Source organism: Urocampus carinirostris, chromosome 2 (genome assembly GCF_059441175.1).
Source record: "Urocampus carinirostris isolate Australia breed hairy pipefish chromosome 2, RoL_Ucar_1.0, whole genome shotgun sequence".
Classification (NCBI taxonomy): Eukaryota; Metazoa; Chordata; class Actinopteri; order Syngnathiformes; family Syngnathidae; genus Urocampus; species Urocampus carinirostris.
In genome coordinates this window covers 2192706-2253653 of record NC_142350.1, presented here as the reverse complement: position 1 = coordinate 2253653, position 60948 = coordinate 2192706, and the positions used below count along the sequence as shown (strand labels likewise).

General features: G+C 40.9%; 3 protein-coding genes across 5 annotated transcripts; all 3 read right to left on the bottom strand.

Moving 5' to 3' along the window:
- Window positions 1-586: 586 nt before the first annotated feature.
- On the bottom strand, window positions 587-23684 carry rprd2a (regulation of nuclear pre-mRNA domain containing 2a). Of its 3 annotated transcripts, none has more exons than XM_088328303.1 (10): window positions 23191-23684; window positions 12730-12859; window positions 10933-11084; window positions 9055-9107; window positions 8839-8965; window positions 8593-8768; window positions 5835-6168; window positions 4309-4473; window positions 3345-3509; window positions 587-2499 (listed from the first exon to the last, which is right to left on the bottom strand). In XM_088328303.1, the coding sequence occupies exons 1-10, from the start codon at window positions 23363-23365 to the stop codon at window positions 1028-1030; spliced, it is 2949 nt and encodes a 982-aa protein (XP_088184429.1). In that variant the 5' UTR covers window positions 23366-23684; the 3' UTR covers window positions 587-1027. The 3 variants fall into 3 exon arrangements, with proteins under 3 accessions (XP_088184429.1, XP_088184430.1, XP_088184428.1); XM_088328304.1 differs by lacking the exon at window positions 23191-23684 and adding an exon at window positions 12950-13039; XM_088328302.1 differs by lacking the exon at window positions 23191-23684 and adding an exon at window positions 12939-12981.
- Window positions 23685-28031: 4347 nt separating this feature from the next.
- ciarta (circadian associated repressor of transcription a) lies at window positions 28032-39231 on the bottom strand. The gene is made up of 6 exons (XM_088327737.1): window positions 39100-39231; window positions 36180-36463; window positions 35162-35237; window positions 31972-32050; window positions 31481-31634; window positions 28032-30396 (listed from the first exon to the last, which is right to left on the bottom strand). The coding sequence occupies exons 2-6, from the start codon at window positions 36459-36461 to the stop codon at window positions 30061-30063; spliced, it is 927 nt and encodes a 308-aa protein (XP_088183863.1). The 5' UTR covers window positions 36462-36463; window positions 39100-39231; the 3' UTR covers window positions 28032-30060.
- A 2980-nt stretch (window positions 39232-42211) lies between these two features.
- Window positions 42212-45467, bottom strand: mrps21 (mitochondrial ribosomal protein S21). Its single transcript, XM_088327736.1, has 2 exons — window positions 45246-45467; window positions 42212-42574 (listed from the first exon to the last, which is right to left on the bottom strand). Exons 1-2 carry the CDS (start codon window positions 45326-45328, stop codon window positions 42394-42396), a joined length of 264 nt encoding a protein of 87 aa, XP_088183862.1. The 5' UTR covers window positions 45329-45467; the 3' UTR covers window positions 42212-42393.
- Window positions 45468-60948: the final 15481 nt, after the last annotated feature.

The following is a 60948-nucleotide window of genomic DNA, read 5'->3' as shown; positions in this document are numbered from 1 at the left end:
ACTTTCTACCATACATACGTCCAGGCTGTAATTCACCCTTTCCTTTCATCTTTGATTCACTCAAGTCTAACACATCAACCTTCCTTTTAGTCATCATCCTTCCGATCTCCTCTTTCTTCCACTCAGTCGCTTTACTTCCATATCCTCTTACATTTAGTGACCCTATAACTAGGGTTTGGGAGACCTTTCGGTCTCCAGCCCCCTTTCTTTGCCTTGCTGTTTCTTAGGGAGTAGAGATAGATAGGAGAGGATCCCCAGTCCCCTCGCTCCCTCCACTTTAATGGCCTCTTACGACACGCAGCGGACCACGGTGGGAGAATTCTTCCACCTCCCACGGGGGGAGGCCCCCTCACCACAGGACAAATTTATATATTATATAAATATGTTCCCGTCCTGTGACACTTCACAGATCAGAGCTTGAAGAAAAAGGAATTATCAAGCATGTTTTCTCATTATTTGAACAAAGTGTAAAGGCTCATGGGTATTTTTTCTGCAAAAAGGCAGTTGGAAATCAGGTTTAATATGAATTTTCTTGGCGTTTTCCTAATCGTGAAAAATGTGAACTGAGTAAAGAAAATGCACAAAGCTGGTTTCAAAAATCAAACTTTTAATAGACAGTACAAAGGAAATTAAAGCAAAGACCCCTACTCCTCCCTCTAAGAGGTAACAGTTTTTATTGGGATGGGGAGGTTGAAAATAACAAATAAAATGCTTGTTTAGAATAGAAATCAGCGGCCTACATTTTGCCAATCACGCAACAAATCTTCAGCGTGGCTACGCGAGAAGAATGCAACCTGTAAGGAAAAACGTCTTGGACCTCAGCAGTGAAAACTGCTCAGTAGAAAGCAAAAAGTGCAGCTTGATGTTTCAAATTGGCAATTGATGTCGTTCACGCTTTCAAATATTGATGCGTGATTTCGGATCCAAACGATGAAAAAGGAAAATAGATTTTCTGTCTTCAGGGCAGCTCTATCCTTCCTGACCAAGTCTTGTGTTGTGGTCGCTGTTTTCAAATTTGAAATGTCCGTCAGTAGCGTGGGGGTAGGAAGGGTCTCTTGGGTGCAAACATGGGACCCGCATTGAGGCCCCCCCTGTGAGGTGGACGTTTGCCCCGTAGTCTTACGTCTGGGCCGTGGAAATCGGGAAATGGCCCTCGCGATGGAGGCCTAGGGAAGGGACGTTGGCCAGGGTAGGGGACTCGATGTGGGGGTCGAAGGTGGGGGCCGGAGGGCCGTGCCTGGAAATGGGGGGGCGCAGGCCGTCGGGGTGCGCAGTGGGGGCCCCGTTCGAAAGCCTCCTGTGATGAGGAAAGGGGAGGAGAAGTTGCAAAATGGCCCCTCCCTCGAGGAAAGACGTGTCGAGGGCCGGCCCGTTGTTGGAACGGGTAGGGGCTGTTGTGGAAGGGGGGTCTGAGCAGAGGCCGGCTCTCAGGGCCCAAAGCGTATGGGTCCCCGTCTGAGCTGGGGTGGTGCTTCTCTGTTTGCTCAAAGACAGACTTGTGGTCGTGTTCATGGACAACCATCTTGGACAAAGCGCTAGCGGGAACCCCATCGACAGGGGGTGTGGGCTGATGTTCAGGGCCTCCACCGCCTCCCAAAACAGGGGGCAGGATAACAGGAGGTGGGGGTAACTTAGGGACAGGAGGGAGGAGGTTTCGGAAGAAATCGGAAGGTTGCTGAAAACTTTGTGGTTCTGCTGGGTAGTCAAACGGCTTGCCAACCTGCTTATCACCAGGTGTGGGCAGAATGAGATTGGCCAACTGGCCCTCCTCTGGAGGTGGGGGAGCACTGAAGGGGGCGGGCTGCTGGAACCCCCCTTCCGAGTAGATCTGCCCATACCAACCCCCGTCTGTCATGCCCTGGAAGCCTTGTTGGGGCTCAGTGCTGGCTACAGTACCTGGCGCTCCAGCAGCAGCACCTTGAGCCAAACCAGTCTGGTATTGTGCGGCAGGGTCGGCCATGTTGTTGTGTCCATACGGGTACGCTTGGTAGAGGGCCCCGTTGTGATCTGCAACAGGCTGCTTGATCATGTCGGTCGTCCCTTCCTGGGGTGCAAAGGAATTTGGCAACTCAGGCATGCCCTTTGCCACGTCCATAACCTCATCCTGAGTAGGGGTCCCACCGCCCTCGTCGCGCACAGGCGTCCCATCTCGAGTTTCCTCCCCCCCTGCCGGGCTCAAGTTCTCCAGACTAGCGGGGAGGTTGACGGCAAAACTCAGGTCAAAGTCGCTAAAAGCCGGATTGCCGTGCAGAAAGTTGTGAATTTTGGATTCTAAACTGTCCACTTTTGTTTCCGTGGGGACGTCTTGCACTGATAAGGGGGCGTTGTCGGCGGCCAATTGCGAAGCGCCGCTCTGCTGTGCGGTGTAATCGGCCAATGGAGCAGAAAAAGGGCCGGGAGCAACCAATCCAGAAGGGAAAGAAAGAGGAGGAGTCCTTTCTGGATTGGACAACTCTGCCGGGACATTTTCCGTGGGACTGTTCAGAAGTGGTGTGATACCTGAATACAAAAAAAAAATAAAAAAATAAAAAAAAAATCACATACCTACATTATATTGTGTAGATTGCAAACTTTTTTGTGCCCAAAAAAGAACTGGGTGTTTTATATTAGTGCATTGCTGTATTTGAGCAATACGAAAAACAATAGCTCACCACATTGTCAATGAACGATTTTGATCATGGCCCCACAAATTCAGCAACATGATAACACGAGTAAAAATAATGTGATGAGGTAAAATCGAATGCATTTTTCTGGTGGTGCTTAAGAGTCGGCTTTTCTCCGTCGCAATCAGGGTTTGAATCCCGATGAAATAGTTCCCAACACATTAATTGTGACATACAGTTAGATTAGGCCCCTTAGTTATTAGATAGAAGACTTGAGCTGACCCGCAAGGTTGCTGTGACTGTCCTTGCTAGGCACCTTTTTATTTCTTTGTACTATTTCACACATTATTCAATTTAAACTAGTTAAGACCATTGGGTTTCACATTGCCATAGGGTGAGGTTGAGTTGACAACCTCCTGCTGGGTGGGCGGCTAAGACAGTATTAGAACAGTATATGAACTATCTTAGATAAGACAGACTTCTTTTGCATAGCTGTGAATTCAATCTTTCTGGCATCAATAAATAGTTCAAAGAGAATGTGGCGTCTCCTGGTTTTTATTTCTCGTATTGTGAGCATTTAAGATAAAAACTGGGCAGAGGTCCAAGCCCAACCTTACACTCCAATGCCAAGATTGAGGTGAAATAAGCGAAACCAAATTTTGGACTGATTTCTCATCAAAGGATTTTGGGGTGTGCATTATACACCAATATATATATACAAATTAAGCTTTCAGTCCTCACCATCAAGGCTGCCTTGGGCCTGCACCGTGGACAAAGCGCTAAGGAGTTGGGCGGGGCTCACATCCACCTTGGCCAGGATGTCCACCAATGAGGTGGCTTCATCCGGAGCGGACGCTTCCACCGATGAATAGGTAGTGGCGGCGCACAAGCGGTCCCCGATTTGTCCTACATTGCCACCAAAGACGCACACAATTAGTTATCTGGATTTTCACAGAGGACTTTGATTCTGTTTTAATATTGAACCAACAAAGGAGATTGCATTTGATGCAAGTTACTTATTTTGACTACTATGAACTGTTTACATCATTATCACTATTGGCCAATCATGTTGCTCTTGTTTGAATACCCTTTTGGGCTAATCTGCTCTTTATAACCTAGCAGATTTAATAAAAAGTAAGGCTTTAGGGGACGAGCTTTACAACAGATTGAAGATTTGGTATAGGGTTTTCTGTACAGTCCTCTCCAATGTATGTATTCTCTCCTTATTTTGAGTGTGCAGTAAACAGCAAACTTGATTAGTTCTTAGAGCTGGATATTGTACATACTTAAGGTTTTGTACAGTCCTCACAAGCCTAAACCTTATTGATGTGTTCTCTCCTTATTTCAAGTGTCTGTTAATATATAAACTTAACAATTGGTCCTTTGAGTTGAACATTGTACATCTTGAAGGTTTTGTACAGTCCTCAGCTGTTTTCCTTGCATGTTTAAAATCCAATTGATTTTTTTTCCTTATTTTGAGTGTCTACTAAACAATAAACTTGACAAATGGTCCTTCAAGCTAGATATTGTACATCTTGAGGGTTTTGTACGGTATTCTCCTGCTCTTTTTGCAGGTGCAAAATTCATTGACGTTATCACTCCTTATATATCAAAAGAAGACATTAACAATGCAGAATATTAAAATTCCTGTCTCAAAAATGGATTGACAAAGATGAGGGCATCTAAAAGCGCCATTTTGCGTCACCTGTAGTTTTCATGGCCGCGTTCAAACTGTTGAGGATGGAACCAATTTTACTTAGGTCGACCGTTTCCGAACTAGTAGTTGCTGCATCAAGGGGGGGCTCAGCGCTTACCCCAAAACTATGCAAGCCCCCCAATTTGGGGCTGCTGCCGTTGATGTGCTCCTCAACTGCAGAACACAAAAAAAGGGTAGATTAAGGCAACCACAGACGTCTTTTCACATCGATTTCTGCTAACCCGGTGGACAGTGGTTACTGGACCGCAGATCTGTACTGTGCCACAGAGAAAGAAAAAAAAGGTTGTCTTATTTTTTGCTATCAGTGTATTTATCCATGTATACACAAAACTTCAAATTATGGGTGCGCGTTAAACATGAGATTTTGCAGACGTATTTGACCATATTTAAGCAATGATTTATCAGTTGACCATTTCCACTGACCACATTTACTCAGCATTGGATGCAACTGGAATCAAACCCGGATTGTGGCAGTGAGAGCGCTGAATCCTAACCACGAGACTACCACATACATAGATGGGAAAAAGCATTCGATTTTATGTTATCATCACACTATTGAGTCACGGTGCAATGTAAAACGTTGTAAAATGTTGTAATGGACCATTATGGGAAATAGTTTATCCAAAACAATGTATACAACATGGCACTGTGAGTGAAATAGTGTGTTGATGAGATGAAATCTAATGCCTTTTATCATGTCACATGAGTTAAAATCATAGCCCGCAGGAGAAATAAGGCCCGCCATATTATTTTACGTGGTCCTCATAAAATGCATTCCCCACAATGCTTGTCGAATACCATATCCGCGAAGAGAGAGCTTAGAGCCACTACATCGCAGTGTTTCCTCATCAATTACAACTAGTGGAATTCAGAAACAATTATCCCAAAATGTCCAAGAAGAGTTTGTAATGTTTAGTTTATAACACATTACATATATGCAACTACATTTTTACTTAATGCAACTGTATTGATTGTAACTTCAATAACTTCAGTAGCCTAGATGGTAGGGCGCCCGCTTTGAGACTGGGAGGTCGCTGGTTCGCGCCTCGGCCGAGTCATACCTAAGACTTATAACATTGGTAAAATGGCGGCGCCCTCTGGCTGCGGCTGCATCGGCTCGCTACAACGGGTCAGGTGTATCGACATTTCGTTCTGTGTACATTGTTACAAAGAATGACAATACAAAGGAAATTATTATTATTATTATTATTAATATATTTTACATGAAAGAGTAGTTATATTTATTGGACATACCATTCAAATACATTAAGTTAAATCTATAAGTTAGATTTTTCAAGGACATTTATGCTGAAAATTATTTTGACAACCCTGTCTTATGTCATCTAGATGAAATGAAATGATCTGCATTTATATAGCGCTTTTCAAGTCAATGACTTCCCAAAGCGCTTTACAGTGTGCTTCACATTTCCCACTTATCGTTATTATTAGTAGTGTTATTATTGAGCCGGGTGGCGAAAAAATTGTCAGACATTGAACTGGTCAGTGCTACAAACCGATGATGTTCCCGCCTCCGATTTCATCATCCGACAGCTCCATGTCCTCCACTTGGCGGTTGACGTTGTCGTCCTTGAGGCCGTCCCCTGTCGTTTTGGGGGAATCCCCAACAGAGGACAGAGGACTCGGAGCTGGAGGTTCCATCTCCTCGTCCAAGTCGTCTTTGACCTTGGCCGGCTGAAGTTCGCGGAAGGGCGACTCGGAGCCCGTCGGGGATGGCGCATCGGCTGAAGGAGATGGAATGGGCGACTCGTCCAGGTCTGGTAACGTCGATTTCAGATGGTCCAGCTTGTGTTTCAGGTGTGACACCCGGTTGGCGAACGTCTGGTAGGCCTTTGGGGAAGAAAAAAAAACAGAGTACGACTGCGCTTAAGATTAGACTACAATGGGACCTCTGTATACGAGCGCCCCTGAATACGAGAATTTCGATTTTCTGTTTTATAAGAAAAAATTGTTAATCATGCTCTGCATATGACGGAAAATCCAGGTCAAAGGCATTCCCATAGGCTACCACTAGAGACTGCTCAACCCCAGCTAGTCCCAGTTTGCGCATGCAGAACACTACAGCAAAAAATTAAATTGTGCTGTAAATTATTTTGAGTGTACCTTCAGTTGAAGTTCCAGTAACTTTAATTTACCGGAAAAGAAAAAAAAAAACATTAAAAAACAACCCAAAAAAACAATCAAAAACTAAAAACGACAAAAGAAATCCCAAACTTTCACACGCAAGATGAGTGTAAAATGGGCATTTTAGCTGGTAAACAGCTGGGACAATACTATGAAAGCCTTAACTGTTCCCTGGTCAAGGTTGATCACCATTTGAAAAACTAAACACTACTATTTTATACATTTTCTAAGGGTATATGTAGGCGTGACTGGTGACAACATACAGACACGTCTTTGCTTCTCAACAGTCTGATGGGCCCGTCACTAGTATTAACCCAACTGCATAAGTGGAATTAAAAATAAATGACCCATGGGTTGTTATTCTTCAAAATCTTTAAAAATTGTATTACTTATTCCATGTATTTCTCATAAAACGTGTTTATGACATGATGCCTTTGGTATTTTTATTTTTTGCCACTAATTACCACTTCCACTCATGGAAGAATGCATGTACTTGTAGGTCATGCACCCAAGGGTTAAGTACTTATAAGAAATAACAAAACTAGCACTGAAATTGTACCTTTCTATAAAAATCTAAATCGCATCGAGATTGCAATTGTGGTCTGAAAGATTGTGCAGCCTTAGTGTATTTTCATTGCGTCCAGAGGTACTGTCCACAATGTCCACTTGATGTTGCAGAGAAGTGTCAACAACTATGACACGCCCGAAACATCCAGAGCCTCAATGAACTCCGGGCGGATATTATCCACCCCTCTGGGGCCTTGCAACCGAGAAGCTTTTTGGCCACCCCAGAGATGTGAGAACCCACCTCAGAGTCCCCAGGCTCTGCTTCCTCAGAGAAGGATGTGTTGGTGGGATTGAGGAGATTTTCGAAGTATTCTGCCCACCGCTTTACAACGTCCCAGGTCAAGGTAAGCAGCGCCCCACCTATACTATAAACAGTGTTAATGGCACACTGCTCCCCCCCTAAGACGCCGGATGGTGGACCAATATTTCCTTGAAGCCGTTTGGTGCATAGGAGTTGGCCTACATGTGCTCTGTGGACTTGAAGAAGGCATTCGACCATGTCCCTCAGGGAACCCAATGGAGGATGCTTCGGGAGTATGGGGCACTGCAGTCTGATCAGGACTGTATGCCCCGTGCCAGAGTTTGGTCTGCATTGCGTCCAGAGACTCTCCCTTAGAGGGAGGGTCTCAGTGTAGAGCCGCTGCTCCTCCTCATCAAGGGGAGCCAGTTGAGGTGGCATGGGCATCTGATAAGGATGCCTCCTGGAAGGATGGATGGATTTTCATTGTGTTCTGCATTCTGGCTGGCTAAATAGTCACTCGCTTACGCACCTTGTCTCCCTGTGTGTCAATAACGTTGCGGTCAACTTTACATACGTAAAACAGCTCGTGACCATGAAAGCAAATCTTTTAAAAAAAAACAGTTATTCTAAATGCCATGACAACAAAATGATCTGGACCCACAAAAGGATAAAAGGCAAAGGAATATTATTTCAATTGTAAAAAAAACATACTCAAAACAATCGACTGACTTAAAAAAAATAAAGGAATACTGAGAAAAAAACAAAAATGACTGAAAAAAAGGGGCAGCATGGCGGCTGAGTGTGCACAGTACTGAGGTCATAGGATCAAAAGCTCCTGTATGGAGTTTGCATGTCCTCCCTGTGCTTGCATGGGTTTCAGTCCCGTTTCCTCCCACATTCCAAAAACATGCATGTCAGGTTAATTGGCTGGTCCAAATTGTCCTTGGGTATGAGTGGCTGGCAACCAGTTTAGGGTGTCCCCTTCCCACTGCCCGAAGATAGCTGGAATGGGCTCCAGCTTCCCTGCGACCCTACTGAGGATAAGCAGTGCAGATAATAGCTGGATGGATGAAATCAAAGCAATAAAGACTGAAAAACTGCCCCAAAATTATTGGAAACCAACCGAAAACAACCCAAAAAAGACAAAAAAACAACCCAAAAATTATCTCATCAACTATCAAATGACAGAAAAACTAAAAATGAACGGAAAAAACCCCCGACCAAATAAAAGAAAAATAAATTACAAAACAACCAAAAAATGTGTTTTAGTAGCTGCATTTTATCCGGATATCTTTCTGAAATGATCGAAAGATGCTACTTACGTTAGCGACGATTTTGACCTCCTTGTACTGCATCTCATAGAAGATGTTGGCGTTGCTCAGAGCTTCCAATAGGGGAGGTCCCGTTTGTTGTTGCCTGTCAAAGAACTTGACAAACTCTTGGAGTTGCGTGTTGCCTTCGTCAAAGTCCCTGGAGAATTTTTTCCCTCCTGCTTTGTCTAGAAAAAAATCAATTGTTGAACTTGTGCTGTTGGAGTCCAATAAAAAGAAATGAAAGCCTTCAGCCACCTTTCAACTTCTTGAGGGCTTCGGAACTGCAAATATCGACCCTCATGGCCGCCAATTGTTTTTCTTGGATGTCCAAGTCCTCCATGGATTTCTTGTGCTTCGAGAGGTGTTCGATGAAGGACTGGGGCTTAAAAAAATGCAGAAATAAAAGGAATTCCTTGTATTTTTAAGTCTATGTCCATGTCAGTAATGAAGATCACAAAATTTCTTTCTTACCACAAATTCTGCAACAATCTTGGAGCGGAGAGCTGCCTTGGACACAACTGGTGCTTGAAATTAATTCCAAAAACAAAAACCAATCAGATACAGCATACGTTCAAATAAACACACTGGATTTTGCAGACTAAAAAACAGCAAAGTAGCCAGAAATGTGAAAGTGGGCAGGTTAGGGAGGGTTTCGTGTGTTGGGTGGGCGCAGCTGTGTGTGTGCGACTGTGATTGGCTGGTGTATGATGTCAGTCAAACAGCGGGGCGTGCGCAAAACTCGATGTGCCATCCCCCCTAAAGATAAACTGCGGGGCTTGGATAAAGCAATTGCATTGCATTGAAAATAAGTATCAATTAAACCGGACTCTGAGGAAAGTAAGAAGACTGTAGAGCAAATAAGCCCACCACAAAATTGACTCACACATTTTTAGATTTAAGTAACTTTCTAACAAGTTTAGCAATTTTAAACACTGTCACCCGATACTGCGAATATCAGATATCTAAGACAACGCTCATAGAGGTGTGATTTGGTCGAGCGTCACTGGCCCATATAAAAAGATTTGGCTGAGTGATAGCCGATCTCTTTTTCACCTACCTGAATAACTTATCGCATGCCGCAGCCGTGCTCTGCGACCTTGAGTTCAGATCGTGGGCCACACATTAGGACCACCTGGAGCACGAGACCAAATCTCTCCGCAACAACAAGTACGAGGACGGTTTTAGATTTTAAGAGCACAAAGAAATGGTGATCATCCGAGGGGGCTCCATGGGTTATTATCGGGTTCGGGAAGCGTCTGAATTGGCGTCGGGAGAGAGGCTGCTAGTCCGGCCTATTGTTATGGCTAGGCTAATAACTCTCTGAGCCACTCCTGCCAAGCCTGTACCTCACCAACACCAGATCCATTACACATGAAACTGGTTACCTGGAGCTACATTTCTAGGGAAACAGCTACGTTCGGGACAGTTGTATTAATAAATAATTATCTTGGAAGCCTGGCTGAATTCGAGGATAACTGATGCTAACATGTAGCTAGCAAGACGCTCTAAAAATCTCTTACTCTGCAAGGAGAAACCCTTCAATTCTGTTGTACTTTTGTATAATGACAATAAAAAGCATTCATTAAACTGCAAATTTGTGTTCTGTGTGTTTATTTGTAGATCTCTCGTTGTTATTTTGTTACAGTTATATACTCAGTCAGTAAGGACGGCATCTCGAGTAAGTTTGACCCTTTCGGGGCTTTTGTGAAGGTGCAACGCTACCTCACAAATGTACACCATTTCCGGTCCGGGAGGTTCTGTTCCCCATCAACCGCGATAACTGAGGGATTACTGTGCGTATTAAACCGCAACGCTTTTGACGCACAGGTGTAGAGACTCTTTGCTATATGAGAATTTGGAAGAAAATTGACGATACAAATCAGTGTTTCTAGTAAGGCTGCACGATTTGGGAAAAAAACAAGTGAGATTTTTAAGACCTGTATTGCAATTTCAATGTGATTTTCAATTTTTTTTTTAAAAATGGCATTTTCTGTGCTCGTTTTATTGTTTTGTGAGAACTTAATCATAGTGAAATCATTGCCTAAAGATTACATAATTACTGACTGAAAGTATACAGTATAACAAACCGCTGAAGGTTATCTGTCCCCGGTTCAATCACTTCTTAAAGAATGTTTTTTGGTATTAATCAATCATAGAACTTAAATATACTGCAAGCGTATAAAGAGCCCAACATTTATAAACATGGTAGCTCCTACTACAGTCTCAATTTCATGCATCGGTGAGCCTTATGTATGAAAACATATATATAAAAATACCTTTTTGGGGCGTGCGCCTTATGTTACAGAAAATACAGTACCCAACAAACGAACATTTTCTCAGGAAACTTACTTTTTTGCTCCAAAGGCGTGACGGGCGGTGACACCTCTTTGATTAAGGTGCTTCTGAGCTGGCCAATCAGAGCTTCCGTGTAGACGCTTCTTTCTTGCCAGATGTTCAAAATCCTGTCTGCCGATTTTAACACCTTACCGTCACCTTCTTGTCTATCACAAAACAAGGAAGGTGTCATAAACAATTTCAATATTATCAAGTCAATTACTCCTTACCCCGATTTTAGCTAACCTGCATTGGCTCCCCGTTAGCTTAAAATTGGATTTTAAGGCTTTGTTGGTAAAGATTGATCAAATCGATAAACATCGCTGACCTTAAGTGCAAAACATTGTATGCAACGGAAATCAAACCAGAGGAGTGACGGTGAGTAAGATGATACAAAACCACTATACCCCCGGTGGTAAAATATAAGTGACAAAAATACAGTACAATACAGAAAGGCATTAGACTTTATGTAATAATCGCACAACTTTTACTCATGGTGCCACAGCACTGATTTGCATATTGTATTGTGAAAGGAGAAAACAGAACGGCTTCCAAGAAAATTCCATAATACAAGGTTCTCACACCGTTTCCATGGCCAAATTCAAGCACCTTCAAAGGCCGATGTTTCAATTTTTCCATGATCTTCAAAGAAGAAATCCAAATTCAATCTTTTAATTGACTGCTGATCTTTTGCTTTTGGTTTATTTTTAATTTATATTTTTCCCGTGTTCTTCAGAAGATTTATGTCTAAATTGGTGAAAATGGAGTTGTAAATAGTTAATTGTTTTGCTATCTATCATGTCTTTATAGCACTGAAAAGTTTATTAATTTTATTTTAATGTTTTGCATTTTCAGGGATTTTGTGGTGTTGTTCGACTTTAAATCTGTTCAGTGTGTAAAAAGCCAAAACAGTTTTGTATTTTCCAAATCCTTTTTGTAGATCTGTGAATACTTTATATTTCATGTGTTTTTAGGAATGCCTGCAAAACATGAAATTACTAATTACTAAACAATTTTGTGAATAATGTTTTATTATTATTGATAATACCTCATTAAAAAAATAATAATAATAAAGAGCTAATTGGGAGCAAAAGCCCAAAAAAGCTGATTTTCTGAACAGAGCTGACTTCTTGGGTGCGACCAGTAAGAGGCGATGACGCTTCACATGAAAATGCCATAATGACAACCTACCAGCGCAGGCAAGTAGGCATAATTTTCACGCACCTTTTTTTTTCTTCATTTATCGCGTGGTCTTTAGAGTCAGACTGCCAAGAAACATAGCAATGGCAACAATTTCAAGCATTTTCAAAACCAAAATTCACCCAAAATTCAAGCATTATCCTAACCATAAAAACACGACATTAAAATTCAAGCATTTTCAAGGATTTCAAGAACCTGTACAAACCCTAAAACTTGCTCTTTTACATATGCATACAGATTAGACACATGTTATTGAGGCACAGTTTAAGAAGTGGAAACCTATCAGAATGCGATACACATATTAGTGTTGTGAAACTGTGAGTAAAAATAGTATGTTAATGAGATAAGCAATAAAGCATTTTCAAATGTCATCTGTACCACGGGTGGTCTAGTGGTAATGTGTCAGCGCTCTCACCGACACTACTTAGAGGTTTGATTCCCATTGCACACAGAAATTGGTCATTTGAGTGCATTGCATCAATATGTGCCAGTACACACAGAAGCCATTACTAGCGTCTCAATTTAATGCAACATATAGTCAGGTGCGTCTTATGTATAAAAGAATATATTATGCCTTATATTGCAGAAAATACGGTACAAAAGCAGACTTACCTTAACATTAGAAAAGCCTGAGGGAGGACATCGGCAAAGGTGGTGCGATAAACCATAGCGTTTTTCCTTTTGCAGTTCTGGATGACATCATTGGCCAAGTAGAACAGATTTAGCTTGTGTGCTGTATCAGCTGTCAAAGGAAAACAATAATAAATAATCAATAAGGAATAATTACTGATAGTTAATAAGCAAATGACAGGGAAGCTCACAGTTATCATACTTGCGTTTGTTTTTCATAAGCCGTGCAAGAAGAAAGCAATCAAGCAGTTGATCTAGGTGGTCCAAGAGAACGAAAATCCTACACATTCTCCATGTCTCTCTCCTCCAACACAGCTGATCGAAAGCAATTGGGACCAGAATGAGGATGCCACAAGACTTGAGGATAAGACTATGCATTGGATCTGCTGTGTTACAGGTGGGAGACTAACTGATCGAAGTTGAATTACCTTTATTGTCCTTGATAACAACATGGTGAATATCATAGATTGCTAATATTGCCACGATGCAAATACTATCCTTGATCAAGCATTTATTTTAAACTACATTCTGTTACAGTGTAAAAGCATCTGTAGAAATGTTGAAGTCTGCAAAATCCTAAACTCTAATAAACATGACTAAATTAACTGCAAGTGGGGAAAGAACTAAGAAAGATGCTGAAAGAATAGTTTATGTCGTTGACTTGGTAAATAAAATGAAGTTGTTATCCAAAATTATCTTTTTTAAATTCTACATTAGGGGTCTCAAACACGCAGCCCGGGTGACAAGCGCTTCCGAGTATCTTCCTGACCAACGCCAGATCCATCGTACACAAAATCAGTGAGCTTGAGCTGCGGATAGCTACTAACAACTTCGTACGGAATAGCAACATTTTTGTGATCACGGAGTCATGGCTTGACCCGCGGATCCCCGACGCTGCAGTTCAGCTAACAGGACGCACGCTACACCGATACGACCGCAACGAAGACTCCGGCAAAAAAAGAGGTGGGGGACTATGCATTTACGTACATAATGCGTGGTGCAATAACAGCAGAATTATTGATGCACACTGCTCGCCCGATCTAGAGTTTCTCGCGGTATCGTGTAGACCATTCTATATACCGCGAGAGCTAACTGTGCTCATTGTGATAGCTGTTTACATTCCTCCGGATGCTAACGCTAGCACAGCGCTAAACCTTCTACTCGCTGCCATAAACATTCAACAGCTTGCACACCCCGACGGAGCTTTCATTATCGCTGGCGACTTTAATAATGCATGTTTAAGGACTGTTCTTCCAAAATTCTATCAACATGTGAACTGTGCAACAAGGGGTGAAAAAACTTTGGACCGCGTTTACAGCAACATCAAAAACGCATACAAAGCTTCCCCCCTCCCCCACCTAGTAAATTCGGATCACATATGCCTATCCCTTACCCCCTCATACACCCCCATCCGAAGGAAAACAAAACCTGTAACGAGGACAATACAAACGTGGCCTGAGGGAGCCCTCTCCAAGCTGCAGGACTGTTTTGATCAAACTTGCTGGGAGGTATTTGAACACCATGACCTCCAGAAATTCACTGACACTGTTTTATCCTACATCCGTTACTGCACGGATGAAGTCACAGTATATAAAAAAGTCAAAAACTACCCAAATCAAAAACCCTGGATGACCAGCGAGGTGCGCACCCTCCTCAAACACCGCAACACCGCCTTCAGGTCTGGAGACAAGGCTCTTTACGGGGTGGCCAGGGCTGACCTGAAGAGAGGCATCAAGGAAGCAAAATCAGCCTACACAAGGAGGATCGAGCACCTCTTCGCTGGAAATGACCCGAGGAGGATGTGGCAGGGCCTCCAACACATCACCAACTTCAGAGGCCACAACCTGGCAACTGTTGAGGCTGAGGCTTCACTAGCTGAGGACCTTAATCAGTTCTTCGCTCGCTTTGAAGCTGGTAGGCCACATACAGCAACATCACACCCATCAACAACCAGCAGCAACTCCCTCACATTTCAGGAGCACGAAGTCAGGCGTGCGCTGAATACCATAAACCCCAGGAAGGCAACTGGCCCGGATGGAGTACCAGGGAGGGTACTCAGGGACTGTTCCAATCCGCTGGCTGGGGTCTTCACCACCATCTTCAACCGGTCCCTGTCACAGGCGACCGTCCCACCTTGCCTCAAAACCTCCACCATCATTCCCGTCCCCAAAAAGTCAGCAGTGGAAAGCCTCAACGACTACAGGCCTGTAGCTCTCACGCCTGTGGTCATGAAGTGCTTCGAGAGGTTAGTGTCCCGGCACATCAAAAACTCCCTGCCACTCACACTGGACCCCCACCAGTTTGCCTACAGGGCAAACCGCTCCACTGACGACGCCATAAACACAGCACTTCACACCGTGCTGAAACACCTGGACCACCGGGGGAGCTACGTCAGAATGCTCTTCCTGGACTTCAGCTCAGCCTTCAACACCATTATCCCGGAGATCCTGGTGGAGAAACTTGCACACCTAGGACTCTCTCCCTCCATCTGCCACTGGATAATGGACTTCCTCTCCAACCGCCCACAGTCGGTGAAACTCGGTACCCACGTCTCTCCCACCCTAACACTGAACACTGGCTCCCCCCAAGGTTGTGCACTGAGCCCCCTGCTTTTCACCCTCTACAGCTCCGACTGCTCACCGACCCACCCCACAAACACTATTATTAAGTTTGCTGACGACACCACCTTGATCGGCCTCATCTCTGAAGGGGACGAGGCGGCATACAGGGATGAGGTTGAGTCACTTTCAACGTGGTGCTCGGAAAACCACCTCATATTGAACACAACAAAAACAAAAGAACTGATTCTGGATTTCAGAAGGAATAGCAGGAATCCAGCACCACTCATCATAAAAGGAGACTGCGTAGAGAGAGTCCACTCGTTCAAATTTCTGGGCGTGCACATCGCCGACGACCTCTCCTGGTCTGCAAACACCAGAGCGGTGGTAGGGAAGGCCCAGCAGCGACTGCACTTCCTGAGATTGCTCAGGAAAAATAACCTAAAACAGCAGCTGCAGGTGTCTTTCTACAAAGCCACAGTGGAGAGCATCCTAACATACTGCATCACGGTGTGGTATGCGGGGTGCACAGCAGCAGACAGGAAAAAGCTCCAGAGGATCATAAAAACAGCCCAGAGAATCGTCGGCTGCTCTCTGCCCAGTCTGGAGGACATTGCCTGCTCTCGCTACCTCAGCAGAGCAGAAAACATCGTCAAGGACTTTTCTCACCCCGGCCACCATCTCTTCGACCTGCTGCCTTCCGGCAAGCGCTACAGGTCACACAAAGCAAAAACGAACAGACTCAGAGACAGTTTCTTCCCCACAGCCATTACCACCCTAAACAGACACCGCACAAACAACTGAAAACTGTTGCAAAAAAAAAAAAAAAAAAAAAAAAAAAATACCTCACACGTATGTAAAATGGTACTCACGTACATGCTGTCTGCACTATGTTTGTTCACTGCTCAACAGACACCGCACAAAAACTGAAAACTCGTGCCAACACTACCTCATACGAAAATAATGTTACTCAAGTCTTGTTCTTGCACATGTCGACTGCACTACGTTTAATGCTCAAATTGCACAATGTCTGACCATTCCTTTTTTTGCACTATGATGTCTATGCTTGCACCAATGTATATGCGGACTATTTTTGCACCATGATGACTTTGCACCAAATGCAATATTGCACAACCGTTACGATACAACGTTATCACGACAACCCTGTATGTAACATCCCACATGCTGACATTGTTGTGTAAATACCATGTAAATTATAACTATAGCCTTATTCCCCTTGTTTTATAACATTATCTTCTCTGTTCCTTTATCTTCTTGCTCATACCCTCACTATGTGTAAAACTGGAGTGTCATGCCCAATTTCGTTGTCACAATATGTTAGCCCATTTGTAACAATGACAATAAAGGTATATTCTATTCTATTCTATTCTATTCTATTTGCAGCGAGAGGGATTTAATTGTAGGGCTCCCACCAAAATATGTACGTTTAATGGAAGAGTTTGATATGGACACCCATTATGAGAGTTGATCGCCACTGCTGTTAAACTGAAGCTTAACAGTGGACAGTGGATGCATTTCGTAAACAACTTACAGTGAGATTCTGCCATGAGGTAGAGGGATTGCCAAATTATAAAACATTAAAAATGTGACAAAATAGTAAATGTTTTGTTGCATAATACCTATAGATATGTCATTCGTACATTCCAATTATCGTATTTTCCGCACTATAAGGCGCACCTAAAAGCCTTTATTTTTTTCAAAAGCTGACCATGCGCCTTATAATACAGTGCGCCTTATTTATGGATCAACATTAAGTCGCAAAGTCTTCCAACTAACTTGCAGCCGCCGACTCGATTTCCCCCCGAACGCCAAGTAGTACGCGGTGTATGCTGGGATTTATTTACCGGCGTTTCATTGGCTAACCAATATGTCAATCATCATTTGAATCGATCACTATTGGCTAAAGTTATTCGGAGGTCAAGGGGCGGATCCTTTTTATCATTTACAGGCTGGCATTGGCTTGAACGGCAAAACAAAGCCTGCAATTGGCCGAAAAAGATGTGTCAATCATCAGTTGAATCGATCACTATTGGCTAAAGTTATTCGGAGGTCAAGGGGCGGATCCTTTTTATCATTTACAGGCTGGCATTGGCTTAAACGGCAAAACAAAGCCTGCAATTGACCGAAAAAGATGAATGTGAATAGCATGTTAGGTCGAACTACGGCGGGGGAGGAAACAGTATTTTACTATTCTGTACTGTATTTGTAAATATTTTACTCTCCTGGATTTACTACACTCACGGATATAAGAGGACATTGGCTGCACATTATTATGAACACAACAACTTCGGTGAGCTGCTCCGGGTTTTATATTATCCCTGTATCTTGTTTCAGACTGAACTCGATGTTTCTGTGATAAGCGGTGCAGATAATGGATGGAATGGAGTGTATATTTTTAAATTAAACTCAATTCCAAGTGTTTATTGTCATATGTACAGTAAAGTTGCGAGTGAAAAAGAAAAGAAAAACTAAGGAATGGTTGGCATTTCTTGAATACCAAGACTTTAACCTTCCGAATGATGGAACAATGCATTTGAGTGACATCGTACGGACACCGCATCCGCATGTGTTCTCGACACGTATTTGCGTCTTTGCAAGCTTTCGGAATGTTAAGGGGGTAATAAGTTTGACTGAACTATCTGACTGTTTTGTCCACGTTCCATTTGTAGCGCCTTATAATCCGGTGCGTCTTATGTATGTCAAAAATTGGACCAAAAACTATTTTTTCGGGGTGCGCCCTATAACCCGGTGCGCCTTATAGTGCGGAAAATACGGTATTTTCCAAGATAATGCATTTTGAAGACAATTCGTCTCGTCTTTGACTTCCTAAACTCTGACCCCATGTGAAGCACACCAGCACCCTAGCGAGCCAGTCACCATTTTGGTTCATATGTAGGCTATGTTTTGGTAGTTTTTGTGGAAAATGCCTAAGTTTTGTGACGCAGATGGGGGCAGGAATGGTACAACAAATGCCGAGTAGCCAAAATGGGGCTAACTGGCAAAAATAACACCAGCCAGGAAATGGCAGGATAGCCGGCTGCCATAGAGGACGAACCGGGAAAGATCAGAGGGAAAAAAGAAAAACGTCTCGCTGACCGAAAACATGAAGTAAGTAGCCAGGATAACTGCGAGCCAACAACAAAACACTACCAAAGCAACACACACGAACCCGGGCAAGAGAAAAAAACAATAAGCACGGCAGGCTGCCCAGCTAGGCGATTGTTAACAGAGCTAACCTAGACCAAACGAAACTGGAAGCTGTCAGGAGCCCGCACGCTCAGGGGGAGCTATCAGGAAAATATATTGATTGCAAGACAAGCAGCAAAAACACGAAAAAAAGTCAAATTCAAATACCTAAAATGAGGCGAAGTCAAAAAGGGAACACACGCTGTACACAACGGAAGGTAAACTTACTCTTTGCTGATCAACTCGGACAAAACAGTCAGAAGTCCCCCAGCGACACGGTAAGCAAAGTTCCAATTACTCCCAGCTGAAGCGCTATGCATTCGCAGATTACGACAATCACAGTCCGTTTTTTAACTGGACGCACTTTTTGTTTAGTTTCACATTGTCTTCCAGTGATGTCAAAGCTCTCTGAGATATGAGATCAAACTGTCTACTCTGAAAACAAATTCCTCGAGATCCAGCACTACATGCTTTGTGCCAAATTACAAAAAAGGGTCCTTTGTAATCCCTTTTAACGTGTTTCATCTACTTGACCATGGTCAAAAAACAAGGTCTGGTAGCTCCTAGGAAAATCAAGTTTTAGACCCCTGTCCTACATAGTCTGTCTTGCCATGAGTAAATTGGATTGAATTGCCTTGTTCATTGATATCAACATCTAGAAATATTATATGTAATGATATTATTATACATGTCACTCCAGGGAAAACATGTGATAAATACTTTGAATAGATAATAAGAAAACAAGACTGCCAGAATAAATAGGCAAAAAACATCTAAAAAGCCGTGCTTAGAGACTGGCTTAAGTTATAATAATAGTGCAATAAAAGAGAATAGTGCATTGTAACAATAGTTTAATAAAATAATGTGCAATAACACTTGACAAAAACCCCCAAACAACTCAGAAGGTATATATTTTTCACAGTATTGTGCAATAACATTTAGAAGGAACAAAAACAAACATAAAAAAAACAAAATAAGTCGCAGGATATACGTTTTCAGGCGTAAAGCATACATTTGAATGTATTTTTGTTTATTGCTAAGCTATTTGACAAACACTTGAGTTTTTTATTGTTTTACACTATCTAATATATTGTTGTTTTGTGCACTATTTTTGTATCTGTTTAAAACTTCAATATTTTGAATAAAAATATACCTGTTGCACATTTCTCTGTGGCATTTCGAAGTTGGGTGTTTGGATCCCGATATTGGCACATGCGAAACCGAAGCAACATCTGAGACAACTCATGGTTTAGTCCAGTAAACATCGGGCACATTTTTGACTACATTTTACAGTCAGGGTGTCACACCCACATACCCCGTTTTGACAGTGGAGAAACCTTTATATGGAAGCTCATTAAACAATGCATGTTCGCTGTTGAAAAACTTGATGACAAAAACACACAGAACAAACTGTAAACACCCCAAAACGCAAGCAAACTACTCAGAGCAATTTGATTCGGTGTGTAAGAGATGTGCTGATCTCAGCACACAGCACTTCTTTCGCAATCTCACTCAGTGCGGTATGCGACAAAAGTATATAAAATTATATCTTTATCGTTTTCTGTATTTTGTGACATTTTTACAAGAGAACTTTGCCTGCACCTAGTTTTAAAACCATTATTTGGGACAAAAATGACGTGAAAATGAGCCAAATCTTGAGTGACTGCGAGTGGTAAAGAGACCCCTCGCTACTTCGCGCATTGCTGAGTCACTCCTTCAGTGACTAAGGGAGCAGATTTTTAAATGAATACATTTTATCATTGTTAATATCAGTATCTCATCTCATCTCATTAGCTACACCGCTTATCCTCAGTAGGGTCGCGGGGGGTGCTGGAGCCCATCCCAGCAATCATCGGGCAGTGGGCAGGGGACACTCTGAATTGGTTGCCAGCCAATCGCAGGGCACACAGGGACAGACAACTCACTCGCTCATTCACACCTAGGGACAATTCAGCTCAGTAGCCTAGATGGTAAGGCGCCCGCTTTGAGACTGGGAGGTTCGCGCCCCGGCCGAGTCATTCCTAAGACTTAAAAAGTGGTCGGCGGCGCCCTCTGTTGGCTGCGGCTGCATCGGCTCGCTACAACGGGTCAGGTGCAATCGACATTTCGTTCTGTGTACATTGTTACACAGAATGACAATACAAGGAAATTATTATTATTATTATTAATTCGGACCGGCCAATTCACCTAAAATGCATGTTTTTGGAATGTGGGAGGAAACTGGAGTGCCCGGAGGAAACCCACGCAAGCACGGGGAGAACATACAAACTCCGCACAGGAAGTCCGGAGCTGGATTTGAACCCACGCAAGAGGTTCCCAAGACATGAACTGTGCCGCACATGCGCTAACCACTGCGCCGCCGTGCTGCCATTAATATCATTATATCATGCATTATGTAAAGCGGGGACGGATTAAGTGGAGCACTCTGTGTTGAGTGGTCAGGGTGTGACCGTCTGTGTCTGCGGCCCGTGATATGCTGCTGTATGTGGTCAGTCAAACAGCCGGGCACGCAGTCAACTTCAGCAAATCAAAACAAAGGAAGGAATGGATAGGGGCAGCTGGTTATTAACTGCTCCTTACATTAAAAGATTATAAGCAATCAAATCGAGAAAGTAGGAACAACGCAAAGAAACGTTGATGACCATCGGGTGCTCCCTGGATTATTATCGGGATCCAGGAGAGACTCGAGTGGCGTCTAGGGGAAGGTGAGAGCTGTGCCAGCCTACTGCTAACGGCTAGCCTAACACTTTTCAAAGTCACTGCTGCGGAGGTCGAGTCCATTAGCTATGAAATTGATGACTTGAAGTCACAACTCACGGGAAACCATTACGTTATTCGGGACAATCTTATTTTAATCATCGCGGGGATCTATCTCCAATTCGAGGACACCCGATACTAGCGCGCAGCTAGCCGACTGCTCTCTCAATTGCTTTCTTACACTGAAAGGAGAGGACCTCCAATTTCATTTTACTTTTGAATAATGGCACTAAAACCATTAATTCGCTATTTTGTGTTATGTGATATTATTTGTCTATAAATACGCAACAGCCGCCGACTCGATTTTCCCCCGAACGTGGAGTAGTCCGCGGTGTATGCTGGGATTTATATACCGGCGTTTCATTGGCTAACCAATGTGTCAATCATCATTTGAATCGATCGCTATTGGCTAAAGTTATTCGGAGCCTCGGATTGGCTAGAGGGCCAAAACAAACCCTGCAATTAGCCGAAAAAGATGTGTCAAGCATCCGTTAAATCGTTCGCTATTGGCTGGAGTTATTCGGAGCCTTGGATACGCTAGAGGGCCAAAACAAACCCTGCAATTGGCCGAAAAAGATGTGTCAATCATCCGTTAAACCGATCGCTATTGGCTGAAGTTATTCAGAGCCTCGGATACGCTACAGGGCCAAAACCCTGCAATTGGCCGAAAAAGATGACTGAATAGCAAGCTTGCTAAACTTCGCCATAAAGAAACATGTTTCATTAGTCTGTATTTGAAAACATTTTACTCTCCTGGATTTACTACACTCACGGTTGTAAGAAGACCATGATTGCGTATCATTATTGAACGTGAGAACTTAGGTGAGCTATGCGGCTTTATATTTTCCCGGTATCTTGTTTTAGAACGATCTTGATGTTGCTGTGATGAGTTGAGTGAATTAAACTCAATTCCAAGTGTTTATTGTCATATGCACAGTAAAGTCGCGAGCGAAAAAGAAAATAGATACTAAGGAATGGTTATCATTTCTTGAATCCCAAGACTTTAACCTTCCGAATGATGGAACGATGCATTTGAGTGACATTTTACGGACACCGCATCCGCACGTGTCTACGACACGTATTTGCTTCTTTGCAAGCTTTGGGAATGTTAAGGGGGTAATCAGTTTGACTGAATCATCTGACTGTTTTGTCAACGTTCCCATTGTAGCCCCTTATAATTCGGTGCGCCTTATCTATGGAAGATATAGGACCAAAAACTATTTTTTGGGGGTGCGCCCTATAACCCGGTGCGCCCTATAGTGCAGAAAATACAGTATATATATATATATATATATATATATGTATATATATATATATATATATAGGGGCGCAGTGGTTAGCGCGTGCGCGGCACAGTTCTGAGGTCGTGAGATCACCTGTGTGGAGTTTGCATGTTCACCCCGTGCTTGCTTGGGTTTCCTCCCACATTCCAAAAAACATGCATGTCAGGTTAATTGGCCAGTCCAAATTGTCCCTAGGTGTGAATGAGCAAGTGAATTTTCTGTCCCTGTGTGCCCTGCGACTGGCTGCCAACCAGTTCAGGGTGTCCCCTGCCCACTACCTGAAGATAGCTGGACCCTACTGAGGATAAGCGGTGCAGATAATGGATGGATGGATGAATATATATATATATATATATATATATATATATATATATACACATATTGTGTGCAGAAGACTTAGCTTTTGTCTGGAGAGCTTTTTGGCGGTCCTGTTGATTTTTGTCTTAAAATATATGGTTTGGCGCGCTCAAAAACAATCTAAATATTTTTATCTTGACATACTATACTCGGAAATGTACGGTGGGCCAGATTAAATCATCAACCCCTTAAATTGGCATGCCTAATCTTAGCTATTGTCTTCATGAGATACGTGTTTCTACTTGATCAAATGTGCACGTTTTTCGGCGTGTGTCACTCACATTTCTTGAGACATTTGAGCCAGTGTCGGACGACGGTGCTGTGGTACTTCTTATAGTCGATACACCACGTTGACAGCCCTTGGATGGAGTCCATCGTGTTGCAAACATTTAGCAACTTTTTGTCCAGCGCAGCCTCAAACGAACCGACCGACTCACCAAATTTGCCCGCTTCCATGCCAAAAGTCGCCCACTGGGCCCTCTTTTTTACGTCCTAGCTTAGATTTAGCTTAGCCGGTTAGCTTTAGCTTAGCCGGCTAGCATAGCACTGTGGGTGACCATTGCCCTACAACAAAACACGTCTTTTCTTTCTCAAATAATTGAGCGCAATCGTGTAAGAGAGCAACTTTGTAAAACATCAATTGGAATGAAATAAAATAAGGCAGAAAAATGAAAATATTGGCGGCGATGCAGTACTTTGGACTGCAAGTCAGAAATTGACGTTCCTAGCCGGATGACGCAAAAGAGGACACCGGAGCTGGACATCCGGTTCGAAATCGTCCGGATCCTAGGAAACTTACATCATAGTTTGTTTTCTTAGTTTGATTTTTTTTCCTCATTTGTTTTTTTAATCTATTTTATTGTATACTATTGCCGAACTTTTTTTATTGAACATGAATCAATACAAACAAAATTGGCATTAAACAGTCAAACAATACACATTTTTAAAGGCACAGAAAGTGCTCCAGAAAATCAGAGGGGGGAAACAGTGTTCAGTGTTCCCTCGAAGCTGCGCGTGAGCGCAATTGCGCACTGCTCGCACATCCTCGGCACACAAGAAAATCTAGCCAGCGCATAAAAATGAAGGCTCAAAATTAATTATTAAGAAGGTAAAAATACACGGGTTCCCCTGACGTTGTGTCCCAAATGCGGTATTTTGAAGTCGAACGAAATTGAGTAAAGTTAGTAGAGTATGTCGAGAACCAGCTTTTTCGGCTTGGCTCACTAAAAATGAACCGGCTCTTTCGGTTCCTAAACGGCTCTTCAGGTTGTTTTTGCTTCTTTAATCCCAACATGACCAAATATTAAGTAAAATTATGCACAAAATCACCTAAAGGAAAGGGGGAATAGAACAAAAAAGAAAAATATACCAAAATGAAAAAGTAGTGAAAAGCTGAGAAAAAAAGAAACAAATGGAAGAGAAAAAAAGAAGGATCATTTAGAAAAAAAGCCAGAAAAAAGAAAGAAATGTAGGAAAAAAGTAAATAGAGAACAAAAAGAAAAAAAGTAACAGCTCAGAAAAAATAAACACAATGAGATTTTATTTTTTTAAAGAATTTTGAAAAAAAGTAGAAAAAAAACACAGAAATAAGACTCAAAAGTTTTTGTTGCATTCAAATAATTTCCAATTATTGTTTGATAATTAATTATCTAGCCACACTTGGGATTATAGTGGCTCACTGTTGTTTCAAGCGTTGCTCACCGACTTTGTGTGAACGCTCAGACCCGTGGAAAATTAGAGGGAACATTGGTCGTATGCAAAAGTTTGGGCACCCCTGAACATTTTCAAGATTTCCCTTTATAAATCATTGGTTGTTCGGCTCAGCAATTACAGTTAAATATATCATATAGCAGACAAACACAATGATAGCTGAATAGTGAAATGAATTTTATAAGATTTACAGAAAGTGTGCAATAATTGCTTAAACAAAAGTAGGTAGGTGCATAAATTTGGGCACCCTTGTTGTTTTATTGATTTGAATACCTTTAGCACAAATTATTGGAACACAAAATTTGTTTGGTAAGCTTAAGTTGTTCTCCTCTTTGCATCTTCTCTGATGAGTGGCAACATGGGAAATGAAATGAAAAATGAAATGATCTGCATTTATATAGCGCTTTTCAAGTCAATGACTTCCCAAAGCGCTTTACAATGTGCTCCACATTTTCCAATAGCGGCCTTGCAGCCATTTAAAGCGCTAACCTGCTTATTGGGGGTAATAGGGGTTCAGTGTCTTACCCAAGGACACTTCGACATGTAACACGGACGAGCCGGGATTCGAACTGGGATCCCTTGATCCCGAGACGAGCGCTCTACTTCAGAACAACTGTCAAATGACCTGAAAACAAAGATTGTTCAACATCATGGTTTAGGGGACGAGAACAAAAAGCTAGCTCAGAGATTTCAGCTGTCAGTTTCCATAGTGAGGAACATAGTGCGGAAATGGAAGGCTACAGCCACAGTTCGAGTTAAGGCCCGGAGTGTCAGGCCGAGAAAAATCTTAGATCAGCAGAGGCGAAGGATGGTGAAAACAGTCAAACTCAACCCACAGACCAGCTCAAAAGACCTACAACATGATCTTGCTGCAGATGGTGTCACTGCGCATCGTTCAACTATTCAGCAGACTTTGCACAAGGAGATGCTGTATGGAAGAGGAATGCGGCAAGGGCCTTTTCTGCATACATGCCACAAACAGAGTCGCTTGAGGTATGCTAAAGTACATTTGGACAAGCCAGCTTCATTTTGGAATAAGGTCCTGTGGACTGATGAAACTAAAATTGAGTTATTTGGACATAACAAAGAGCTAAGGCGGAAAAAGAACACAGCATTCCAAGACAGACACTTGCTACCCACAGTAAAATTTGGTGGTGGTTCCATCACACTGTGGGGCTATGTGGCCAGTGCAGGTACTGGCAATCTTGCTAAAGTTGAAGGTTGCATGGATTCCAGTCAGTATCAGCAGATTCTTGCGAACAATGTTTTAGAATCGGTGAAAAAGCTGAAGTTGCGCCGGGGCTGGATACTTTAACAAGACAAGGACCCCAAACAATGCTCAAATTTTACAAAGGCATTCATGCAGAGGAACAAGTACAATGTTCTGGAATGGCCATCTCAGTCCCCAGACCTGAATATTATTGAAAATCTTTGGTGTTATTTATAGCGGGCTCTCCATGCTCGGAAACCATCAAACCTGACTGAAGTGGAGATGTTTGGTAAAGAAGAATGGTCAAAAATAACTTCAACCAGAATCCAGACGCTCATTGGAAGCTATAGGAAACATTTCTGCAAAAAGAGGATCTTCTAAATGTTGATGTAATTTTTCTGTTCTATGAACTTCATTTCGCTTCTCAGATGTCACTGTGTTTGTCTGATATATGATATATTTAACTGTAATTGCTGATCTGAACAACCAATGATTTAAAAAGGAAAATCTTGAAAATGATCAGGGGTTCCCAAACTTTTGCATACGACTGTATATAGTAAGAAATAAGGAAAATGAGAGAGAGAGAGAGAAAGAGGGACAGGGAAAAGAAGAAAAAGAGGAAAAAAGAAAGGGAAGAAGATAGGAAGAGAAAAAGGGGAGAGATGGACCTCAGAGCATGCAAGGCAAGCACTTTTGACTCTGGGTCCCGTCTAGATCCCGACCTGTCTCCTGTTTGATCCCCGAGCTGAGCTCCGTTCTTCTGTCCCAGCTACCCGTATCCCGATTCTGTTTCCTGTATCGATCCCTCATTCAAGGTCCGTTTTCCTGTCCTGGCTGTCCGTATACTGATTCTGTTTCCTGTAACGATCCCCGATCCAAGCTCCGTTCTCCTGTCCCGGCTACCCATATCCTGATTGTTTGCTGTATCGATCCCTGGTTATCCCACTTGTTCCGATCTCCGAACACACTCCCTCTTCCGTCCTGGCTGACCGACTTGTTCCGATCTCAGACCACGCTTCGTTCGCAAGGGCTTACCCCACCTCCTCCCCCGCGAGCACCAGATTGCCATCTTTTTCCTCTCGCCCTGACTTCCCCAATCCCTTAATAAAGCATTGTGTGAAAGGTTACATATTTGGGTCCCCTGCTCAAACCTGTTGTGACGGATAGAGGTACAGATAGAGAAAGAGAGAACAAAGCAAAAGAAAAAGGGCAAAAGAATGTGAGCAAGAGAGGGAGAGAATCAGACGGAGAGGGAAAGAAGAGTGAAAGAGACAGAATGAGAGAGGGAGACTTAGGAAGAGATATAGAGAGAAAGGGAGTGACAGAGAGAGAACACGAAAGAGAGAAAGATAGAAAGGTATTGACAGAGAAAGAGAAATATAGAAAGAGAAGAAAGACACAGAAAAAGAAATGGAGAAAAAGAAAGTGAAAGAGAGCCACACAGAAAGAGAAGAGAGACAAAGGAAGGAAGAAAGAAGGAGAGAAATTGACAGTAAGAGAGGGTAAAAGAGAGACAGAAAGAAAGACAGAAAAAGAGAGTGACAAGGAGAAAGAAAGAGAAGAGAGCGAGAAAGCGTTCAAGGGGGACGGCTCAGTCGTTCACTTTAAAGAGCTGGCTTATAAGTGTCATAGACCAGAAACGGACACAGGACCGAATAGCGCTCGTTTTCTCAGTTTTTATTAATAAAGAGGGAGAGCAGGGCTTGCTTCCACGATCCGATGGTTGACGGACAAGGGGAGCGGGCGATGCGGAAGTGGCACTTCCGTGTCTAGCGAGGAGGATCGGAAACAGGCGGGAATTACAAGTCGTTGGCCGGGACTGGAGAGCAAAGGCGGTGTCAAGTTCAGAAACGAGGTCGACAACAGGAGGCAGGCAGGTAACGGGGCAAAACAGGTCAGCTAACAGGCAGGCAGAACGGGGCGAAACAGGTTAGCAACAAAGATCAGGCAGAGAAAAGCAGGGCAGGAACAGAGTCGGACGAAAAGGCTTACTGAGCTGGTGGCAACAGTTTGCATAACGATCTAACGACTTCCTCTTGGAAGCCGGGGGTTTAAAAAGAGTGCATCAGCCAATCAGCTGTCCAGGCTGTTGGCGCCAATGAGCAATCGCAGGTGCTTTCAATCGGTAATCATGACATTAAGAGCCGTTTTGTTCAAAACTGTACTTGAAGAAAACGTTTTTTCAAAAGACACAATATGAAGCCCATTTTATAAAGAACTTTTAATTCGAAAGATGGCAATAAAAAATGTTTTTTAAGACTTCACACATGTTAATTATTACAAATGGCTTGTAAAAAGGCAGCAAATGTTTGAAAAACGACAATTAAAAATACTGAGGAAATATGCGCATTTGCAAAATGCAAAAACAAAAGTGCCTGTTTTCATAGTAAAGTGGTGCAAAAACAAACACGAAACATACATAGCAAATTTGGAGATGAAAGCGTCTGCTCGGAAATTAGTTTCCTGTTAAAAGGTTAGGTGCGTAATTTGATGTGTCCCTAAAAAGTTGAAAGTAAAATACTTTCTCTGTAGTGCCCAACTGAGTTATTTTTTGTATTCCACTGCGCCTATCTGCTTTTATCTTACTTTTATCAGAGCTGTTTGGGGCGAAACACATAAGATTCGAAGAATGGGGCTGGGGGAAGTGCTAGAGAGGGACAATAAATAACTGAAAAATGCCCACAAAAACAACTAATAACTTAAAAAAAAAAAACAGAAAAACGACCGAAAACTAACAGAAAATAAAAGATGGAAAAATGAACCAAAATAAAAAAAAAACGACCGAAAAACAGATCAATAACAAAACAGTGACCCAAAACAACCAGAAAACTACTCAAAAGAACTATCAAATCCCAAATAAAAAACGAAAAAAGAAAAACGAAAAATGACAAAAAATACTAAACTGAAAAGTAACCAAATTACAAACCAAAAATGTTCCAAACGCAATGAATGACAAAATACAAACTAATTAGCAACTGGAAAAAAAAACAACAACTGAAAAATGCTGATAAAAGGAAAAACGAACCAAATATTAACCCAAAAAAGACTCCCAAAAAACACAGAAAAACGAACCATAAAAAGAACAATGACCCAAAACAACTGGAAAACTGCTGAAAGCGCACCTAAAAATGCATGTACTTGCACGAACGATCATGAACAGACAGCCTAAGCCTGCAATCATGACTTTAAGCCAGGCGATGGCAGTGAAGGGCAACAAACATTTCAAATGGCGCAGCCCACCCTTAAAAGTATAATATAATTTCCTCTCTCCACTTGGAAAGTAAGCAAACGCTCTCCTTTTTTCTGAACATAAAGGCATTCATTTTTTTGGTGATCATGGTTGTGTACTTGACCATTGTGGAATGCACAGTCAATTATATATTATAGTTTTGAGCAGCATGTTGGAATCAATTTACAATTAATTGATTTAAAGACTTCCACATCAATTAAATTTCTAAGGGACAGTGTGGATTAAGCAAAAAAGAAGCAAGAAAAAAGAAACTAAGAAAAAAGGGAAAACAAGAGAGAGTAAAAGAAGCAAAAAAAGTGAGAAAAAGAAGAGAAAAAGGAGAGGGACAAGAAAGAAAAACACTAGGAAAAAGTAGATGGCTTAAAAATCGAATAAATAATGTAAAAAGAAAAAAAGGAAAGAGAAAGAAAACAAAGGAAAGGGAAAAATGAAAATAAATAGAAAAGAAGCAAGCCAAAAGAAGAAAGGCAAAATAAAAAATTGCAAAATGAAAAAAAAAAACCACCAGAATAAAGAGAAAAAAAGAAAAAATAGGAAAAGGTAAGGAAAGATTTAAAACATTTTCATGCCTTTCCCCCCTTTCTTTTATTTCTTTTCTCTTTTTTATGTTCCTATCTTTTCTTCATTTTTTTCTGATACTATTGTTTTCTTTCTTCTTTAGTTTCCCTTTTTTCTTTCTTCTCTTTTTACCCTTTTTCCTCATAAAACGCTGAGAAAAGTGAGTACACTTTGAGTCTCCGTAGTTTATATTCTTTTGCACTATTTTTCGGTTGCAGCGACATCTAGGGAACACTGACTTTTTTATACCACTAGGGGCGCTAAATACCACACACTGTCCCTTTAAAACTTGTAGTGAAATCTTCTTCAGTGCAGTAAAAATTGTTCCGCTGTATAATAAAACAAGGAACGGACCCATGTTATGGTTCATTCTTCCACACTGATACGGAACCTGATTGGGTGTCTGTTTTTAGGGAGGGACAATCAATTCTCCTTTTCGGAAACACTTGGAAATGCTGTATTGCAGGTCAATGGAGGACTCCTTTTGTCTGGCACACACAAAATGGCGGCGGCCTGATAATAGTCGCTGACCTGATTCATATCGGCACTCCGAGATATCGAGCAGTTCTTTGTCATTTTGCCCCTGTCAGCAGGGAGCGCACTTTCTAGTGAGTCACTGCTAAAGGGTTTGGTCGTCTTCTTCTCTGGACCCTCCTGCATCCTGGAAAAATTGGACGGGCAATTTTCGGCATGGTGGACTTGTTTCCCTGGCGAAACCGTTTCCGGGAAGTCGGAATCCGACCAGGTGAACTTTCGCTTCTGAAATTTCAGAATGAAACTGTTTTTTTCCCTGCTCCATTTTAATGCGACACTAGTACAGGGGTGGACAAACTCCGGCCTGCCAAAAGAGAATGGCCAAATATATATCTTAATGTCAATAAGCTACTTCTAATAATTTTTTTTTAAACATTATGGGTGCCAACTTTGTCGCCATTGTCCCTTTGAGTGTCTACTACAAAACTACTACAGTACAACAGAAATACTCAAAAAAATACTACAAAACTACTCCAAAACTAAATATTAAATATAGAGCTTATAATGAGGGCCCTAATATATTATTTTCCTTACATTCTCAAAAGAAAAAAATACAATACTATAGAAATACTATAGAAATTTTGCACAACAGTAGGTAATATGTTGATTAAGGTAAAAAAAACAATTGGAAGAATACATCAAAAATATTGAAAAAATACTACTACAGTAATACTATAATAGAAAAAGTACTACTGCAGAAATATTTCTACAGAAATACTACAAAATTACTGCTACGGAAATATTAATAAAAAAAATCAAAGAAAAATACAACTACAATAATACTTCTCAACAACAGAAATATTACGACAGAAATACTACAAAATATTTCTACAGTAATACTACAAAAAAACACAAATATACTACGAAAAAATTACTATGGAAATACTACACTAATACAAAAAAAATTGAAACGTTCAACACAAATACAACCAAAATACTACAGAAATAATATAAAAGGATTACAAAAACACTACAGTAATATGTAATACAAAAGATTTGGAAAATTAAAAAAAGACTAGAAGATTACACAATTCTGCTTCGGAAATAACAAAAGTACTTCAAAATGACTATTATGGATGTACCACAAAATGCAGAATTACTACAAAAATACTACAACAATAAAACTATTGTAATCTTGATAAAATACTACAGATAACAAAAAAAAGCCTGCAGATATACTCCAAAGATACTAAAAACTGCAATAATACTACAATTTGGCATCTTGGGCAAACGTTGAACCCAATGCTGCCCTTTGTAGACTCTGAATAGTTGCCCACCCCTGGGCTAGTACGACAAGTGTGATGCTAACCTTGACAGGAATGCTAAGTTGATTTTGTCGCCAGCGAGTCCGAAATTTGGGCGGGAAAGTCGGTCCTAAAGCGAGTGCGGGACACAGCGCCACCTGGGGGAACCATGTTTTGAGCATCCCTTCGATTTGAAGAAGATTGTGCAAATAGCGCTCCCTGCAGGGAAAAAAACAACAACATAGTGACATGAATTCAAGCAACAGTCTAGCTAACAGCCTTTTGGACATACCCAAGGGCTTTACTAGGTTGTGTGGTGCATGTGTGTGTGTGTGTGTGCGTGTGCGTGTGTGTGAGTGTGTATGGAGGAGGGGGGGTCGTTTGGCGATTGCTACGGTCGGGCAGTGCACACCAAAAGAAAACTGGCGAGGTTCTTCATTTCTGAAAATATATTCTTCTTCTTATATTTTATTGTTGAATTTAATTGAATTATAGACCTGCATCTGATATGCCCCCCCTGAGAATGATGTCTAGTCACAGTACTGGACGTACGTACCCCATTTCAGGCCTTTGAAGAACTCCCAGAATCCTCTGCAGTCTGTCCATGGCCACGCTCTGTTGGAAACTGGTCAGACCTGCCGAAAAAGAAAAAGAAAAGAAAAACGGCTTAAAATCTACCCGACGACAACAGATGATCAATATCTTCAAAGTACTGTCCTTTTGTCAACTTAAAGGGTCAGTGTGTATTATTTAGCGCCTCCTACCGGTAAACAAAACTTATTTCATTTAAAAAAAACATAATTTCGCATTTTACTATATTTTGAACTGTCTGAAAGTAAATTTAAAGGAACAATTTGAATTGTACAGCACCAACCAGTGGTAAAACGTTTCATTAAAAAAACAAAAAAACAAAAAACAAAAAAACAAAAAACAAAAAAACTTATTTTGCATTTTACTACATTTTAAACAGTTTGTTTGTAAAATTTAAAGGGTCAGTGTGTATTATACAGTGCCTGCTAGTGGTAAAAACGTTCATTAAAAAAACAAAACATTTGCATTCTCTTACTTTTTAAACCGTTTATATCAAAGAAACAGTGTGTTATTAAGCGCCTCTTACTGGTAAACAAAACTTCTTTTTTTTATTTAAAATAAAACATGATATTGAATTTTACGACATTTTAAAATGTATGGAAATTAAAGGACAGTGTGTGGTATGTCGTGGTCAAAAAAACAATTTTGCATTTTACTACATTTTAATCTGTATGTATGTAAATTTAAGGGAACAGTGTGTATAATATAGCACCAACTAGTGGAGAAGAAACATTTCATATTAAAAACAATTTTTTTGCACTTTACTACATTTTAAACAGTTTGTTTGTAAAAATTTAAAGGGTCAGGGTATATTGTATAGCGCCTCCTAGTGGTAAGAAACGTCATTCTAAACCAGGGGTGTCAAAGTCAAATGGACGGAGGGCCAAATAAAACATTTGGCTACAAGCCGAGGGCCGGACTGTCCAATCTTTACTGAAACCAAGATTTAACCTACTGAAAACACAACAAATATATTACAATATGATTGGATAAATAAAGCAATATTTTCTTATGACTCTGTCAGTCATTTTTAATTTCAGCAGGCACAAAATACAAATGTCCTTTATATAAAAAACTCATAACATATCTCATAACAACAACTCATAACCATTTTCTATCATTCAATCATCTGAAATTATTAAAAAGAAATATTGCCTCGAAATACAGTAAACCTCGGATAAGTCGGATCCAGATGGACCGGTCATTTTCATCCGACTTATCCGAGGATCCGACTTATCCGAGGTCGCAAAATTTCGAACTAAGAAGGAAGTCCAAAGAAATTCACACAAATTCAATTTGAATGCTAGCACTACTGTAATAAGAAACAATGGGATTATGATTACGAGGCTTTGTTCTATGACCGCGTGCTGTGATTGAGAGTGCTATCATTCAACACTGAGGAGGAGTTTGATGAATAGCCTCTGCCAATCACGGAACGCCACGTCACATCAAGAAATCTTCCCGGAAAATCTGGGAGGGGTGAAAATCTTCCCGGAAAATCTGTGAGGAGTGAAAATCTTCCCGGAAAATTCCATCGCTTACTGCCACTGGAGGCTGAAATTTAGAGCATTTGGGAGATGTCCTAGGCGACCTGATACCGATCCGACTTATCAGAGGCGAAAACCATTAAAAAGGGTCAATTGTACGGAAAAATCCATCCGACTTAGGCGAGGATCCGACTTATAAAATCCGACTTATGCGAGGTGTAATACTACAGAAAAGCCTAGAGAACAAACGTTCCACGCAATTTGTCCGACTTATCCGAGAATCCGACTTATGCGAGTCCGACTTATCCGAGTTTTACTGTACAATAAAATAAAGTGCAAAAATCTCTTGTTACTTAAAACCAATAGCAATCAACACACTGGACCTCATCTGTCCTGCTCAAATGTACATTGACTTTCCTTTCTGTGCTTTCTCTGGGTTAGTGTGAAAAAAAGGAATTACTGATTAACAAATAATAACAATCAAAAGTCATTTTCTCTGCTAAAGAGGAGACAATTTTATTAAAAGACTGTTGTCCACATCAAGATCTATTTTCCATGAAAAGCCGAAAAACAAGAAACACTCCCAGGACAGAGTCGGCAAACAAAAACAACATAGTCAACATAGACAATAAAGCTTTAAAATTCCCGAGGGGAACAACAAAAAACAAGACCTTCTTTATGTGCATATTTAACTTTTAAACTTGAACGGAGTAAAAACTTCAAATGTGTAATTGCACAGGAAACATTACTGTATTATTACTGTATTTACATACATTTATATACAGTACTGTATTACTACAACTCTACATTACTTGTTTGAGGCGTGTGTTTTGTTTTATGATGCCGTCTAATATTATACTCTTTCATCACCGCCACACTTTCTCCACATAGCAGACACACAGGTTTTCCAGCTACCTCCGTGAACATGTACTCCAACTCCCACCTTGTTTGAAAGCCCCGGTTTTCAGTGTCCACCTTCCGTTTAGCCATTGTTGATGGGTATCTGTGGGCTAATTTTTGCTGTTATGCTAATGACTGCTGCTGACCGACTGCTGAATAAATCAAACCGCCTCTCGCTTTGCTCCCGCTCGGCGCGTCCCCGTTGCATTGTGGGAAATGTCGTATTCATGCGTACTGCGGGCTGCTGGCTTGCAGCGGCCTGCGGGCCGGATCTAATAATATATTGATATCGTCACGCGGGCCAGGTAAAACCCTCTCGCGGGCCTAATGTGGCCCGCGGGCCTTGACTCTGACATATGTGTTCTAAACCATCAGTAAGTCATTTTAATAGGATAGTGTGTATTATTTAGCACCTCCTACTGGTAAACAAAACAATTTCATTAAAAAATATATATTTTGGCATTTTACCACATTTTAAACCCTCTTACTATAATTACATAATTTTTTTTTCCAAAAACGTAACCCGAATAGTATATTAAAAAAATCAAAGTTATCTGCCAGCAAACTTTTTTTATACTGTACTATATACTATATATTGTGGGTTTTTTTTAATAAGTAAAATTTACTGGCCCAAAATTTGGGTTGGGTGAGGCTCAATCTTAAGATCTTACCTTTGCGGCCGCATGTGGCTCGCGAGCTGTAGTTTGCTCACTCCAGATTTAAAATACTTAATAAAAAACATGGTTACAAGATGGCCGAAGCACATACCTTTATTGAACCTGCCGGCTTTGAGTCTTTGAAGGAGTTCCATTAGAGGACAAATGAAGTTGTGCAAATCTGTACACTGGAAAAGACGGAAAGGAAAAATATCAGTATTGGGCATAAAAACAGGCGCACCCACATTAGTTCTTTGCTTTCAATGTCTAACAGAGTAACACTGTAACTACCTGAAACCTAAGAATGACTGAAAAACAAAATAAAACAACCCAAAATCACAGAAAAATAACAACAAAAGACCCAAAAAATACCAATATGAACAACAAAAAATAATGACAAAACAATAAATGACCCAAGAAGAACTGAAAAACAAAAAATGACCGAAAAATAAAAAAACTTACCAAATAACAACCCAAAAATCGACAAAAAACGGGATAAAAGACTGAAAGACGACCAAAAACAGACTCAGAAACGACCTCCCAATAAAAATAAAATAAAAAAAACAACCCAAAAAGACAGAAAACGGTTAAAAATGAACTGAAAAGAATAAACCATCGACAAACAACTGAAAAAAAAAACCCGACCCAAAAACAATAAATGACTGTGAAAACAAAACAAAACCAAATACAACTTCAAGACAGAAAAATGGGCGAAGAACGACCCCCCCGACAAAAACAAAACAAAACGACAGAAAGACAAAACGGGTGGAATTATGACCCAAAAACAACCAATAAAGAGTGAAAAATGACAAAAAGACAGAAAACGACCCAAAAAGAATAAACGTTGAAAAACGACTAAAGTGAAATTCAGTTTTATATGTCAATTTCTCAAATGTACTCAAATGACAATAAAGTAAAACAATAAAGAGCAAATAATCGTTACCTAAGTCATTACTCCAAAAAACAACAACCAAAAACAAACCAATGACCATAAACAACTACTCAAAAACAGAAAAATGGGTGAACAACAACCAGAGAAAAGGCTGGGAAAAAAACCCCACCAAAATAACAAATAAGTCAATAACAAATATTTGATAAATAGATGAATTAAGTTTTCTACACGGACTTACTTTTTGAGTAAAGGCCAAATCTCCGGCCGAAGGGCACGAGGCATTTTTGGCGCCCTCTAGAGGTGAACGCCGGCACTTGTTCATGATGTGGGCACGACAGCTTCTTCTGGAGCGGGACTGCATCTCATCCGGACCACTTTGAAGACCGAAGTCGTATCCCCTTTTAGGACAGTCTTCCCCTTCGGACGGAACGCCGTCTTCGTCGTCCGTTTCGCTCAGGACAAAAGTGAGGACGTCGTACGAAGCCGGCCAATCAGAAGGAGCCGCACTCAACCTATTCATTTCTGGGTTCAAACATGCAAAAAAGCGAAGATAAGTGATTCAAGATCCTACAGCTTCGCTCCCTAGTGGAAGCTAACTACTGAGGCTTATTTATGTGTTTAGAGGTCGAAGGATTATCGGACAGTCGATTATCGGACAGTCGATTATCGGCATCGATTTTGGGGAAGTCGATGAATATCAGTATCATCAGTAGAGAAAATTGCTTTCAATTATATTTATTTGATTAACAATCGAATTCCGTGGTAATCAATTCGGCCAGCAGGTGGGGCTTACAGTTTCCCAACTGAATTAATTTCAAAAAGCCTCATATAGTGTCTAGCATTTATCATGAAGGAAGCAGTACTCGTGACATATTGAATTGACGGACAAATAAATAATGCACGCAGTTTGATTCTAACAAACATGAAAAGGAAAATTAAAACAGATGAAAAAATAAAGAACATTGTTGACAAGAGAAACTCGCATTGCTAATCGACAAAGGAGAAACCGTGTGGGGAAAAAAGGCGTTGCAGTTGAATAGAGATGGCAATGTTGTAATTTCTTAGAGGAACAGAAGATTCTGCATTGTTGTGCCTTATTTGAGAAATTTAACCAACCAATGTATACTAAGCTTGACGTGAAAGTATGTTATGCAGTGGTTATGTTGAACAACAGTTTTACCACACAATACCACGACTTTGTTATCATCGACCGGGATAAGTTCTCATTTGAGCTGCATTGAATTGGAAGTAACAACGATCAGCCTAGCTATCCTCGCTATTTGTGTGTGTTCTCAATTAGAAATAAAGAAATAAAAAAATGGGGATCGGGAAGTAATAGTGTTACTACTACTAATAAAGGGTGTTTTTGGGGGGCCAACTTCGTCCCCATTTTCCCTTTTTTTGTGTGTCTGCAACAACAAAATACTACAAAAATAATACTAAACTAAATATCAAAGTTGGTGCTTAAAAACAGGGACCTAATATATAATTTTGCCTCTATTCTGATAAGAAAAAAATACTACAGAAATACTACAAAAATACTGCTACAGTAATACTATGATACAGAAATATTACAACCGTAGTACTACAAAAATAAAACTATGGTAATAATGAAATACAAAAGAAAAACTACTAAGATACTAATATGTAAATACTTTAAAAATACTTCTACAGAAATATTACATAAAAATTACAATGATACTAAGATACTGCCACATAAATATTACGACAAAATACTACAAAAATACTTCTACAAAAGTATTACAGCAGAAATACTACAAAAATGTTACAAATATACGACAAAAAATTTACCATGGAAATTGCACAAAGCTACTAATGCAAAAATACTGCAAAAATACTATACAAATGTAACTACAGTAATACAACAAAATTAGAGAAATACCACAAAAAATGTGACAGCAGGAATTCTACAAAAATACTAAAACAAAAACAACAACAACAGTAATACTACAAACCTTGCCATGAGGCTCTTTAACTCTACCCGGCAGAGTAAAAGCCCACATTAAACCACACCCCCTACATTGCATATTACCGAATTTTATTGCAATATGTATTCTGTGTAGCACTATATAGATATTCTATATAACACGCTACAGTGGGCATTTGCACATAGCACTGGGTATCTGTATATTGTATTCTTTTTGCTTTATTATTGTATTGTTCTCAGCTCAGGGATGCTGCTGAAAATGTGAATTTCCCTTCGGGGATGAATAAAGTATCTATCTATCTATCTATCACAAGAAGTCACAAATGGCTAAACAGACTTTATTGTATCTACAGTATATCTTAATACTACTACTCATACTTCATTTAAATACATGGATAAGCATTAGGGGCACTTATTACAGCTAAATGAATAATGTGATTTTCAAAAAAATTATACAATGATAGAGCAGCACGGCGGCAGTGGATAGCGCGTGTGTGGCACAGTTCTGAGGTCAAGAGATCGAACCTTCTGTGTGGAGTTTGCATATTCTCCCCGTGCTTGCATGGGTTTTCTCCGGGCACTCTGGTTTCCTCCCACATTCCAAAAACATGCATGTCAGGTTAATTTGCCGGTCCGAATTGTCCCTAGGTGTGAATGAGCGACCGAATTGTCTGTCTCTGTGTGCACTGCGACTGGCTGGCAACCAGTTCAGGGTGTCCCCTGCCCACTGCCCGAAGATAGCTGGCATGGGTTCCAGGCTTCCAGCACCCCCGCGACCCTACTGAGGAAAAGCGGTGCAGACAATGGATGGACGGATGGATATAGAATGATTTAATAAAACCAACACAGATGGAAAACTCCTGCAATAATGACTACATATTCAGTGACATATTTTATTAATCTAACATGACTTTTGTTTTCTGCAATATTAAGTAAATATAAAAACAAAAAAGAATAATCTCGCTGCATTCAATGGTTCACTACGTTGTTATCTATGACAATAACATACCTGTCAATTTGTGTCTTCGTCAAAATTTCATACGTCTTTTGAATGTTTTAAATCGTATGAACCATATATATATATATATATATATATATATATATATATATATATATATATATATATATATATATATGTATGTATGTATTGTTGTTGCCTATGTAGACTAAAGAATATTATACTCTCAGAAACTAGTGTCTTATTTCTCACCTTGTTCTTGCAAAAGTCGTGTTTTTCTGCAAAGTAAGATCCAAAAGGAAGCGGTCCAGAAGGTTCTTGAACGAGGAAAATGGTTTTGAGTCAGCTATTTTGTTGTTTTTGATTGTGCTCCTCTTGAGTCCAGGTACAACTCCAGCAGCGGGGGATACACGTGCAATAGTAAGCGTGATCGTGATTCGTCGAGGAGAACTTTGGCTGTGGTGTGATTGGCCGATTGGCGTGACCAATGGGCAGAGTCCGGGCGTCTGATTGGCCGCGGAGCCCGCACGCTGCACGTGTTGTCGTTGTGGCCTTGTAACACGACCGCAGTCACGAGGACGTAAGCGCGCCCCGAATGTTTGGGCGTGTGCAATGAATATAGATGTACACTTTTGGATTTACTCAATAAAGTTGGAAAACTAAAGCTAAGGGTTGAGATCTCGTCTTAAATTCTTATGCAACTTTTTAAAGGTAAAGAAAATGAATTTAAAAAAATCACATCAATAACATAAATCTTTCTCATTTTAATTATTTTTTTATTTATTTGTTTTAAACTCACTGCATTTTCATATTATATTAACAATACAATTAGTATGTAACCTATTGTAACCTATTAGAGTGTTGAGCGTCTGCAAAGTGAGGCACGCAATACTTTTGTCTCATGGCAGAGGGCAATCGACAGAGCAAAATTTTTGATTTGGCACACACCTGTTGGGAATTAATATCAAAATGTACCGTTTACCAAATTGTTCGAATTAGTTATCTGACTCCATTAACCAAACACAACCTACATTCACCCAACAATTTATGCGCGCTCGTTTCTTGAGGGAAAAGATGAACAAGAAAGCCGAAATTTTCACACGGGGGCAGATTTAATTTCATTAACAATTTAACTAAGTGTACTCCATCGAAAACGGCCGAATTAGTGTCGTTGGAGTCTCTGGGAAGCCCTCTTCTTAAGTCCTCTAGCTCTCTCCTATTCACCATCTTCTCCCTGCATAATGGCATGCCGACTCCTCCCATGGGTGTGCCAAGGAAGACCCCCCCCCGGGCGTCGCGATGTCTGGAATACTAAAAACAACACAAAGCGTTTCTACGTCATTAGGGCCTTTCTGTGTCTGGATGTGATGATTATCTTATCAGGCTTACGTCCTGTTCCCGCCGTTCCTGTAAACATTTTCCACCAGGGTGCCCTGACATTGAACTACAGCCCAGTCAGTGAATATCTTTTGCATTAAATGTAATTTGTAGTCAATCGTATAAAATCCTTTATAGTCAAATGTATAAAATCCTTCACACCGCAGCCCTTTTTTGTACATTTTTGCGGTTTTGGGTCATTCTTAGTCGTTTTTCAGTCACTATACAGGGAGGTCGAACGGTCGTCTTGGGACAAAGATGTCGCAGGTTCGAATCCCAGCTCCTCTGGGTTAAATGCGGAAGTGTCCTTGGGAAAGACATTAAAACCCTCAATCCCCGATAAGCAGGTAGGGGCCTTGCTTGGCTGACTCCGCTATCGGTGTGTGAGTGAGTGAATGGATAAGTGTGAAGTACATTGCAAAAAGCTTTCAGATATCTTCAGTGACTTGAAAAGCGCTATACAAACGCAGTCCTGTTGCTGTTTTCTTTTTGTGTTGGGGTCATTCATTGTTGTATTTTTGTTTTGGATTTTTTTATATTTTTCAGTCGTTTTTTGTTTAAGTTTAAAGCATTTTTTGGGACTTGTTTTTGTTTTGCGGTCATTTCTAAGGTCATTTTTCAGAAGTTCAAATAATCATGACTTGACAGTAATAATTTGGTCTTATTCCGTCGCCTTTTTCTTTTGGGGTTGGTTTTAATTTTGGGGGGAGTTTTTGTTGTTTTTTTCGTAGGTTTGAAGTCTTTTTTTTTGGTTCGTTTTTAAGCCATTTGTCCGTGGTTTTCATTTTAGTGTATGGTCTACTTCGGTTTTAATTTTGGTCATTTTTGTATATCGGTCATTTATTGGTCTTTTTATTAAATCGTTCTGTTTTGGGGTTAGTTTCGATCTTTGTCAGTTTCTTTGGTCCTTTTTGTTTTGAGGTCGTTTTAAAGCAGATTTGGTCATTTTTGTGTATGGGTCATTTTTTTTTTTTTCTGGTCTATTTAGGTCATTTTGTTTTAGAATGGGGGTTATTCGCCTTTTTGTGCTGTATTTTAGTCGTCTTGTCGTGTTGATAAGAGAGTACTCGGTTGGTTTGGACACATGGAGAGGATGGATGAGGAGCGAATGTTGAAGAGGATCTACAGAGCAGAAGTCAATGGTAGGAGACCAAGAGGAAGGCCGCGATTGACGGAGATGGATGGTGTTATGAGTGCACTGCAGGAAAGTGGTCAAAATATAATGGAAGCTAGAGCTCTTGTTGGTGATAGAAAGGAGTGGAGAGGTGTTGTGAAAGGATTGTGGGATTGTGGACGCGTTCTGAAGGATGGGCTGGGCACCCGTATGATGCGGCAGGGGTAAACCAGTGAAAGCTGACGGGCCCTGCTGTTGAACAAAAGAGTGTGTTGTGTCACCCTGACCCGAGTGACATGGCCGCTTTCTGGTGTCCCGTTTCATCTGGAGGGATGAAAGCATGACCAACTTGGGTGCCGAGGTGCCTAACTTGTTTGGGTGTTTGGGCAATTGGGTTGGCCATGGTCCAAAAAATTCTGTTTTTTTTGCTATTTATTTCCCTTTTATTTTCTTTGTTATTGTATGTGCGTGTCTTGCTGTCGGTCACCTCTCTTGAGGGATATGACCAAGGTAGATAGATAGATTTTAGTCGTTTTTGTGTCATTTTTTATCTCTTTTGAAAGTTTTTTCGGGTGTTTTGGTTATTTTGTTTTTTAGGGGGGCCATTGTCATTTTTAGCTCGTTTTTTTGTGATTGGATCGTTTTAAAGTAGTTTCTCATCACAAACAATAGAATTAGTGATAGTATTAGCAAGCTTGCTGTCGTCTAGCTGTTCAGTTTTTTTTTTACTCGTTGCATGGATTTTTTCCCATATCTATTCATGCTCTTATCCAAAAGGATCAGCACATATAATTCATTTATAAAACAATACGTATTTTTCAATGCAACAGTTATATATTGCTTCCGTGCTCTGCAAAACAATCAAATGACAAATAAGATGTGTGTTTGTTTATTTGTAATTTTGACTGTGCCTCACCAGACGCCAACCTCACAGCTCTGTACACATTAATGAAAAATAAGTAGGACAACCAACGTTTTTCATACAGAATGGTTTCTTGAAATATACAAAAATTAAACATGAGAAGATATTCATGTCCCTTTCCCCATCAATTTCTCTAAGAACCAAGCCATGGGTCCGTTCGGTTGGTCCTGGAAACGAAAGTGACCTTTCGGGCCATTTCTGCGTTGTAGATGCGCTTGCACTGCTCGTAATTTTTGCGCTGGCGTTCTCTGCAAGGCTTTTCGTAGTATCGCTTGCGCTTCACAGTTTCGATTATCCCATCCTGGCTCAGGAACCTGCAATCAAATCAAAATTACAGAACTTAATAAGGAAGATAATGTAGAGGACTGAACTGCCACAGATTCAAAAGATTAAATTTTTGCATATGTGTATCATGTTTCAGGCCAGTGATTTATTTCATTGTGTGTCGGATAAAATTTTGAGTTTTATCAAAAATTATAATCACCCAATTGGAGAACTTTATTTTGAAAAGCATCAACAGGAACGCCAACCGATCAAAGGACAAGTCTCCGGTGATGGATGACATTAGAGGTATTTATAAGAGGCATGCAAAGGCCTCCTCTCCTTTTTCAGTCACGCCTGCTCTCCCAGAGATCAGCCCGAAAGGGGGGCATTGCAGGCCTTAGCCCCCTTGGGACAATGGGGACCAAGAAGGTCAGAATCCATGGCCTTAGTCTCCTCAGCCAGGAATCATTAAAGTACTTTATAATTTAAAATAGCGTCAGCCAGTCCACAATATTTTCTTTATTAAGTATGTTTTTACAATGCCAAATAGAGGTCCAAGAACCTTTATCTATTTTTTTCCACCACGCCTATCTGATTTTATCCTAGTTTTAGGTCAAGTCACATTTAATTGTATAACCCTTAATCACAACATGTCTCAAAGGACTACACAGGTTACAATTACGTCATCCCTTGATCTTAAACCAACATGCGGGCAAGGAAAAACCAAACCTCAACATGAGAATAAGAAACCTAGGGATGGGGCCTTACAATTGGTAATCCCCCTTCCAGGATGCTACATTAGTGTTCCGGCCAGAAAGCGCATTATGCTAAAGGGAATGAAGCGGACGCGTTAGGGGGAGGACAGAGTGATAGCACACGCGTGGTCGGGTTTTTCTTTTATTCCAGAATAAAATTGTGAAAGAAAAGTACTGTTTAAAATACAGTCCAAATGCCAACCCAAAACCCCTAAAAAGATGAAAAAGGAAGTGTTTATTGGACCGGATTTAAAGCTCCAATGTGTAATATTTGACCACTAGATGTCACTGTGTTGTCTGGTATGAGCAAGGGCCAGTGCTACACGGCAAAGCATGGTGGCAGGAGACTAAACAAACATGGCGCCAAATGAAGTGGGGATTCCACGGTTTAAAAGAAATACATTTCTCAACCAATGTTCTTTTTAATGTAAAAATAACATTTGTATGAAAGTTCATGCATTTTTTTCCCTGTATTCAAATCAATGTTTTGTTTTTACTAGGCGGCAGTGGCTCAGGAGGTAGAGCGCTCGTCTTGGGATCAAGAGATCGCAGTTCGAATCCTGGCTCCTCCGTGTTACATGACGAAGTGTCCTTGGGTAAGACACTGAACCCCTAATGCCCCCAATAAAGCAGGTTAGCACCTTACATGGCCGCTATTGGGAAATGTGAAGCACACTGTAAAGCGCTTTGGGGAGTCTTGACTTGAAAAGCGCTATATTGAGACTCTTCGTGATTTAGGGCTATACAAATAAAAATGACTTGACTTGACTATATTAATGCAGATCATTTAATTTAATTTCATTACTGGATTTAAGTTTTCTTTGTACCACGAAGAAGCACTAAATATTACACACTTTGTCATTAAGAATTTCACATACTTGCACGTGCAAAAAAGGAGCTAAAATTATGACTTGGGCCAAAAGATGGCGTCAACAAGTCGATAATTTTAAAGCTACATAACAACCTATAATGGTAACTTTTTTTTTACAAAGTTACAGAAATTACACTGTATCACAAGCCACAACATGAGCCATTGTGCTAAATGAAGATGTGTGACCAAAAATAGCAAAATGTTACGTCTGAAAGGCGCACAGTACATGCATCTTTTCTTCCAGAAAGGAACCTGAAGCCAGACCAAAGAACAGCCCTATCTGGTTGCGAGCCATAGGTTGCAGACCCCTGAACTAAAGCTTTTAAGTGTGATAGTGATGTGTGGCCACGGCAGGCGCAACTGGTGTTAACAATAGTTCTCAATGTGCTCAGAAAGTTTTGTCTGTAGTGTGTCATGACAAAGTAGAGGAACATTGGTCGAGGGTCAAACAAAAAAAACAACAATAAAACAAAAAATGCAAAGACTCAATAACAATATTAACAAGACAGTAAAATACCTTATAATGGAATTTTTTTTTAAAAAATAAGTGCAAACACAATTGGGTCCGATTCGAAAATCATAATGCATGCTAGGGCTGCAATTACCAATTATTTTAATAATCGCTAGATTACTTTTGCGATTAATCGACGAACTGGAATTTTAATAAACACTTTTTAAATGTTCTCATCTATTCAAATAAGCAAATTTTGGACAGATAGAAAAATAATGCACAAAACATCATCCGTCTGACTTTGGTATGAGTCTGGCAGTTCCAGTATGGGGGACCTGCTTACGCTCCACTCGTGATTATCTTCATATCGTAAAAAAAGTTAGCCTTCAAATAAGATTTTAGGGAGGGATGACCAGAGTCTTTACTACATATTTAATGTTTAGCAAGCCATGAAAAGGGGGATAATTACAAACGATGAAATGAGAAAAAAAAGAAAATAAACGTTTCGTCTTACAATAAAATGCGCATGCGCAGTTTTATGACATTGCACTATTTTAGCTCAAAAATAGCACAGAGAAGACCAAAATGAAACACGTGTCACAAAGGTTCGGATGTTTTAAGTAAAACATTTTGTTATCTTGTACCGGTTAAGTTGTTTGTAAGCTGCATCCACGTTGTTTTCTTGGACCATAACCGTCCGGGCGACGAAGCGGAGGTGCCGCGCCATGTTGAATTTTGGTTGCGCAGAAAATGGCGGCGTCGGAAAACGTAAGTTTTCCAAAGAGGGTTCCGCATGGAAAACATCAGATAATATAAGGAACACAATATAATTTAGATTTCTATAAGTAGGGTCGCAGGGTGCTGGAGCCCATCCCAGTTATATTTGGCCAGTGGGTAGGTGTCCCCCTGAACTTGTTGCCAGCCAGTCGCAGGTGTAACAGAGTTGAAATGTGATTGTTTTGAGTTTTTTTTTTTAATTCTCACAAAATCTGTGTTTTAGTTGCATTACTGTTAAAATTCTGGTACCACATTCATTTGTTGAGCCATGTGGGTGTGCGACTGTCTTTTTCGTTTGGCAATTCTTCTGCGCTTGCCGTACCTTCAGCTCAATAACATCGTGCTGAAGGTAAGCTGTGCCCAATATCAGTTTGGGTAAAAATGCATATTTTGCTAGATATAGGAGCTGCTTTCACAAAATATTTTTGTATATAAATGTATATAAGTTTTGCTAAATTGTGTATATAAAAAACACTAATTAAAAGTAAAGTAATGCAGCTTGAAACGATGATGACTGTGATGCAACATGTTTCAATGCAACCACACCATGAGGTGCGGCATGTTGAGTGATGTCCCGTTTTTGTATTTTTGTTAATGTTTTAGACAATTGCAGTCGTGCACAGATGCACTGACTTTTGTATTGTTTTGTTTACTGAATTCAGGTACATGGGAATGCTGCTCATACCTGTCAACCTTAAGGATTTTTTTATTTTATTTATTTGACTATAAGGGATTTAATATAATACAAATTACATTTGTTGAATGCAGTGGGGATTTTTCACAAGGAAGGCTTGGGGTCAGTGTGGCCTAGACAAGAATGATGTTTACAGAAAAACAACAAGAACGGGGACAAGGGCTGACGTGGGAAAAGGAGACAAGTGTTCTGATAAGCTTTCTTGTTGTGAGTTTCTTAGACATGGCGGCGCCTTTCGGCGAGGAGGCGGTGAAGCACGCCCAGGGCAGGAGACAGCACGCCCATGGGAGGAGTCAGCATGCCCATGGGAGGTGGCCGACGCCCCGACGTGTGAAAAGACTGAAGACGGGAAGAGAGACGGGAGCAGAGATGGGAGAGCAGATCAGAGATCGTGAGAGGGAGGCTCGACGAAGAGTAATTAGACTAATTCGGCTAAATTTGATGGAATTCACTTAGTTAAATACTTTAAGAAAATAAATCTGCCCCCGTGTGGAAAAGCCTGTCTCTTGTCAATATTTTCCCCTAAATTAAGAAGCATGCATTGTGAGGAGAATAGTTTGTGAAAAGTTTGTGTTTGATTAATGAAGTCCGATAACTAATTCGAACAATTTGGTAAACACTACATTTTGTAATACAGTGGGACCTCGCTATTTTGCGGTTCGACGTTCCCGGTTTCAGACCTTTGCGGTCTGTAATGGTTAAAAAAAAAAGTCGGCGGAGGTCACTCCCGGGCCGCGCGACGGAGCGAGTTAGGCGGACGTGGCGTCACCCTAATAAGGATAAGCGGTGCAGATAATGAGATGAGATTTTTTTTTTTTTTTTGAAGGGGCGTCGCTACTTAACGATTTTCACTTTTAGCGGGTGGTTTTGGTCCCCATTAAAAATAAAAAATGAATAAATAAAAAAAAAACTTTTTTTTTTTTTTTTTTTTTTTTTTTTTTTTTTTTGAAGGGTCGTCGCTACTTCGCAGAGTTTCACCTTTTTGCGGAGGTTTTGTTCCCCATTAACCGGGTCTCAAAAATAATAATTAAAAAAAAAAAAAAAAAAAACAAAAAACGTTTTTTTTTGAAGGTGCGCCGCTACATAGCGGATTTTCACTTATCGCGGGTGGTTTTGGTCCCCATTAATCGTGATAACCGAGGTCTTTCTGTATAGTTCTTTCCCTGACAACCTCCACGGCTCCATGCCCTTACAAACTGTTGTATTTTTTTTTCAAACGTGTTTATTTATGTAGTTTAACATGTTACATAGTACATGTGTTTCGTTATATCATATATATTATTAATTACCATTTTGTTGTGAGATACTGAGTTGCTCAACATGAATGAGGTTTATTATAAAAAAAAGTTCAAAATTAAGTTAGGACGTTCACTGTAGAAGGAAAAAATACATGCTAATATAATTAAGTAGAATTTTCTTATTCAATTATTAATTCATTTTCTGCATTAAATTATTGTTGGTAATATACTGATGAAAGGGATAACCACAAACCTGTCTTTTTTTCATTTTCTCCTTTTATACCGTACTTCCTTTTTTTCTGAACTTCTTTATACAACATAAGAATTCGTAATATAATGCATCAAAGCAAGGGAGTCGTTTGAGAGCCGGCTCTCTTTAATGAGTTGAGCTGAAAAATCCGGTTCTCTAAAAAGAGACGGACTTCCTTTCACAACACAACTACCACGGAATGATGTATGATGGGAAATCCCCAGGCCGCAGACGCATACGCACAGTAGCATTAAACCGCTCGCTTCGTTTGAAACGAAAAAAACGATTCAGAGATAGAGGCTACCGCGGCGAACTCGTTTGACTTGATTGATTTGCCGTTTCGTGAGAGTCGGTGTATATTGGATGGTATCCATAATTGAAAAATTTGCGTTTTTCCGTACAGATTTTCTTGTACGTCGTACACGTCTTAAAATGCATAATAAACGTACTCTGTACGGCAAAACCGTACAGGTTGACAGGTATGGTGTTATTAAAGTTTCACTATTAATGTGCTTACATGTTGTCTGCTGGCCATAGCTTCAGCTCAATAACATCGTGCTGAAGATGATTGCAGTCGTGCAAGGACCCCCTGACTTTTGTATTATGTTGTTTACTGAATGTAGGCAATAAACCGAGTGACTGTGACAGGTAGACAACTCACTCGCTCATTCACACCTAGGAACAATTTGGACTGGCCAATAAACCTGTTTTTGGAATGTGGGAGGAAACCCACGGAAGCATGGGGAGAGCATGCAAACTCTGCACAGGAAGGCTGGTCCCATTACCTAAGAACTGTGCCGCGAACGCGCTAAACACTCATCCACTATGCTGCTGAGATAATCTACTTATCATATTATGTATATGAATTGTCTTTATTGACATTGATCACAACTTAGTGAAACATTGTATGTGACAAGATTAGACATGGCACTCCAGGGTAAACACGTAATAAAGACTTTCAGGTTCAATTGGCAAACATATTTACAACACAGTGCTTAGAGACTGTTTAAGTTATAATAATAGTCGAGGGAAAAGTAGTGCAATAACATTTAGCAGCAACAACAAAAATCCCAAATAAGTCACAAACTATAGATTTGCAGTTTTGCACTCTTAGACAAGAAGGCATACCTCAGGGGTGTCAAACTCATTTGAGCTCCGGGGCCACATGGTAGAAAAAACACTCTTGTGAAGGCCAGACTACTAGATAGGAGAGACACACAGAGAGAGTGAAATATAGAAAGAGGGAGAGAGAGAGAGAGAAAGAGGAAATAAAAGAGATGGAGATAAACAGAAAGTGAAAGAAAGAAAGTTGGAGAAAGAAATATTAAGAAATATAAATGGAAACAGAAAACGGGAGAGGGAACGAAAAAGGAAAGACAGCTGGAGAGAGACAAATAAAAAGTGAGAGGGAATATGAAAAAGACCAAAAGAGAAAGAATGAAAACAAGAGAGAAATATGGAGAGTTAAGATAAAGCTCGAGTGAAAGACAGAATGATAAATGAAAAGAACAAGATAGAGAAAGATAGAAAGTTAGACAGAAATGCAGAAAGGGAAAGATGAATAGAAATAGAGAAATAAATAGAGCAAAAGAGAGAAAGATAGAGAGTGAGAGGGGAAAGAGAAATAAGGAAAGACAGCTAGAAATAGGAAAACTAAGAGAGAGAAAGAGAAAGATCGAGAGCGAGAGAAAGAGAAAGACATAACAAAAGAGAGTGAGCGAGAGAGAAAGAAAAAAACACCTACAGTCGTTTCCGGATCGACTTGGACTGGCTTTTGTGACATCAAGTGGACATATTTCAAACTGCAGCTCTTTTTTTCCATTGCACTTCTCAGTTTTATCTCGCGGACAGGTTATTGCGAGAATTGTATCCCCGCCGAGAAGTGTATCCCCTGTCGCGGGAGCGCGCACACGTCACTCCTGTTGCTACAACCACTTTTACCTCGTTTTATCTCACTTTTACATCACTTTTCGGGTATGTAAGGGCGAACATATATCCCAGACCACTTCGTCTTGCATTTGTTGGGAATGTAATACAACTTAAACCATTTCTTCTTTGTATTTGTTGTGAACGTAATCGAACGGTAATGCACACCGTATATAAACCACTTTTGAGCAGGTAACGTGTTTATTTTGCCTTTTCTGACTCAAATCGCTCGTATTTAATCTGTTATGCACGCTACCATAGAGCTGATTATTTTTTTTGGTTTGAACAATTTTATTGACACTATTAACAGCAAATAAACAATGTGAGGTTTGAACAATTTTTCTCGATAATTTTAGCAGCAATTAAGCATATTAACAATTTCGTTATATCTGACAATATGACATTTTAACAATTTTTTCAACATTTTTAACAGCAATTAATGGTTTGAACAAATTCATTGACACTAATAACAGAAAACAATCTTGTCAATCTCAACAGCAATCAAGCACATTCACAATATTATATTTCAATATGACGTTTAACAGCAAACACAATGTGAGGTTTGAACAACCCTTCTCTAAAATCTTAATAGCAATCAAGCGTATTCACAATTTCGTTGTATAACATCTTTGTTAGTGTCAATAGATTTGTCCAGGCCAAAGTCGATTGTTTTTGTTCTGAACAAATCCACCGACACCAACAGCAGCAAAACAAATACGACAATCTCAACAGCCATCAAGCATATTCACAATTTTGTTATATCTGACAATATGACATGACGATATCACATTTTAACACTTTTTTCTGACATTTTCAACATCAATTAAACAATTTCAGAGTTATTATCTTTTAATAGTAGTTAACCAAAGTGTAAAGGGCAAAACTATTGTGCAAGGGCATAGCTCTGTCATCCCACCCTCCCAAGCAGCATCCTCCAGTCCTCTTTGCGGGTCCTCTCCCTTCTTACTTCTACTTTCCACAACCCAGGCCGTTGCTGCCGGGACCCCCACAGTGTATCCCCGGTTCCCCACTCCGGGCGGGTGCAGACGATTCTTCTTTATGGTTGCGTCCTAGGCCCGCCGCTCACAGATTGTATGGTATCTACAGCCATTTGGAGCACAGCCACTGGGGGGATCTGCCTGCACCTCCATACCAGCAGGTTTCTAGAGGTCCAGATGGCGTCCTTGATGGCGGCGAGAGTGAGCCAATCCCTGGCAAAGTCGTTCCGAGCCCTGCTCGAGCGACTCACCCCGTAAAGCACGTACTGTGCATCAGGGACCTCCCCTGCTGGCAAGTCCGGGAATTTTCCTAGTTGGTCGGCCATTGTCCACAAGTCCTCGGCAGCGCTGCACTCACAAAAAAGGTGCCTCACCGACTCCTGGGCGCCACAGCCAGGTCGAGGGCATGTCGAAGTCGCTGACATTCCTCGGTGGTGCATTTACGGCTCTGACTGGGAGAACCTCATGAGCCACCATCCATGACAAGTCTCGTAGTCTGTTTGGGAGGGCAGGATGATTCACGTTGTGCCAAACCGTTGTAGGTTCGCCAAACGAAAGCCCCCGCACAGGACTTACTGTTGCTCGCTCTTGCACAATAGCAATAAGGGCCCTGTGGTTTTGTAAAGTGTGACTTTCTTGTGTTTCTAAATCAAACTTCTTTAAAAAATCCCGAATAAAGAGATGTGTTGGTGGCAAGTTAAATGAAACTGGAATCAAACGATTGTTTGGTACAAGCTTTAGCTTCTGCAAATATGAGCCCATCCAGAACCAGGTCATCGCTTGACTTTTCGGGTTGTTGGGTGGGCCCACAGCGTTTTGGAAGTGGAGAGAGACATATTTGCTTCCCAGGAAAAGCTGTAGATCAGGCACTCCTTTCCCCCCTTTTTCCTTTTTCTTTTTCATTGCATCTCTTTTTATCCTTTCCCACTTTGAGCCCCAGACAAAGCGAAAGATGGCTCGGTCCAGTTGTAACAGCACGTTTCTTTTGGGCATAAAAACTAAACTGATTGATAAAAGCAGTGGGAGGATGATCGCTTTGATGATTAGGACCTTCCCCTCTATTGTCAGTTTTCTTAGTGACCAAAAAACAAGTCTTTGCTTAACTTTCCTTGTCACGTCATCCCAGTTGGTCTCGCCTCCTCCATCTGCATTGAATTTTATCCCTAGGATTTTCTGTTCTGTCTTTAACACCGTCAGTGGGAGTCCTGCCTTTTCTGTCTCTTTCCACGTTCCATAAAACTTCACTTGTGACTTTTCTCTATTTAGCCTTGACCCAGACGCCTTCCCAAACAGGTCAGTCAAGTCAAGGGCTCTTCCAACAGATGCGCGGTCAGTACATAAAATATTGAAATCATCCATGTACAAAACACACTTGGTAATTTGTCCCCCACTTCCTGGGATATTGATCCCTTCGACAAATCTATCTTTTCTTAACATTTGTGCCAAAGGTTCTATGCAATTAACATATAGAAGTGGAGACATAGGGCAACCTTGACGCACACCGCAGTTGATCTCGATTGCTTCTGATAAATTCCCGTTAATCATGAATTTGCTGTAAATGTCTCGGTATAGCAGCCCCACCCACTTGATGTATTTTTGGGGAAAACCACATTTTTCTAATACCCTGAAGAGGTATTGGTGTGAGACTCGATCAAAGGCTTTTTCAAAGTCTAGGTTTAGGACCGCTAGTCGCATGTTTCTGTCTCTCGCATAACAAATGGTGTCACGGATCAGCATGAGACTGTCGCTGATCTTCCTTCCCACGATGGCACAGGTTTGGTCCGGATCAACCAAGTCTCCCTAGACTACAGACATTCGTGTTGCTAGAAGCTTGCTGAAAATTTTACAGTCCATGTTTAAAAGCGTTATTGGTCGCCAGTTTTTTAAATCAATTTTGTCTCCTTTTTTGTGCAATAGAGTAACTATCCCTATTCTGAAACTGTCTGGCATGTTGTCTCGACTGGAAAATTCGTTAAAAACAGTAATCAGATCTGGTGCTAAAATATCCCAAAAAGTCCGGTAAAATTCGAGGTTGAGCCCGTCCTCCCCGGGTGATTTGCCTTTTTTCATAGTCTTTATGCAATCATTCAGTTGGTCTTGGGTAAAGTCCAATGTTAAAAAGGGGTCTTGACGCACTGATCTTGAAATATGATCTAATACATGCCCCATTTCATTTTCATGTGTTTCTTTCTTTTCATATAATTTTTTGTAGTAGTCTTCCATTAATTTGTTTATTTCACTACTTTCCTTGGTTATTTGCCCGTTTTCGTTTTGAAGTTTAAAAACCCCCTCACTTTTGCTCATAATTTTTTTTAAAAAGTAGCGTGTACATTTTTCCCCTTCTTCTATTTCTCTTTCTCTGCTTCTTATTATGATGCCTTTGCTCTTTATTTCCGCCAAAGCGTTTAGTTCTTGTTTGGTCTCTTTGATTTCATCATTAAAGTCCATCCCCTTTTCTGTTAGGATGAAATAGCGTTGGAGTCTTCTTTGTAGTCCCGACATGTGTTTCATCTCTTTAAGTTTCTTGTTTTTTCCTGCATTTTTAAAAAAGGTCTGTGTTCGTTTCTTTGTCATTTCCCACCATTGTGCTCGTGAATCATACGAGTCTTGAAGGGTCTGCCAGTCTTTGTACAGCTCCCTGTATTGTCGGGCTAGAGCCTCATCCTCTAGCAGGGAGCAGTTTAACTTCCACAGACCCTTCCCAACAGTCATACCTGAAGGAAATGAGAGAGAGCAGGACAGTAGCAAGTGATCCGAAAAAAAACCAGGAATTAATCTTGCATCACTCAATGCCAAACCTACTTAGGATGCAATTAAAATCTCCTCCCACGATTAGTGGTTGATGGCCAAGCATATCCGACTGGATGTCCTCTAAGAGTTCGTACCTGAGTTGTCTGTCGGTATGGCCGTATATGTTAATGAGGTTAAAATCATTCCCTATATAAGAAAGTCTTGCTAAGATTGCGCGTCCGTCTCTCATCACAGTACTCCCCTTTATGATGAGTTGAGGGTTGTTTATCAAAATGGCTACCCCATCGTTACGGTTTTCATTCGAGCCACTCCATAATGACGGATATGGCCAAATCTCTTCCCACTGTTTATAATTTTTTAGAAAGGGGATGCAACATTCTTGTAGTAAAAACACATCCGTTCTGATAGTTTTTAAGAACGATAAAACGCTGTGAGCCTTAACCTTTGATCTCACACTTCTCACATTGATAGTAGAGAATGTAATGTTCATAATTGTTTTTAAAGTATTTAAACTACTTGGACAAAACCGGGGGATCCGAGTCCATTCTTTGGTGATCATCGAGGGTGTCACCTGTGTCAGACACATCACTTAAGAGCAGTACCTCATTTGGAGACTCACCGGGGAAAACTTTGGAATCCTCTGACTCTCTGTCTGTGGTTCCAGGTCTTCCCCTTTTTTCTGGGTTAGGGGGTGAGCCAGAGGACCTATCAAGGGGTCTCTTACTTCCCTGCCCACAAAGGGTCAGATTTTTTCCCTCCCCGACTTCCTCCGTCTCAACTTCATACAATTCCCTTGTGGGTTTTTTCATCGGCAATCGGCTTTCTTCTAAATCTCTTCTCTTTGTTTCCGGTGTTTTCACCACCCCCAATTTTGTCTTACTTTTACCCCTCTTTCCAGTGCCCGTAGGGTTTTTTGGGGAGTCGTTTGCCTTTTCGATTTGTTTGTCTTTTTCAAATCCCGGTAGTGGCATAGCAAACAATTTTGTTATTTTGGACTCTCTTCCAGGCCCTTCCTGATTAATATGTGTTTTTGGAGTGACAGTTGCCTTTTCTATTTGTTTGTCTTGTCCAAATTCAGGTATTTGATGAAAAATCAAATTAGAATTTCCAGTTACTTCCTGACTCAAATTTGATTCTTTGGTCTCTCCTCCAGAGGTTTGGGGTGTATTTTCAATTTGTTTGTCTTGTTCATTTTCTTCGTGCATTTCTTGTTCATCTTCATTGGGTATTTCCATAATTTTATTCATTTCCTGTTCATCTTCATTGGGTATTTCCATAACTTTATTCATTTCTTGTTCATTTTCATTTTGTATTTCCATAACTTTATTCATTTCATTGTTTATGTTGTCTTTTTTCATTTCATTGTCTTTGTTACATATATTAATTTCATTATCTATGTTGTCTGACATCATTTCATTGCCTTTGTTGTCTTTGTTAACTGCCTTCCTAGCTTTCAACTTGTTAGCAAACGATTTCGGGCAGTTTCTATAGAGATGGTTCGTTTCTCCACAGAGATTGCATTTTCTGCTATTGGTGCATTCCTCAAAGGAATGTCCAATTGTCCTGCACTTTCCACAAAAAATTCGATCACATACCTCAGCCAGATGCCCATGCTCACCACATTTACGACAGAGTTTCGGTTGTCCTTGATAGTGGATAAAGCCACGGTTTTCCCCCAGGAATATAGTCGACCGGAGTTGTTTCAGTCCCTGAAAGCCCTGAGGATCTTGCCATTGCTGAATGGGTATCCTCCAGGCACAATTCCAAACGTTTTTCTCATCCCTCACCTTCATAGCCTGGCCTTTTATCGAGCAATATCTACTCAACAAATAACAGATGTCATCAGCATTCACCATTTCATTAAACATCCTGACAATAACTATCTTGTTAGCATTATCAGACAGCTTCTCCACTGTAAATCCAGAAAACTGGGGCCTCACCCCCTCAAAACGATTCCAAAACTCTTGATAAAGAGCCGCCGTTACAAAACTTACATCAAAGCCTTTGCCAGAAGGCAAGTTTATGACGCAATGTAAGTCCTCCATTTTAAACTTCAGAATTTTATCAAGAAACTTGTTTATAAAATCAAGTCTTGACATTCCTACATCTTTGAATAAGAATCGTACGCAATTATGTCTCCGCCTGCTGGCATAATGCCCGGCCATGGCACGGCCAATTGAGGAAGCCTTAGAGAAATATCCCAACAATTTCCTAAAAAAAAATCTAGCCACACAATCTTTGCAAGGGATCAAAACATCTGCAATTACTCCATTTAAAAAGTAATTCAGTGAGTTGAGATTCTACCTTTGCTCTTTAATGGTGAGTGAGCACTCACCACATTCTGCCGAGTGAGTATATGTGCAATTACAACTTGGAGCTCCCTATGCTGAAACGAAGTGTCAAACCAGGATAAGCGGGGTTGCTAATGAGATGAGAACTGTCAAACCATCAACAGATAAACGGGAGACGAACGTGTTTGATTTCTTCTCATAGTCAAACGAAGACGTAACACGTCGATAATTGTATTTTGTGTTTGACTTGAATAAACAGATCATCGTGTGCCCAATATTGTCACAGCAACGGTGTCATTTTTTTTCTAGTACAAATGATCCAACGTCAACCTAACAAATGTAAACAAAGGTGGTGGGAGGGACCAGCCTGGCTGCAACAGTCTGGCTGCCGAGAAATGCACCCCCATCTATCTCTGGCTATGAAGGTCACAGGTCCATGAAATTTACCCTGATTACTTGTTGTGGGCCCATATCCTCACAGTAAAAAAAGCACAGCTTGCTAGATGCAACTGAACCTGTTTTAAGGGGGGTGCGTTTTTGGTCGCATAAAACCCATCAAGCAAGAATTATAATGTTGATTAATCAGGGAAAAATCATGTATATCTTTAATAACCATATGGTCCAATCATTTTTACTTAAATTATTTTATGAAATTAAAGGGAACATTTTATACGAGAAAAAAACATGTGATTGTCTTCGTTAAAAGACTGCAAATAGGCAAGGAAGAAATAAGCAGTGTGAGAATAGTAATGTTTATTTGAAGGAATAAACTATGTCAACTCTTTTCTGAAGGAACTAAAACAGAAACTTGAGCACGAAAAAAAGCATCAGATGTCGCTTTAAGGTAGATATCCACACATCAATAGACGTTGGGAAACATGGTCTGCAACAAGATTGGACATGGCACTCCAGGGTAAAACATGTAATAATGACCTCAAAGAGAAAAAAAAGACTATCCGAGATAAATAGGCAAAAAAAAATCTACATCAAAAAGTAGGCTTAAGAACAATTAAAAAAATATCTACAATATAAAATCCAAAATTTGTACATGTAATGTAATAAGTGCAAAACTATTTTAACCCTGAGGTTGCAGATCTTATATCCGGAGAAAAACAGATGTCACTGTCTACAAAACATCAACACTTGAAATGTCCGGTGAACATGCAGGGCATAGGTATCCTTCTTCCACTGGAGGCTTTTGGACACACTCGTGGTGAAACCATCGATCGCAGATGTCACAGCAAATCTTAAAAAAAAAATTAAAAAAAAATAGGTTTACTTGTTTCCGTGTATAGGCAGGTCCTTTTTTTGCACCCCGTGTCATGTTTGACCTTGTTTGTTGGGTTGATTGATTTAATGACCACATTCACATGCTGGTATAATTTGACATCATTTGTCATTTCTACAACTCATCTGTTCAATTTCCACATTCATGTTATCAGTGTCCTGCTATTAATTCACATGACTGTATTTAGTGATGTTGACATATTTACCCATTGTAGGTCAGTAGACCTCTCAGACCCACAACTGTGACACACGTTGCTGAGATCATCTGTAAAGACAAAGAGTAAAGATCCATACAGAGTTTAACTTGTCCTCAAAAAACATACATTTTTATATTGTCGAGTGTCGTGTAGGAACTTTTCAGCTGCCTGTAGTGTAATAAAAACTACAGTAACAAATGTTAACCCTTTTATTAATTGATTAGGGAGACACATACACACACACACACACACACACACATATATATATATAAATACATACAGGACTGTCTCAGAAAATTAGAATATTGTGATAAAGTTCTTTATTTTCTGTAATGCAATTAAAAAAACAAAAATGTCATACATTCTGGATTCATTGAGTTGGCCGGGGCATCAGCGGGCAGCACAGTGGTCGTTGAGCCAACCCAATCTAAGGCTGCGCCCAGACAAGTCCTTGTCGGACGAGTTGTTACTCCACTCTGGGGAGATGGATGGGTGCCTGTTAAAGTCTTTAATCCCACGGACAGAGTTGTGGTGCTGAGAAGAAACAGGAAAATTGCAGATGTGTCTCCTTGTATCGCAGCGGAAGACCTGCCCAATGCAGAGGAGGTCAAGTGCAACGTGCAGAGTGTACAGAGCAAAGAGGTCCGACCCAGGTCAGAAGAGGACATGATGCGTGCATTGGAAGCTCTGGGACTGCAAGACATTGACCTGAAGTCATGTGAGGTTTCGCTGCAGTGTAAAGACAAGCTCCTTCATATCATCGAACAATTCGAGTCAATCTTTTCTCGCCATAAGATGGACTGTGGAGAGGCCAAAGAGTTTGTACATCGTATCCACCTTGTTGATGATAAGCCGTTCCGTCTACCCTACAGACGTATACCACCAAGTCAGTATGAAAAACTGAGGACGACTCTGAACGAGATGGAAGAGAAAGGAATTATTCAGAAGTCGACTAGCGACTATGCATCTGCGCTTGTTCTCATATAGAAGCGGAATGGAGAACTAAGGGTATGTACTGATTTCAGAAGGCTTAATGCAAGAACCATAAAGGATGCCTACCCACTACCGCATCAAGCTGATGCTTTGGCCGCACTTGGGGGAAATGCCTTTTTCTCCACAATGGATCTGACGTCAGGCTACTACAATGTCCCCTTGCACCCTGACGACAAAAAGTACACGGCATTCTCCTCACCATTCGGCCTTCACGAGTACAACCGGCTCCCTCAGGGACTTTGCAACAGCCCAGCAACATTTATGAGGATGATGATGTCAATATTTGGTGATCAGAATTTCATGAGCCTATTATGTTACCTCGACGATCTGATGGTGTTTGCCCCCACAGAGGAAGTTGCACTCCAACGCCTGCAGATGGTGTTTACTCGCCTTAAGGAACACAACCTCAAGCTCGCACCCAAAAAGTGTTTTTTCCTCAGACGGACTGTGAAATTTCTTGGGCATGTCATCAGTGAGGATGGAATTCGGACTGACCCCGAGAAAGTGAGAGCGATAAATGACGTACAAGTCACTGATCTAATGGAGTCGGATGGCAAGACGCCATGCCCTAGTAAAATCAGATCTTTTCTAGGCATGGTGATGTATTTCCAAAGCTTCATTGAAGCATGTTCTGCGAAGGCAAAACCTCTGTTCAGGCTCACATCTGAATCTGGTGACAAGCATAAGCGCAAGAGAGCCCGCAAGAAAGGTCAAGTGAAGCTGACGCCTGCAGATTGGTCCGATGCATGCCAGAACGCCTTTGAAACACTGAAGCACGACCTCGTGACAGGTGTCACTCTGGCCCACCCAGATTTTGATGCGCCGTTTATTCTGGCTGTCGACGCATCCTTTGATGGGATTGGAGCAGTCCTGTCACAGCTGCCACCTGGTGGAAAAGTAGCCAGACCAGTCGCCTTTGCAAGTAAGACGCTCTCTCGCTCCCAGCTCAACTACCCTGCACACAGGCTCGAATTTCTTGCCTTGAAATGGGCGGTATGTGATAAATTCAGCCATTGGTTGAAAGGAAGACACTTTACCACGTGGACCGACAATAACCCACTTACATACATTTTGACCAAACCAAGACTTGATGCGTGTGAACAGCGGTGGGTAGCGAAGCTAGCTGCATACAATTTTGACCTGAAGTACATTCCCGGCCCAAAGAACATCGTAGCCGACGCTCTGAGCCGTGAGCCATTTGTACGGTCATGTGTGGGTCATCGCCTTGTTACCGAGCCCTATACTTCGCTCTTGGACCAAGTCAACAGGGTGAACAACAGTACTGTGCAAGAGGTGTTCAGAGTATCCAACAATTGTCACGCTGTTGTAGACGAGAGTGCTGGGACATCAGACGAGTCAGTAAAAAGGGCAATTCCATCAGGCTCCAATGGTTCTGTGACATCAGAAGAGGTTGCTGCTGTCTTCAGTGCTCAGTCCACTGGTGGCGTGGGTCAAGTGATGGGAACAGATGCCAACTTCAATCTTCTGCAGAAGGGAGATCAGTCAACGGCACTCCCACAGAGTCAGCTTGTTGGTTTACAAGAACAGGACAACACAATAAGCAGAACCATGTACTTTGTGCATAGACACAAGAGACCTACCAGGCGTGAGAGAGCTGTCGAGTCGCCTAGTGTGATGAAACTACTGAAGCATTGGAGCAGACTCACCATACAGAATGGCATGCTCTACAAAATAAGGAAAGATCCTCACATGGCCAAGAAAATCTTCCAGTTTGTGGTGCCTGATTCATTGAAACAGAAAGTCCTTCAAGGTTTACATGACTCAGCAGGTCACCAAGGCCAGAACCGTACTTTGTCTCTGGTGAGGCAACGATTCTTCTGGAATGGCATGGAACGTGATGTTGTGAATTATGTCAAATCCTGTCAGCGCTGTGTAGTAGGGAAAACACCGGAACCACACAACCGTGCACCACTCAAGAACATAGTCACCTCTGAGCCTATGGAGTTGGTCTGTATAGACTTTTGGACTGCTGAGCAAGAGAACAAGTCTGTAGATGTCCTGGTCGTAACTGATCATTTCTCCAAGATGGCGCACGCCTTCCCTTGCAGAAATCAAACCGCCAAACAAGTTGCTCGCCGTCTGTGGCAGGATTTCTTCCTTGTCTATGGTTTCCCACGGCGTATCCACTCTGATCAGGGAGCTAATTTTGAGAGCAAACTGATCAAAGAGCTTCTAGAGATGGCAGGGGTGCAGAAATCCCATACCACTCCGTACCACCCCATGGGAAATGGTATCGCAGAACGATTCAACCGAACATTGGGAGATATGATCAGAACCCTTCCCCCTCAGCCCAAAGCAAAGTGGCCACAAATGCTGCAGCAGCTCACATTCTGCTATAACTGCACAGAGCATGAGACAACAGGGTTTGCACCGTTTTACCTAGTGTTTGGTAGGATCCCTCGTCTCCCTGTCGATGTCATGTTTCAACATGCTAATACCAATGATGCTGTTGTCAGCTACTCTGACTTTGTACGCCATCTGAAGAAAGATCTACATGAAGCTGCTCAAATTGTACAGAGGAATACTCTCAGAGAACATCGAGAGCGTTCTCCATCCGGGCACCGGTGCTGTGGAATGCTCTTCCCCCTGAGATTCGATCTGCAACCTCAGTGGAAATGTTTAAATCTAAACTTAAAACTCACTTCTACTCCATTGCATACGAATAACCTACTCCTCTTGTCGGTTGAAAATAGTTTGTGTAATATAGTGTAACAATCTGTGAAGCCCTTTGAGACTCTTCGTGATTTAGGGCTATACAAATAAAAATGACTTGACTTGACTTGACTAACTGAACTATTTCAAGCCTTTTATTATTTAAATATTGCTGATTATGGCTTACAGCTTAGAAAAACTCAAAAATCCTATCTCAAAATATTAGAATACTTCCTCAGACCAAGTAAAAAAATAATTTTATAACAGCAAAA

Excerpts from the sequence above, each read along its gene's own strand:
- rprd2a (XM_088328303.1), bottom strand. The coding sequence starts at position 23,365 with ATGGAAGCGGGCAAATTTGGTGAGTCGGTCGGTTCGTTTGAGGCTGCG. Across the intron at positions 9,108-10,932 it reads CACGCCTTTGGAGCAAAAAA|CACCAGTTGTGTCCAAGGCA; the intron begins GTAAGTTTCCTG and ends ATTAATTTCAAG. Across the intron at positions 6,169-8,592 it reads AGGTCAAAATCGTCGCTAAC|GCCTACCAGACGTTCGCCAA; the intron begins GTAAGTAGCATC and ends TCTTCCCCAAAG.
- ciarta (XM_088327737.1), bottom strand. The coding sequence starts at position 36,461 with ATGAATAGGTTGAGTGCGGCTCCTTCTGATTGGCCGGCTTCGTACGAC. Across the intron at positions 32,051-35,161 it reads AGCCGGCAGGTTCAATAAAG|GTCTGACCAGTTTCCAACAG; the intron begins GTATGTGCTTCG and ends CTTTTTCGGCAG. Across the intron at positions 31,635-31,971 it reads CTTCAAAGGCCTGAAATGGG|GGAGCGCTATTTGCACAATC; the intron begins GTACGTACGTCC and ends TTTTCCCTGCAG.
- mrps21 (XM_088327736.1), bottom strand. The coding sequence starts at position 45,328 with ATGGCGCGGCACCTCCGCTTCGTCGCCCGGACGGTTATGGTCCAAGAA. Across the intron at positions 42,575-45,245 it reads GCTTACAAACAACTTAACCG|GTTCCTGAGCCAGGATGGGA; the intron begins GTACAAGATAAC and ends ATTTGATTGCAG.